The sequence below is a fragment of the Typha latifolia genome, chromosome 13 (genome assembly GCF_019914945.1).
Source record: "Typha latifolia isolate L0001 chromosome 13, TyphaL0001v2, whole genome shotgun sequence".
Classification (NCBI taxonomy): domain Eukaryota; kingdom Viridiplantae; phylum Streptophyta; class Magnoliopsida; order Poales; family Typhaceae; genus Typha; species Typha latifolia.
Window position 1 is genome coordinate 6748350 of NC_133098.1, and position 72089 is coordinate 6820438.

General features: G+C 41.6%; 1 protein-coding gene and 1 non-coding gene across 6 annotated transcripts; one reads left to right on the plus strand and one right to left on the minus strand.

Moving 5' to 3' along the window:
• Positions 1 to 8494: 8494 nt before the first annotated feature.
• LOC140799890 (APETALA2-like protein 5) lies at positions 8495 to 11125 on the plus strand. 5 transcript variants are annotated; one of them, XR_012111093.1, is made up of 10 exons: positions 8495 to 9014; positions 9090 to 9115; positions 9190 to 9220; positions 9313 to 9400; positions 9517 to 9662; positions 9877 to 9921; positions 9994 to 10085; positions 10184 to 10347; positions 10466 to 10563; positions 10661 to 11125. XR_012111093.1 is itself a non-coding variant. In XM_073154410.1 (10 exons), exons 1-10 carry the CDS (start codon positions 8758 to 8760, stop codon positions 10829 to 10831), a joined length of 1143 nt encoding a protein of 380 aa, XP_073010511.1. In that variant the 5' UTR covers positions 8495 to 8757; the 3' UTR covers positions 10832 to 11125. The 5 variants fall into 5 exon arrangements, 4 of the variants coding, with proteins under 4 accessions (XP_073010511.1, XP_073010512.1, XP_073010514.1 ...); XM_073154410.1 differs by having other exon boundaries at positions 10441 to 10563; XM_073154411.1 differs by having other exon boundaries at positions 10462 to 10563.
• A 4663-nt stretch (positions 11126 to 15788) lies between these two features.
• On the minus strand, positions 15789 to 15893 carry LOC140800535 (small nucleolar RNA R71). The gene has a single exon (XR_012111257.1). It is a non-coding gene; the product is annotated as a small nucleolar RNA R71 (small nucleolar RNA).
• Positions 15894 to 72089: the final 56196 nt, after the last annotated feature.

The following is a 72089-nucleotide window of genomic DNA, read 5'->3' on the forward strand; positions in this document are numbered from 1 at the left end:
GAGGGGGTCGCGATATAAAATTATTTATAACAAATAATGTCAGTCTTTCTATTAGTTAAAATTAACCTGGCTAGAAAATAATTTCTTGTTGTAATCATGTACTCTTCATTTCTATATTTGTTTTTTTATTTATTAACCATAATTATATTATTTAATAGTGTATTAAAAACATAATTATCTGCCTATTATTCTCTTTGATAATTAAGAAAAATAAGAATTAAGTTACTACAATTAATTACGCAGGAATATACGTACATAACCCTAATAATTATTATTACCTACCTAAGCTTAATATAGTAATTTATGTTGGAGGTATTTTATTAAACATGATATAATTTGATTTATTTACTAACTATAGCATAATTAGATTTAATTTATATAAATTAAATACATTAGATTAATTAAATTAATTAAATAATTAATGACATAATCAAATATAATTTAAATAGTATCAATAATATGCATATATATATATATATTATATACAGTGCTGGGCTCAGCCTAGCACCTTAACCTAGCAGGTGCTGGGTCGAGCCCAGCGCCATGCGCAGCAGGGTGCTAGGCCAAGCCCAGCACCTTGCGCTGCAAAGGTGCTGGGCCAAGCCTAGCACCTCATTGTAGTGTTACCTGAGAGGAGAAAGAAGGGAAGGAGGAGGAGGAGGAGGAGAAGAAGAAGAAGAAGAAGAAGAAGAAGGAAGAGGGTTGGGTCGCGGGGGAGGGGTACGGCCGCTAGTGGCCACTCAGTGGCTGGCCTCTCGCCGGCGGCTCAAACCTCTGGCGATCCCAAGAGGAAACTAAGAGAGAGAGAGATAGAGATAGAGATAGGGAGAGAGAGAAAGAGAGAGAAAGAGAGAGGGAGAGAGAGACTCATCGGTGGATAGAAGGGCCGACGACGGCTCTTCTCGGCAGTCGGTGACTACTTGTGAACTAGGGGGAGAGAGAGAGGGAGAGAGGTAGAGAGAGAGATCGAGAGAATGCGGGGAAGAGAGAGAGAGAGAAAAAAAGAATATTAGAGAGAGAAAGAAAAGGTCACGCGGCAGCGGCGGAGTGGCCGATGGGCCGGGTCCGATCTCCATGCATCGCCACGGCATGGAGAAGAGTGGCTCGGTGGAGGTACCTAGCATTCCCACCGCTGCCACGGCACGCATGGCATGCTGGGCACGAGGCTGGCCATAGCATGGCCGGTCGCGTCGTGCCCAGCAAGCTTTAGTTTTTTTTAACCTTCTTGCGTTATTACAGATAGCGAGCATCTCTCGCTCATCATAGGTGGACATCAGCTGGATTTTCTCCGATAAGGCCTTACTTATGTAAGCAATAGGCCTCCCTTCTTGCATGAGGACAGTATCAATTCCAACACCCAATGCATCGCATTCCACCACAAAAGGTTTGGTGAAGTCGGATAGTGCTAAAATTGACATCATTGTCATCGCTGACTTGAGTTCCTCAAATGCCTTTGTCCCTGGTTCAGACAATTCGAACTCTACCTTCTTAAGTAGTGAAGTCAAAGGAGATGCAATCTTGCCATAATTTGTCACAAAGCGATGGTAGTAGCCTGTCAAGTCGAGAAATCCCCGCAATTTCCTTAGCGTATTCATTATTGGCCATTGCACTTTATATTATCTAATAGAAATATGTTATCTACAAGTGGATTCCAAGACCTTATTTCTCATACTTAATTAAAAAAAATTTGCAAGAAGGTTTTCTTTCTCCATAAATCTCGTAAACCCATTTTCCAACTAGGTTAAAATTATTTTTAAGATTTTTAAACACTTCAAGTTTTCAAACAAGTCCTCATGGGATCGATACCTTACTTGCCTTTCTACTCCATAGATTCGTACACTTGCGAGTGTTACTTAATTTGTCACAACAATCAACCTTAGTTTCGTAATTTTTTGATTACGGGAGAATATTTGGTGAATATTTTCCCTCGGTTGCGCGGACTACTTAGTGCAATCAATCCAGATCTTGAAGGGATCGTTCCATAACCTATCGAAAGAGAAGAAGAAAAAGAGTGAGGGAGGGAGAAGGAAATGGGGCACGTGTTGGGCACTTACACTCATACTTTAGAAAATTAGATTTGTGAGTCAGCTGCCACCGAGTATGAGTTAGACCTGAGGATGTGCACAAGACTGTCTTCCGCACACATGATGAGCATTATGAACTAAAATTCATGCCATTTAGACTCACCAATGCCTCCTCCGCCTTTCAAAGCTTGATGAATGACGTCTTTAGGACGTTATTGAGGTGGTATGCGCTAGGTTTCTTCGATGATATCCTTGTGTGAAGCCGATCATGGTCAAAGCATCTTGTACACCTTCGTGAAATGCTGCAGATTTTGAAGGACAATGGGCTGAAAGTCAAGGAATCTAAATGCTTTTGGGGCCAACTTCGTCTTTATCACTTAAACAATATCAACCATCCCTAACTCCACTCCACCCGTCACCACCACCATCATCCGCACTAAATTGTAATTTATTTCCTATTACAGTTCGAATCTGCGAAGGGAATGAATACAAAAAATCTAGATCAGGAAGTTACGGATCGATTCCACTTGGTTTCATAATTCTATGACTACGAGAGAATATTTGGTGAATATTTTTTCTTGGTTATACGGACTGCTTCCAATAATAAATTCAGATCTTGAAGGAATCATTCTGTAGCCTTATCATTGGTATCAGAGCCTATCTTTTGGTACCGTAGAACCTATTAGAGGGTTCGACGGATGAAGAAGGCTAGGGATAACAGGTGTTGATGATGCACAGCTAGGGCTTGAAGGAAGAGGGGGAAGTTTTCAGTCTAGAGGGGAAAAGAAAAGATAATTTGATAATTTCATTCCTAAACCCTAATGAGGCTACCATCCATATTATGTTTTGGTGGCTAACCTAGAAAAAACAACCTAAAAATCTTGTCCTAATACAAGCATCTTCATCGAGTGTGTTCGAACGCGCCCAAGAGGCATTTGAACATGCTTTGACTGATCTTTGTCTTTACAAATGCACTCAAGCATTTGAACGTAGTTGTCAAGCATGATTTGTGCATTCTCTGTCTTTGCGAACGCACTCAGGCGTTCGAACAGCTTGCCAAAAACTTTATTTTATAATGAAAACTATAAATTACATAAGAAATGGAACCACAAGGCGAATCCTAGCAGTCCACCACACTTCCCCCACCTTGTCCTCAAGGTATCTCTATTTCAAGCTCCCAAATAGCCTCGTCAGTCGATCACCCCAACCACTCGATCAACACCTCCATCTTGAGTCTAGCTCCATGTTGATGCCTCCTTTTGGCCAAGACTACATCCTATATCTCCTCCAAGGGCTTGGGTAGCTCGGTTCCCACAACTAGATCTAGTCTGATTCTAGCTTTGAGAATCGACACATGGAAAACCAGATGTACTCGAGTCTCGGCTGGCAAAATTGAGTAAATAAGCCACCGGTCTGACTCGCTCCTCGAAAGGCTTGGGTAGCTTGGTTCCCACAACTAGATCTGGTTCAATTAGCTTTGAGAACCGACACATGGAAAACCAAATGTACTCGAGTCTCGACTAGCAAACTGAGTCGATAAGCCACTGATTTGACTTGCTCCTCGATGTGAAATTGTCTAAAAAAATTTGTTTGCCAACCTATAATTTTGTAGTGGTCGCAATGTCGCTTGCCAGTACAGTTGCGCCTTCACATAGACCACATCTCCTATTGCAAACTCTCTTTCTTTGTAGCCCTTTTGTACACTGTCTTCATGTGACTTTGAGCTGCTACCAAGTGGTCCCTAAGTCACCTCAGTAGGTCATCTTGGTTTATCAAACTAAGATCCAACTTCGTGCGGTCTGCTAGTGTAAATCGATCATAAGTCTACAAGGGTTGTGGTGCTCTCCCATACATCGCCTCAAATTGGGTCATCCTTGTGCTAGTGTGGTATGCAGAATTATAAGACCATTCCACCCATGGTAAGTAACTCAGCCAAGTTTTTAGTCGATCCCCAATAAAACAACGAAGGTATTGCTCGATACCTCGGTTGACAACTTTGGTTTGGCAATCCATTGAAGGTGGTAGGCCGAATTGTGGTTCAACTAAGTACCTTGCAATCTAAAATAATGTGTCCAAAAGTCACTGGTAAATACATGATCATGATCTAAAATGATGGACCATGGCATACCGTAGAGTTTGACGACGTCATGAAGAAAGATTCTAGCAATAGTTTTTGCTGAAAATGGATGCTTCAAGGCTAAAAAGTATGCTCCTTTTGTCAGCCGGTCCACCACCACTAAGATCACCAAATACCCTTTTATCTTAGGCAAGCCCTCTATGAAATCAATGAAAACATCCTTCTAAACCTGCTTGAGAATCGGTAATTGCTGCAGCAAGCCCGATGGTTTCAATGTTTCAACATTCACTCATTGGTAGATTTTGCATTCCTTTACAAAGTTCTTCACTTCTGCCTTCATCCCTGCCTAGGTACAGCTGCAAGACATCCTCTTATATGTCCTCAAAATGCCCTCAAGACTTGCTGTTGGACTACCATGGAAGTGCTTTGGCAAGCGAGCCCGAAGTGTTGAGTCCGCTAGTACTCGTATCCGCCCGCACTCAACCAACAAAACGTTGCGTGCATCAAACTCCCAATGCTATGACGGATCTACTGCCACCCCTTGCAGCAGCCTACATATCTCTGGATTAGTAGCACTAGCCCTCCTCAGATCCTCCAAGAAGGAAAAAATAGAAGTAGAAAAAGCCGCAAACTCCTCGGCAGCTGGGTGGCACGATAGTGAGCCCAGTCTTGGTGCAGGTGGTTCATGCCAAGGTCTACCTTGCTCTACTTTAGGCCAACCCTAGCTGTAGGTGGCCTAGGTGTCATTGAATCAGACGAAGCCCTTGTTGATTGTGGTGGATTTTTAGTGTGTCGAATTCCATCTCGTGCGCCTAACCCTGGTGGGCTAGGCTAGCTCTTGGTGTGCATGCCCAAGGTGTGGGTATACCCCAAACCCTAGGGCGTTCTCCTCCTCAACTGGTTTAGCATGCATAGGTTTGAGAGCCACGGTCCACACTGATGGCCATGGTTCTGGCTCATGCCACTTCATCTGTTCATCCTAGAGTTCGCGTATAGCGAGCATCATCTCTATCGTGGATGCATGTATTGCTTTAGTAAGGCTTGCAATACCTTCAACTAAGTTATTGTTAGTGGTGGGGTCTACAATTCCGACAATGGAGTTGTGTTCCCGAGTGGTGGGCTAGTCGTTGCTGCCGATGGACCCCTAATCATGGATGTGTCCCGGCGACTCTTACCATCCTTTATGTGGTTGTCATCTGGTCTAAGGATAATCTGGCTCTAATACCAAATTGTTGTGAACCGGTATAGGTTGATTCCTAACAACTGTCTAAGGCATTGAATAGGGGTGATCGACTACTAGTGGAGATGATAGAAGATGGTGTATGAAAAGAGGGATGAACGCGATGATAATAGTGGAGATTAAGTTATTTTGCTCCTAGATTATCTTACTTTTACTCCTAAAATATCTTAAGGCTAAATTGATCCCAATGCTCGAATAGATTAAACGGAAATTTGTATATAACACCCTACTTTATAACGTAATTGTGATTTATACCCTATATTTTTACTATTTACAAATCAAACCCTATGATTTAGCGAATATGTGCAAAAAATACCCTATATTAGATTTGAACTAACACCGTGAGAATTTTATATTAAGTAGAGATATTTTATTTCTAAAATAACTAAAATACCCTTATTTCTAAAATGTCTAAAATGCCCTTAGTATGACTTGGTTGAGGGTATTTTTAAAAAAAATTTAGTATAGTTAACTTAATTAGATATTTAGTTAAGTTTAATTAACTAATTTAATAGTAGGATATTTTCTATATATATTCACTAAATCATAGGACTCGATTTGCAAATAGCGACAATGTTGGATGTAAACCATATATTCATTAAAAGTTAGGGTGTTATATGCAAATTTTCTAGATTAAAAAATGATGGAGCACCCTATTCCTACCCGACTTAGATCAGCTGTAAATGCTTACATAAGATAAACATGACTCAAGCTAAATATGACTAAAAGATAAATATGACTTAAAGATAAGCATAAACTAAATAAAGATAACTAACTAAACTTCACATAGGGCCCACTTCTCTTTACGCAATCCCGTAAAGCGTTGTCACCGGGATTAACTTGATTCAGATCTGACCGCATCTGAAAAAAAAGAAGAAAGACAGAGAGATGAAAGAAGTGAGAGATGGAAAAAGAAAAGAAGAAGAGTACGAGTCATTTATGTCTCTTTCTGAGACTTAAATAAAACTTTGCAAGGTTTAATTTTGTTAAAACCTTGGTCAACATCTTATATTGCCAATTTCTACTTCTCCCGAATTGTCCCTTCCGTTAATTATCTGTTAAATTTTTCTATTAAAAACAACAGATGCATGTCAAAGAATTAATTTTAGAACCCCTATAAGTTATTTGTATTTTTTATAGAAAAGAAAGAGAAGAGAGTTGAGGCTAAAATTATCATTTGATATTTTTCTTAAACACCTAAAAGATTTTTCATAGTTTAAGCGGGTCAATGTGTAAAAAAAAAATTAAAATATATGCAAAAATAGACAATAATCCAGGAGGTTAATTATCTCTTACTTGTATACGAAATCAAACGTGTCCTTGGATCCAAGAAGGATAACTTGTACGCAGTTTATTCCGTAGCAATCCAAAGGTTAACATTATTTCCTCTGTAATAAATCTGCTTGGACATACTTAAATGGATAACTATAATCTCTTTGTACCTGATTTGAACTAAATTACTCTTATTTGCTTGTTCAACAAGTTGTGCTGAATTGCAGACCAATAGGAAAAAGACAAGAAAAGGTGTTTATCTTGCCTTCTCTAATTAATTCGTGCAAGTACGATACGAAGAGAGCAATTTGAAGACGAACAAGGAGTTCCAAATTAAAACTAATGTTGGGGTTTAGGGTTAGAATTAGGTAGTGGAGAGGTTAGCAAGTACCCTTATTATTGATGCATTCATCCACTAAGAGCGAGGAGATACATACGTGGATGATGCTTTAGACTTGAATAACGAATTTTCTACTTCCTCGTAGTCTTAACATAAGGCCTTTTTGGTCGTCCAGAATTTGGCAAAATTTGAGACAAATTTAATGACTAGAATCCTGTTAGGGAACCCCAAATCTATATAATCCAATTGATTTAGAATTTTAGCGTTTTTTTCCAAGTCTAGGTTTTTTTGAATTACTTAGTTATAAAATTTTAAGTTTAATGGATTTGATGGATTTTAATGAGTGTAATGAAATATGGTGATTTATGATAGTATTTGGATAGATGCGTTTCTCACTTATATTATTTTATATACGCTTATTATGATTTACCCTATTGTTAATTTTTTACTATTTTTTTATTTTATTTTTTTGACTCCTTTTTTTTTACTAAATTATGGAAATCATGCTATATTTTTAACTATTTACATTCGATCCTTGATATTCTTAGAATAAAATATAGAAAAACATCTTGAACTAGGGTTGTCAAAAATAAATGGGCAGCTCGAGCTCGATTTGATTGAAGCTCAAGCTTGGCACAACTTGGCTAGATCTGAGACAAGCCCGAGCCGTTCTAGAAGACTCGAAAATAATTTTAAGCTGAGCCTAAGCTTAAGCCAGCTTGCTCAGGCTCCGCTCGTTAGGCTCTATATAAAAGGGATAAGTCAAACCCTAATAAACCCCAAATTCTCAAATCCTAATCTTCCCCTCCACCGTGGCTCACCTTCTCCTCTAAGTCGCCTCCTTTTTCTCCTTCTCTAACCCGCCTCCTCCTCCTCTTTCTCCACCACGAGATCTGCGACCCACCTCTTCCTACTTTAGCGAGCTGGCTCCTCCTCAAGCTATCGCCCCGTGTTTGTCTTCCTTCTCAAGTCATCACCTCATCCTCCTTCATTGGCTTGGGGTCGATCTAGTTCGATTCAGCTCGATTCAGCTTTGCTTGAATGAGGCTTGATAATAGGCTTATTTTAGGCTCGAGCTCGATTCGAGTTCGGTCAGGCCCAGCTCAAGCTCGGTTCAGACTCGGTATGGCCTAGCTCGAGGTTGGCTCTAGTTGAGCTGAGCTGAACCTGAGCAGAATTATAAGGCTCGAAGCGAGGCTAAGGTCATTTACACCCCTACCTTGAACCATGCCTATTTTCGTCGTTGAGTTTTAAGAAAAACATCCCAAGGATGTTTTCTATAATTTAATAAAATTGTAGGGTCGAATTAAAAATAGAAAATGTAGATGGTGAAAACTGAGTTAAACACATAAGACAAGGTTTAAAATGAGAAAAAAAATTTACACTGTAAATCAATACTTGCCAAGAAGGAAACTCCACGTTTGATGAGAGAGAGAATGAGAGGAGAGAGAATGAAAAATTGCTATTAGGAAACATTAGAATAGTTTGTGGGGTTGATTGCATTATTGCATAGAAATAGTCCGAAAGGAGATCATTAAGGTAGCTTCCTCCGTTGTATCATTGAGTCCCTTCCAACCTTTCCTCCTTTTATATATGCTTTCCTTCGCTCCTCCATCCCTTAGCCATCACCAAGTTTGGCAAAAGATTTGCCCTTCTACTCATTTCTTTCTGTTTTCTCTCCTCAACCTCTTCTTCAAGGTTTTGTTTTCCAGAAGGAGAAACCAATCCTTCCATATATATATATATATATATATACACATATACAGTAACAGTTGCTTAATGTTCTTTGAGGTTTGAAGAGGAGATGTGGGATCTCAACGACTTAGAAGCATGCGAGGGGAAAGAGTTGGAGCGAGAACTCGGCTTTCCGTTAGTGACCCACCAGTTCTTTCCGGTAGTAGGCGCGGAATTCCGCGATACGTCGGAGCCAACGACTACTTTGAAACCTGCGCTGACTTCGCAGCCGATTATGAAGAGTCGGCGGGGACCGCGGTCGAGGAGCTCCCAGTACCGGGGAGTCACTTTCTACCGGCGGACCGGCCGGTGGGAGTCCCACATATGGTAGGGATGTGGATAATCTGGAAGTTTTATTCTTGTTCTTAGAAAAATTTATTCTTATTCTCCATTCTTGTGTAGGGATTGCGGCAAGCAGGTATATTTGGGTACGTATCATCTCTTTATATATGGATACAAACTTTATTGCCAAATGGATTCATGCGAATATAATTTGATGCAGGTGGATTTGACACAGCCCATGCTGCTGCTCGGTAACGTCTCCTTTCTTCACCAAAATTAAACTTTGTTTCTTTCTTTATCAAGTCCCAAAATAAATCTAATTCCGTGATTGTTTCAACCACAGTGCTTATGATCGAGCAGCGATCAAATTTCGCGGCGTTGATGCTGATATAAATTTCATCTTAGAGGATTATGAGGAAGATAGGAAGCAGGTGCTGAGATTTTTTTTTTTTTCTTTCCCTTAGGTTTCCAATTTTGTGCTCTACTACTTCTACAAGTTGGAACCTTGAATTAGATATGAAAGTGAGAAATTAATGGTTGGTGGCAGATGGGGAATTTAACCAAGGAGGAATTTGTTCATGCACTCCGTCGGCAGAGTGCCGGATTCCCTAGAGGAAGCTCCAAATATAGAGGTGTAACCTTGCACAAATGCGGGAGGTGGGAGGCGAGATTGGGTCAATTTTTGGGCAAGAAGTATATCTTCTTCCATGATTATACTCTGTTTGGTAGTAAATCTTGATAGAATTCAGCTGATTTTAAACTTGGAATGGTTTTGTTTTCTATTTGGATATCAACTGCATAGAATTTATAGATCACAATTCATTTCAATGTACTCAGACTAAAGATGATGATGACTAGATCTACTACCACTTTCTTAATCTGCTTAATTTTGCTGATGATGAAACAGATATGTTTACCTGGGTCTCTTTGACACTGAAATAGAAGCTGCAAGGTATGTTTTCTTCTCTTTGCAAGCTCTTGATGATTAATATCAAACTCTACTTGCAGTTTTGTGGGTTTCCAGGGCATATGACAGAGCTGCAATAAAGTTTAATGGCAAGGATGCAGTGACCAATTTTGATGCCAGCATGTATGCCGACGAGCTTAACTCCACCGGTAGGCTATCAGCTAAATTTATTCATTATATTCAGCTATCTACTTGCAACTTCATGGTTCTTAAGTCATCTTTTTGTGTATTTTTGGATGTGTTACAGTTGAGAACAGTGATTATAATCTAGACCTTTGTCTTGGAAGCTCAGGCTCCAAAAGAAGTAGCATTGAGTCTCTGGGTGATGATAGCCCTTATGGAATGGATGAGCTTGTTCCTATGGCAGTTGAGCCGGATTGGAACATGAGCACTAGAAGCACCAAACAAAAGGTATGTGTGATCTTAACTCAAATTTGTTATAATCTTATTTATCAGAATCATTCAATTGCAATGAATTTGTTCTCATCATCTTTATATCATTAGTTCAATAATGAATTTGACCAGCTAGAACATGAAAGCAGAAGGAATTTAGCACAAAAGCACAGCTACATCCAATCCTCAACTCCACCACAACTTCCATACCTGCACTTCAGTTCTTATCATCAAGTGAGTTGCTCCCAATTGCATCAAGATTGTTGTCATATACCTTGTTAGTCAAAAGCATGATCTGGTATTCTCATCCACTGATTGATGATTGTTGCAGACTCCGAACCGCAACCTTTCCTTGACGATCGGTAGTGAGCATCAACAACAACAACAGAGACAATTGAATTGGGGCAATGGCTACGCCAATCGGCCATCGGTGAGAGCAATAGTCCCGCCTCAATTGCTTGCCGCACAGCTGCAGCATCATCAGGATTCCCACCACAGTTAGTAGAACCAGCCCAGCTTGGCTGCAAAAGAATGGGTTCCACTCTTACAAGACCCACATAATAAAAAGTCTTGCATTCTTACCACAACCAGGTAGATGCTCCTCTGTGCAGCACAAAGGGCTACCGCCACTCCTTTTAGTGAGAATGTGCTTTTAGTTAATTAGAAAGTGAGAATGTTAAGAGAGGGAATCTTCTTGGATATTTGGATAACCTTGGAGATTTATTTTGTTTGGTCATGTGCATTCATCTATGACTCAAGTCTCTTGATTGAATCGAAGAGGTAGAAATTTGAGAAAGTGAGTGGATTTTGTTTCCAGTTGTGGCATAATGATAGTGTAAGTAGATGCTGAGTCAGTTTCTTTCCAGTTTGTGTATAATAACAATAATTTGATAGGGTTAAGAAGTAAGAAAGGGAAAGGGATTCTTCTATCTTTTTAGGTCACGAGAAGGGGTTAAATGGTCCGAATGGCTTGTCGCTGTCGTTGGTCCTTCGAATCAGATCATGCCAGCTGCAGTCAGAGTAGGCCGTAGGGTTATAATGACGAGATAGCAGCCCATAACAAGACCTGCGACTGGTTAATTAGAAGATCTACCCAAGTTGAGTTTTTTTTATCAAAATATTGATATAGTAAAATTTATTTCCCAAACTAGAATACTGTGCAAAGTATTTTTCAAAATAGTATAATAGGAAAATTATTTTTTCAGACAGCTATCATTCGTGTAACCAAATAAGTTTATCTCTAAATAATTAGTGAAAGCGATTAATGAATCGTTGTAGGAAAAGCAGTTAAAGAATCCCTGTACTAGAAAGCGATTTATTATGAAATGCTTTACCCAAAAGCGATTTATGAATCGTTTTACCCAAAAGTGTGAGCGACCGCTTGAGCAGGGAACTAACCACAAATCATCATTGCGCTTTAAGCGACATAGACAAATAAATCACTTTTTTGAAAAACAACTTAATAATCAGTTTTTCAAAAAAGCTACTTAATAATTATTTTTTTGGAAAGCATTTCTGATACACACTGTATGCCAAAACCAACAAAATTGGAAACTTAACATGTACCAAAAATTGAGTCATATAATAAAAATCAAAACATAGAAAATAAAATCTAAATTCAAAGAAAATTAGTCAACTGGGCAACTTAACAATTTGAGTCAGAATACATCGTAACTCCCAAATATTTATAAGAATAGACTAAAACTAAAAATAAAAATAAGTATCATCGACTATTGTTAAATTTATAGTTATAATATTTGTTATGCTCAAATTATTAAATGTTAATATTTTATTTTAACTAATTAATATATTTTAGTTATATGTAGACCTTTGATCAATTGAATCTTATTTAATCACTAAAAATAGTTAAATTTGGGCTCAAACCAGAATTAGAATTAGCCACTGCTAACCAACTGAATCTACCTCTTATATTTCAAGTTATGCTTAAGTCAAACCATGACCCACTAATCACTTTCTTCCTTATTTGAATAAAAATGAGTCAAAATTTCTTTTTTATTTATCAAGCAACAGATTTTCAGCAATCAAATCTCTATCAAGTTGTAGAATTTTAGCAAGAAATCTTCACCTAATACAGCAGATTTTCATCTCCAATTCAAACAAAATTTTAGTAATAATTGCAGCAGTAAACAAATTTCAAATTTTTATTTGAGCAGCAATTCTAGCCAAACAAATTACCTACCTAATACGGCAGATTTCTAACATATTTCATATAGATTTTTACCAGATTTCATGCACATACTTAGCATATTTGATACGATTCGGACTTCACCGACGTCGTCTCAAGCATGGATTCACTTTAGGAGTGTTTTTATTTAATCTTTTAGTGTTTAATTTCCATTAAAATAAGTTTTCTGTAAGTCGCGTTCGAACGCGGGTGGAGTGAGTTCGAACGCGATTTGTGAACGGGGTTGTGAACGTGGTGAAGAGAATGCACTGTGCGTTCGAACGCACTGTGAACGCCTGCATCGCGTTCGCAAATACCGACAGGCGCGTTCGAACGCCTGCATCGCGTTCGCAAATCTAGAAGAGCGAACTCGGTGCGTTCGAACGCGGTCGGGCGAGTTCGAACGCGGTCGACGAAAATTATATTTTTAGGGTTAATTTGAGTTGTTGGTTAGCCTATAAAAGGATGTGGTAGGCAACCAAATTGATTATTGATTATTGAGATTGAGTTTTGCCTTGCCTCCTTCGTCTTCTTCGCTCCCGTTCTCTCAATCCCCGGCGACGCCGCTTCTAACCTCCCTCGTCCGGCTAATCATCCTAGTCCCTTAGGGGTGGCCCTCTTCTCCCCCTTCGTCCAATCTATCCAGCACTTGCCCTAACCTTTCCATCAACCATAACCCATCAACCACCACTTTTTCACCGGTGCCACCCCATTAACGCCGGTCCTCCACCAACCATCATTACCTAGGATCTCGTGCCTCCATCCACGAATCCAAAACAAGCATCCTGACGTTCGTTCACTAAACGGACGATAGCTCGAGATCCACAACTCCGATTCGCCTGAAACTAAATTTCTTGGAAAGATATTTTCTGGGGCTACAACATATCAAAGTTTCACGTCGATCCGACGGCGGAATATTTCGGGATCTTATTTCAAAGTTTCATGCCAGATCTAGTCCAGATCAAGAATTGGAAGAGATCGACCCTTCACCAAAAAGGCGAGATCGTATCAAGCTGGTATCAGAGCTCCATAGCCAGAGGCGTGATCGTATCAATATTTCAAACAGAATCACAACAGATTTTCTACCGATTTAGAGCAAATTTTCATGCTCCAAGAAGTCTATAAATAGAGGTATAGAGGGGTTGAGAGATAGAGAAAAATATCTTTTCTTGTGTATTTTCTGTTAAGTTTTTCTTTTGAGGAATTGTAGTTTAAAATTCAGCATTTAAACTTGCAATTGTTTCAATTCAATTGGCAATAATAGAGCACATTCGAAGAAATTTCAATCTTTGTAAGTCAGCAAAGTTCATATTCTGATTTTCTTCTAGCGTAATCTCTTGTTTTTGGATTTAAATTTTATTTTTGAAGAAGCAACTCTCTAGTGCTAAATCTCATGTTTATTTTTATTCAAGTTATGTTATTAACTATTAAAATGAATTTCTAATTTTCTTAAGGTTGAGGATGAAGCTTGTTGAGAACATATTTTTTTATTCTAAATCTGTTATGTGTTTTTAATTGCTAAATAGGTTCTTGTTTCTTCTAATTTAAATTTATTGTTTATGATTTAGATATTAGTTGTTTTTCTTAAAAAGGATACATCTAATGATTTAAAATTCTTACTCTATATTTTCTAAAAATTAAGAAAGAACGTAATATTTATGAAAATTAAATTGTTCATTGAAAGATAATCTTCTGATCCACTAGTGATTGATTTCTTGGTGAATCGTAGAAATAGAAGAGATTTATATTATCTAATAGAAATGTGTTATCTACAAGTAGATTCCAAGACCTTATTTCTCACACTTAATTAAAAGAAATCTGAAATAAGGTTTTCTTTTTCCATAAATCTCCTAAACCCATTTTTCAACTATGTTAAAATTATTTTTAAGATTTTGAAACAAATTCTCGTGGGATCGATACCTTGCTTGCCAATCTATTATATAAATTCGTGCACTTGTGAGTGTTACTTAATTTGTGACAATAAGTTTTTGGCGCTACTACCGGGGACTTGTGTTGAAAACTATTTTGAAAATTTAAAATTAATTTTTCTACTAGTTGTTTAAAAAAAATTAAAAAAAAATAATAGAAATTTTTAAAAAAAAAATCTGAATTTTGTTCTTGTTTTGAATTATTCTACAGAAACCAAAGAACGAAAGAGGATTGTGCTTGAAGATAAGAAAAATGCTTAAAAATTACTCCCAGCGAAGTAATTGCTAACTGGTGGACTCGATTGGAAGGTTTGAATTTCTTAACCCTACCCACAAATCTCCTATCAGTGGGTTCTGAACTGATTCTGTGTGATTATTTATGCATTCATATTTGCATAAAATATTTAGTAAGGGCACAAACCTCACCAAGATAAGGAGTGGATTTAATCACCACATCCTTAACCACTTAAGTTAATCATCCCCTTTCATTTTAAAACCCAAGCCAAACATCTAACTTAAAATCAAGTAGACGTCGGCCAAAGGATTTCACATAGCTCATAAGAACCTCTCGGGAAAAGTTATCTTTTAGTAAGCCTAGTGTGCACCTCCAAATTACAATGTCTAGGTAAGTTCTATAAAAAAGGAGAGTCGTACTAAGGCGCCTAAGGGAATTAGTATTCTAAAGAGGCCAGTGCCCACCAGTATTCCTAGGAACTTACCTAGTTGTGTTTTGGTAGGCCTTAACTGGTAATCCTCTAGTTTCTAATTAGAAGAGAAGTGATTCTCTACAAGATTAGAATTGAAAAAAAAATTTCTTACCCTCATATTATACTTTAAAAACACAAACTATTGACTGTGATTTGCTTGGTTAGATTTGTGTTTGTGAAGCCTTTTTAAAAACGTAGAAATTGGTTAGGTTCAAGATAGTTCAGGTCGGCTTACTAGGGAAGAAATGACTGAAAACCATCAATCGGTTCATGATGATACGATAACTTTACAAGAGTGATTTGCTCCTAATGGAACCCAACCTTCAAAATGCATTATGTTACCTAACACTAATGCAACTCATTTTGAATTAAAACTTGCCATCCTTCAATTGCTTCCTACCTTTTATGGTAAGAAAAATAAGAATCCATACTCTCATGTTGATGAATTCTTGGATATTTGTTCAACATTCAAATTTCAAAACTTTTCTGATGAATCTATTAGGCTAAGGCTATATTTTTTTCATTGAAAGGCCAAGCAAGAGCTTGGTTGAATCACTTAGAGCATAACTCAATCACCACTTGGAGAGATCAGAACTATAAATTTGTATCCAAATTTTATCATATGCCTAAAACAAACCAATATAAATTGACCATCTCCACTTTCAAGTAGAAAGAGGAAGAGAAATTTCATGAGTCATGAGAAAGGTTTAAGGATCTTCAAATTAACTGCCCTCATCACAATTTTGAAAAATGGTGATTAGTCCAGTATTTCTACAATGGTCTAACCGATACAAATCGTAATCTGGTTGAGTCTATGAGTGGTGGGTCATTTATGGCTAAGAGTACACCTGAAGCTTGGGCTCTTTTTGAAAGAATAGCTAAAAATTCCTAACAATGGGATTTTAGTACTGAAAGTCGAGGGACGTCATAGTTTAAGAGAGAAATATATGAAGTTCAACCTGATGTGAGTATGAATGCATGACTGGATAGTTTATCTAGGAAAGTTGATGCCCTTGTGTTAAGTCAAACTATGGAACCTATAAATCAGATGCAATCTGAAGTTTGTAGTATTTCTGTCAATCCCATGCACACTGCAATGGTTTGCCCTTCCTTGGGTTACCAAGATGGGTTAAATGATACGATCTTCTCTTTGGGGCTAAGGCTCTGATACCAGCTTGATACGATCTGGCATGGAACTTTGAAATTAGATCCCAAACTATGCTGTCGTCGGATCGACGTGAGATTTTGATATGTTGTAGCCTCGTAAAAGAGATTTCCAACAAATAAAGTTTTAGGCAAATCCGAGTTGGGGATCTCGAGATATCGTCCATTTAGTGGACGAAGGTCAGGTGGTCTGTTTTGGATCCGTGGATGGAGGCACGTGATCCTAGGTAATGGTGGATGGTGGAGGACCGGCGTTAATGTGGAGGCACCGGTGAAAAGTGATGGTGGAACGGTTGTGGTTGATGGAAGGATTAGGGCAAGTGTTGGATAGATTGGACGAAGGGGGAGAAGAGGGCCACCCCTAAGGGACTAGGGTGATTAGCCGGGATGAGGGAGGTTAGAAGCGGCGTCGCCGGGATTGAGAGAACGGGAGCGAAGAAGACGAAGGAGGCAAGGCAAAACTCAATCTCAATAATCAATCCTAATTTTGGTTGCCCTACACATCCTTTTATAGGCTAACCAACAACTCACATTGACCCTAAAACACAATTTTCGCCGACCGCATTTGAACTCGCCCGACCGCGTTCGAACGCACCGAATTAGCTCTTCTGGATTTGCGAACACGATGCAGGCGTTCGAACGCGTGATCGAACGCGCCTGTCGGTATTTGCGAACGCGATGCAGGCGTTCGAACGCGTGATCGAACGCGCCTGTCGGTATTTGCGAACGCGATGCAGGCGTTCACAGTGCGTTCGAACGCACAGTACATTCTCTTCACCACGTTCACAACCCCGTTCACAAACCGCGTTCGAACTCACTCCACCCGCATTCGAACGCGACTTACAGAAAACTTATTTTAATGGAAATTAAACACTAAAACATGAAATAAAAACACTCCTAAAGTGAATCCATGCTCGAGACGACGTCGGTGAAGTCCGAATCGTATCAATCCACCACGCTTCCGCAACCTTGTCCTCAAGGTTTGAAGTTTGTGAAGCGATCTTTGAACTCGGCTTAAGTTCCTCCATGGTATGATCTTCTGCATTGGTTCCCCACATATCTAAAGATATAGGAAATGCTGGTGCTGAAAGAGCGGCAAGCTCACTTGTGTCCGGTTGGCGCGAAAGAGCATCGGCGGCTCAATTTTCAATTCCCTTTTTGTAGACTAATTTGTAGTCATACCCAAGGAGTTTCGTGACCCACCGTTGTTGGGCTGGGGTGTGCACACGTTGCTCCATGAAGTAGGGTAAGCTACGCTGGTCCGTGCGGATAGTAAATCGTTGGCCAATCAAGTAGGGTCGCCATTTGGTGACGACGTGTAGAATCGCTAGCATTTCGCTCGTAGGTAGATAGCTGTCGCGATCGACTTGACAATGCTTTGCTCATATATGCCACGGGTCTGCCCTCTTGCATCAAAACTGCTCCAATGCCCTCACCCGAAGCGTCGCACTCCACCACAAAGGGCTTGCCGAAATCTGTAGTGCTAGAACCGGAGCTGTAGACATAACTGTCTTCAAGGCTTCGAAGGCTTCCGTTGCTTTGCCCGTCCATTGAAACCCACCTTTTCTGAGTAAGGAGGTCAGCGGGGCAGCAATTTTGCCATAGTTGGCAACAAATCGCCGGTAGTACCCCGTCAATCCAAGGAATCCCCTCAATTCCCTCGATTAGTAGGAATCGGCCAATCCACCATATTCTTGATCTTGCTTGGGTCGGCTTCCACTCCTTTTACAGAGATTATATGCCCCAAGTACTCCACTCTTGACTCTCCCCAAAGACACTTGTTCATCTTAACTTTTAGCTGGTTTTGTCGCAAGATATTTAATACCTCCCGCACGTGCCGCAAGTGCTCACTCCAATTCCTGCAAATATCATCAAAGAAGACGAGCACGTACCGACGCAAGAGTGGACGGAAGAGGTCATTAATCAGCCCTTGGAAGGTGGCCGGTGCATTGGTGAGCCCAAACGGCATGACTCGGAACTCATAGTGGCCATCGTGAGTTCTGAACGCCGTTTTGTGTACATCTTCAGGGTCGACTCGGATTTGATGGTATCCCGCTCTTAAGTCAAGTTTGCTGAAGTAGGCCGACCCTGTGAGCTCATCCAGCAACTCCTCGATCACCGGTATTGGATACCGGTCCTTGACAGTAATTGCATTCAAAGCTCGATAGTCGACGCAAAACCGCCAACTACAGTCTTTCTTCCGAACCAGCAGCACCGGCGATGAGTAGGCACTTCTACTCGGTTGAATAATCCCTTGCTCGAGCATTTCCTCCACCAGTTTACTGATCTCTTCCTTCTGGACATGCGGGTACCGATAGGGTCGGACATTCGCAGGTTCAGCCCCTGGAATGATTTGGATGCGATGGTCATGACGACGGTTCGGCGGTAGTCCTCGGGGTTCCTTGAAGAGATCCTGAAACTCCTACAGCAGCTCTTCCATGTCAGAGGCTGCTTCCTTTGGTGGTGGATGTTCTGGTTCAACAACAGCCATTTGCAATAGTAGAGCTCGGTCCCCTGCACAAGGAAAACCCACAAGTGGTTGCAATGTCGGCCCTTGCCGCGGTTGATTTCCATCCAGCAGCACCCTTCTTCCATTCCTCCGAAATGTCAGTGTGAGGTTTGAGAAATCAAATGTTACGGGCCCCAAGCTTTGAAGCCATTGAGTCCCCAAAATAATATCGGCACCTTGCAAGGCCAACGGATAAAGGTCCAATGTGAAAGTTTGGCCTTGCACCTTCAATTCCACACCTCCACAAATAAAATCTGCTCGCAATGTGGTGCCATCTCCGATCGTCACATCGAACCCTTCCATGGGTTCCGACTCAAGCCCAATCTTCCTAAGGAGCCTCTTGTCAATGAAGTTGTGGGTGGACCCGGTGTTAATCAAGATTCTCACTGTGGTTTTCTTGACTACCCCGTTTACCCGTAAGGTTTTTGGCGCAGCTGTCCCCGAATAGGCATGGAAGGAGATTTCGGCTATCATGTCCTCCACGGTTTGCTCCTCAGTTTCTTCTCCTTGATGTCCAGCCACATCTGCACCTTCAGCTGCAAACTCGTCCTCCGCTTCCTCCAATCCATCGATTAGCATCACCGATCTCATCGGTTTAGCGCAGCGATGCCCGGGTACAAACTTCTCATCACAACGGAAGCATAGGCCCTTGGCTCTTCTTTCTTCTACTTGGGCTGGGGTGAGTGCTCGTCCCGGACCTCTAGGTGCATACTTCACATCTTGGGATGGCTTCAATGGTGCTCGAGGAGGTACCACTGTAGCAGCAACCCTTGGTACTCCGATAGTATTTTCCGCCGCTATGTTTGGTTGAGCTTGATTGCGGCTTCCTTGGCTCATCCAACTCTGTTTCAAGTGTATCTTTATGGCCCTATGTTTGTCTTCCATAAGCACCGCATCTTCGAAGGCCTCCTTTAAGGTTCTAGGCCTTAAAGCCCTCACATCGGCTTGTATGTCACCCCGTAGCCCGGAGATGAAGGTGCTGCGAAGTTGCTGATCCGTCCATGGTGGATGACATCGGCTACTAATCCTCTCAAATTCTTGTTGGTATGACCCAACCGTAGTCTTTTGCACCGTCTTTGAGAGGAGAGCATCAAAGTCTTCATATCCCGATGCTCCAAATCGCCGTGTGATATCGGCGCAAAATTCAGCCCAAGTTTCGATAGCCTTAGTAGCATTGGCTGCTCGAAACCAATGAAGCGCCGCATCCTCAAGGTGGAAGCTCGCAAGCGTCACCTTGTACTCTTCCGCCGTTCCTTGGTATGCAAAGAATTGCTCCGCCTTATACAACCAATCGATCGGGTCGCCACCTTTGAACTTGGGGAATTCGAGACGCACGACTTGTCCACGGATGCCATTGTCTCGTTCCGGATCATGTCCTTGTCTAACCGGGGGAGGATGCACCATGAAGGGTTGATGATCCCTCCTTCGGTTTTGATTAACTTATTGTGGTTCCGGATCGTATTGACCCGCCCACGGATCTTGATCTCCAAGGCGGTCTCCATAGTGGTTCACCCGTCGGATGGGTTCACCTGCAACTGGACCTAGTGTAACCATCCTTGCTTGCCTCTGCCCATAGGGTGGTGGTAGTAGCGGCTCTTGTGGTTGCGAAGGCTGAACCGGTGGCGGTGGGTTCAAGGGGGTGGACTCGCGTCGTGGGGTCGATGGTGCTTTCCCGTTCGCCCGTAGTTCCCGCATCATCTCCATCATCATCTGGTTGTTGATGGCCAATTGCTCTGAAATAGACCCCAACATGGCTTGGACGCTAGGTTCTTCCATATTCTGATTAGATCGGGCGGTTCCACGGGTGGAAGTCCTTGCAATCGTTTCTCCCTCCTCTATTGGGAGAATCTCTTCTTCATCATCTCACCGTGCAGCCATGGATCTGGTTGTCGTCATTGGAAGCGCTTGTCCGAGGAAAGGTGGCTCTGATACCAGATTGATACGATCTTCTCTTTGGGGCTAAGGCTCTGATACCAGCTTGATACGATCTGGCACAGAACTTTGAAATTAGATCCCAAAATATTATGTTGTCGGATCGACGTGAGATTTTGATATGTTGTAGCCTCGTAAAAGAGATTTCCAACAAATAAAGTTTTAGGCAAATCCGAGTTGGGGATCTCGAGATATCGTCCATTTAGTGGACGAAGGTCAGGTGGTCTGGATCCGTGGATGGAGGCACGTGATCCTAGGTAATGGTGGATGGTGGAGGACCGACGTTAATGTGGAGGCACCGGTGAAAAGTGATGGTGGAACGGTTGTGGTTGATGGAAGGATTAGGGCAAGTGTTGGATAGATTGGACGAAGGGGGAGAAGAGGACCACCCCTAAGGGACTAGGGTGATTAGCCGGACGAGGGAGGTTAGAAGCGGCGTCGCCGGGGATTGAGAGAACGGGAGCGAAGAAGACGAAGGAGGCAAGGCAAAACTCAATCTCAATAATCAATCCTAATTTTGGTTGCCCTACACATCCTTTTATAGGCTAACCAACAACTCACATTGACCCTAAAACATAATTTTCGCCGACCGCGTTCGAACTCGCCCGACCGCGTTAGAACGCACCGAATTAGCTCTTCTGGATTTGCGAACGCGATGCAGGCGTTCGAACGCGTGATCGAACGCGCCTGTCGGTATTTGCGAACGCGATGCAGGCGTTCACAGTGCGTTCGAACGCACCGCGTTCGAACGCACAGTACATTCTCTTCACCACGTTCACAACCCCGTTGACAAACCGCGTTCGAACTCACTCCACCCGCGTTCGAACGCGACTTACAGAAAACTTATTTTAATGGAAATTAAACACTAAAACATGAAATAAAAATACTCCTAAAGTGAATCCATGCTCGAGACGACGTCGGTGAAGTCCGAATTGTATCATTAAATGAACAAGTGAATATCCTAAATCAATTTAGAAAGCCATTAAATAGTCTTTACTCTGAAACATACAATTCAAATTGGCAAAATCACCCCAATTTTTCTTGGAGGCCACAGCAGCCTCAAATTAACCAAGGAGGACCTCTAAGATTTAACCAATTTCGTCTTCCTACTCAGCCTGTCTCTTATGCCCCTCCTCTTAATCAATCGGTTATAGTACCTTAGCAACAACCATCCAACTTAGAAGCGATGATAGAGAAATTTATCACTAGAGCTAGTGCTAATTTGTAAAGAATAAAAGCTACAAACATACAAAATTCTCAACCATCTACCTCAGGTGTGCACAACGAACAAGTTTAATCAGTCATTACCCTTAGGTCTTGAAGACTATTCAACAATAATGTTGAAGTGTCAAATCATGAAAAATCTATCTTAGAGGGTGAGGAAATCTATGTCCCCCAAAATAATCATGATAGTTTATCTAAAACTATAGCCTTCGACTCTAGCAACCCAAGTCAGTCTCTACCCAAGTCTAGAAATTCATCTGAGTAGACTTTTATTCCCAAAGAACCATTTCCCCCCCAAAGACTAACTCAAGCTAAAGTAGGAACAAATTTTAGTGAGATGATGGAATTGTTTAAGCAAGTTAAAATTAACATTCCATTACTCAATGCCATTAAGCAAGTTCCTGCTTATGCCAAATTTTTGAAGGATCTTTGCACTCAAAAAAGAAAATCAAAAGTGCAGAAGAAGGCATTCCTAGTTGAGCAAGTAAGTTCAATCATCCAAAACTATATTCCACCTAAGTTTAAAGATTCAGGTTGTCCTACAATTTCGTGTGTCTTTGGCAATCATGTCATTGATAAAGCCCTTTTGGATTTAGGGGCAAGTGCTAATCTTTTGCCGTATTCAGTTTACAAGCAATTAGGTCTTGGAGAGTTAAAGCCAACTCAAATTAGTTTGTCTTTGGTAGATCCTTCTGTCAAATATCCTCGTGGCATTATAGAGGATGTTCTGATTAAGGTAGACAAGTTCATTTTTCCTATAGATTTCATAATCCTTAATACTGAATTTGTCCAAAACCCGAGCAATCATATCCCTATGATCTTAGGAAGGCCATTCCTAGCCACTACTAAATGGGATTATGAAGCTGTCTTTTGGCAATATGACTGTTGCATTAAATGTCTTTGATGTTAGCCATCAACCTCCTGAAACTGATGATGTTTTTGAGGTCGACATGATTAAAGGCCTATTAGAGAGCATAAATGAGTAAGCAAATGTTGAGGATCCTTTAGAAAAGTGTCTTTTACATTTTGACGGTGATTTTGATTGGGAAACTTCTTTTGAGGAGGTCAATGCGTTGTTAGAGTCTACACCTCTTATGGATTTTAAAAAATGGCAGCCCAAGATTGAACTTCTTCCACTATCTTCACCCCAACTCCTACGTCCAACATAGAATCTCCAAAGTTAGATCATAAACCACTACCTGATACTCTTAAGTATGTATTTTTAGGCTCTTCTTAAGCCCTTCCTATTATTATAGCATCTGATTTAGGTAAGGAACACGAGGAAAAACTTGGGAGTGTCTTAAAAGAATACAAGGAAGCTATAGAATGGACCATAGCTGATATGTAACAACCTGCCCTAAAAAACAAAATTTGGGCACGACGTGGCCAACCACACTTTGGCCGGCCTCGCGCCCATGCAAGCTACATGAGTAGCTTGCGTGGTGAGGCTTCACGTGCCCATCGGCGCTGCTGTCGGCGGTGGGCCCCGGCGCCACTGCTCTTTCCCCTCCATCACCTCTCTCTCTCGCCGAGGCTGGCCTATCGCCGCCGTCCTTGGAAACCACCGCCACCACCTCCGCAAGTGTCGGTGAGCTCTTTTCCCTCCCCCCTCTCTCTCTCTCTACGGGCTCGTCGAAGCCGAGCCGTCGGCGAGAGGCCGGCCGCTGGCTGGCCAGCAGTGATCGGTGCCCTCCCCCCCGACCCAGGTCCGCACTTCCCTCCCCTCATCTTTCTCTTCTCTTCTTCTTCTTCCTTCATTTCTTTCTTTCTTTTTTCTTTCTTTCTTTCTTTTCTTCTTCCTTTCTTCTTTTTCTCCATTCTCGGTCCCTCCCCCTCCTCTTGCTACAACAATGCTGGGGCCCATTAGATAATTAAATATATATAATTATTTTATAATGTTAGGTAAATTAGTCTTTTTAGATAATTGATTATTTTGATAATTTACGCTCAGTAATATAATTTTACTAAGTATTTTTAGTATAAATATGTGGATGGCAGCCAACTTCATTATGCTATTGGAATATTGATTTCTGCCTCCTATCTTCTCTCTAGACTCTCTCCCTCCTCCTTCTTCACCATCCTTCCACCTCTACCATTGGCAAGGTTTCTCCTAACTTCTAATCTCCCTCGACTGTCGAGCCACCCCTCTTCTTTGGGATCTCGACCACTTCGTTCTCTTCATCTATATCCCTTAATCACATTCACTATCCATCTTCATCTCCATACCCATCCATAATTCTAACATCCACTCCACTTGTCACCACCACCGTCACCCACGTTATTCCGTATTTTTGTCCCTGCTATTGTTCGAATATGTGAAGGGAGTAAATATGAAAGTTGTAGATCAGGAAGTTACAGATGTAACCCAATTGGCTTTGTAATTTTATGATTATAGGAGAATATCTGATGAATATTTTACCACGGTTGCATGGACTGATTCCTATAACACATTCAAATCTTAAATGAATAGTTGCGTAGCTTATCTTTGGTTCCAGATCTTATCAAATTGGTATCAGAGCTTAACAATTGGTATCAGAGCTTATCAATTAGTATCAGAGCTTAACAAATTAGTATTAGAGCTTAACAATTATAATTGAATGAGCTAGAGGAAATTAAAAATGATGCTTATGACTGTGCTAAAAGTTATCAGGATAAAATGAAACAATATCATGATAAACACATGTTGAGAAAATCTTTAGTCTTGGTCAGAAAGTTCTACTTTATAATTCACATTTACATCTTTTTCCTAGAAAGTTGAGAAGTAAGTGTATGGGCCCTTTTACTATACGCACTGTCTATTCTTATGGAGCTATCGAGATTGAAAACCCTAAAAATGGTGAGGTATTTAAGGTGAATGGTCAAAGGCTTAAAGCATTTTTAGAATTGTGCAATCGAGAAGTGGAAGAAGCACTTCTAGAAGATCCTAATTATTAAGGTTGATCTCTATATCTCCTAGAGATTATTTTTGTACATTGTTATTTGACTTTTTATTTTTATTATTATATGTACATCATTTGACAAGAGGAAGCTTGTAGTATAAATTATCCTTCTTAGTAAATTCTACTATTTTTTTGTGCTTTATTTTCTTACATTGAGGACAATGTAGAATTTAGATTGGGGGGTAAAATTTTATTTTATTTTTTCTTTTTTTTAGGTATGTTCTTTTCAGTTACTTGTAGTTATGTTTTGTTTTTCAATATTTTTCTATGTGTTTTTGCTCCTTAGAATACGTAGTGGTATTTAGCAGAGTCAATTTAGTTAGAAAGCGAGGATCAAACACGAAGTGATGTTTTAATTAAGCGAAGCATAAATCCTATTTTCTTCATTCTATTTTTATACCCTTATTTAAAAAAAACTAATGTGACATGTGTTTTAGTGATGCAATCCTCAGAATGTAGTCTTGTTACTATTATGTTTTTAAAATAAATGCGAGGATCAGTATAAAATATTTGGTATTCTTAGTAATTCTTGATCTATCATCATAGAGTTTCATGCTAATTATTCAGGAGAAATTTTCAGATCACATGTAGGTTGAATGTATAATATGTTACTAATAAATATATCAAGTTGATTGAAATGCAAAAAGGTATAATTGATGTTAGAGCAATAGTCTCCCTACTGAGTAATCGGGCCTTCGCGTAACCACTCGGAAAGTGTCGGCATCAAAAGATAGAGTTACCATCTCTAATTTATGGTTGTTAGTTGTATACCACCTTTTTGGTTCGAGGTGTGATGCCCGAGGGGTGCCTCGTCACCTAGTGGCCAAATCCACTAGCAGAATCCTCGCTAGAAGGGCCATCTAGAAAGCAAAATAACACTAGCATTGCTCAACCATGAAATTCCAAGTTAAGTTAATAAGAAAATTAAGATCATAATAAATCATATTATACATATATACCCTAGTGTTCCAGTGTGATTCAAATCTGGATCTATCTCCTTGTGTTTAATTGTAGCATGCTTTTCTCTTATGATTTTGGGAGAATGAATAGTTTTAATAAGGTTAGAATGTATATTAATGCTAAATGAGAAGATAATTGGATACCGTACCTACATTTTTGAGATTGATTAACTCTAGCTATGTCCTCTTTGCATAAATTTAGTAGTATTTACCTGTGTATATTCTTAGTATGAGATCTTGAGGGTAATTGTTAGTATTCTTGGGTTGATTTTGCTAAATGTTGTTACATAATCAATATGGAGCAAAATTTTAGTTGATTTTATTGTTTTCTTTTCAAGGTCTTTTTTAATTACTTGAGCCTTGTATTTTCATTCCTTTATTTTGTTTAATTGACTTAATGAATTTTGTGGGTAAATTCACTACAAACCCTCACGAGACACAACTCATCCACTAGTGGAGGCTAGGGGTTTAAAGGCTTGTTGCATATGCTAAATACAATCGCGATGCCTGCGAATGTGAGTTAGAATTTTATTTTTTCTTTTCGAATTCTTCATTCTTCTGTTTTGCTTGAGGACTAGCAAAAATCTTAGTTTCGAGGTGTTTGTTAAATTCATACTTGTAATATTTGTTATGCCCAAATTATTAAATATTAATATTTTATTTTAACTAATTAATGTATTTTAGTTATATGTAGACTTTTGATCAATTGGATCTCATTTAATCACAAAAAATGGTCAAATTTGGGCTCAAACCAGAATTAGACAGCCATTACTAACCAACTGAATCTACCTCTCATCTTTCAAGTCATGCTTAAGTTAAACCATGATCCACAAATCACTTTCTTCCTTATCTAAATCAGAATGAGTCAAAATTCTTTTTTTTTTATCAAGCAACAGATTTTCAGCAATCAAATCTCTATCAAGTTGCATAATTTTAGCAAGAAATCTTTACCTAATGCAACAATTTTTCATCTCCAATTTAGGTACAATTTTAGTAATAATTGCAGCCGTAAACAAATTTCAAATTCCTATTTGAGTAGCAATTCCAGCCAAGTAAATTACCTACCTAATGCGGTAGATTTCTAACATATTTCATGCATATTTTTAATATATTTCATGCACATATTTAGCATATTTCAAACACAATCACAACAGATTTCCAACCAATTTGCTGCAGATTTTTATGCTCCAAGAAGTCTATAAATAGAGAGGTTGAGAGCTAGAGAAAAATGTTTTTTCTTGTGTATTTTCTGTTAAGTTTTTCTTCGAAGAGTTGTAGTTTAAAATTCAGCATTCAAACTTGCAATTGTTTCAATTCAAATGGCAACAATAGAGCACATTCGAAGAAATTTCAATATTTGTAAGTCAACAAAGTTCATCTTCTGATTTTCTTTTATGTAATCTCTTGTTTTTGGATTTAGATTTTGTTTTTGAAGAAGCAACTCTCTAGTGCTAAATCTCATGTTTATTTTTATTCAAGTTGTGTTATTAACTACTAAAATAAATTTCTAATCTTTTAAGGTTGAGGATGAAGCTTGTTGAGGACATATTTCTTTTATTCTAAATCTCTTATGTGTTTTTAATTGCTAAATAGTTTCTTCTTTCTTCTACTTTAAATTTGTTGTTTAGAATTTAGATATTAGTTATTTTTCTTAAAAATGATACATCTAATGATTTAAAATTCTTACCCTATATTTTGTAAAAATTAAGGAAGAACGTAATTTGTATGAAAATTGAATTGTTCATTCAAAGATAATCTTCTAATCCACTAGTGATTGATTTCTTGGTGAATCGTAGAAAAAGAAAAGATTTATGCTATCTAATAGAAATTTGTTATCTACAAGTGGATTCCAAGACCTTATTTCTCACACTTAATTAAAAGAAATATGCAATAAGGTTTTCTTTTTCCATAAATCTTGTAAACCCATTTTCCAACTAAATTAAAATTATTTTTAAGATTTTCAAACACTTCAAGTTTTCAAATAAGTGATCCCGTGATCGATACCTTGCTTGCCGATCTACTCCATAGATTCGTGCATTTGCGAGTGTTACTTAATTTGTCACAGCAACTATCCTCCTAATACATGAAAACAAAGGTGTGATGGTTTCTTTCTTCTGTAAATAATTTCTCGTGTAGTGGTTCTTGCAATTAGCTAGGATGTGGGAACCTCTATCTCAGGGGCCTACCTCTTGGGGACCTCAATATTGAGAGGGACCTCTAATCCCTCGTGTATTGATATAGGAGACGCACCTCATTCTTTTCCTCTACGTCTTTGTCTCCATCCTCGTCTGCCATGTTCTCTCTCTCGTGTAGATGGCTTTTGCATTAGATGGGATATGGGGAACTCAATCTCAGGTGGTGTGTTACATACCAGACCGATATGGGGATGGGTTGATTATTTGGATTGAAGGGAGATCTTGATGGTGATGGAAGGAAAGGAGAAGATGATATGTGGATGGGATATTTGTGATGAGAGATGGGAATAGGATGAAGGGGAAGAAGAGGTTGCTCATAGAAGTAGGGCTGCGCCAGATGAGGAGGAAGATCTAACCAATAAAGGTTTGGGGACAATGAGAAGTTAGGGCAAGAAGAAGAAGGAGAGGGAGAGAGAGAGAGAGAGAGAGAGAGAGAGAGAGATAGGAGAAGAAAATATGATTTCATAACATAACTCAATTAAGGTGCACCCTACAATACTTGGAGGCTACTCTTTGGACTCAAACAACAGAAATAAAACTATAAAAAAATAAAGTGTTCTTGCTACGGTGCGTTCAAAAGCGCCCGAGGCCATTCGAACACGAATTTCCCATTCTCTATATTTGTGAACGCGTGCAGGCATTCGAACGGGCGTGTTCGAATGGGCTTGAGGTTGTTCAAACACAGAAATCCCGTTCTCTGTATTTGTGAATGTCTGCAGGCGTTTGCAAAGTGCATTCGAACGTGGTCCCCGGCGTTCGAACGCCACTCAAGAAAAAGCTTTATTTTCTTCTAAAACAAATTTATTTCTTCAGATACAACTTGATCTAGATCCAGTTATATCAATCCACCACCCTTTCGTCACCTTGACCTCAAGGTGAGAAGTCCGGAAAGCGTTTCATGATGTCCTCCTCAGACTCCCATGTGGCCTCGTCAGAATGTCGTCCAAGCCACTCCACTAAGATCTCAGTCTCTAGTCAACCTTCTCGATGATGCCTCCATCTTGCCAACACATGCACCGGCTCGTATGCCTGTATCTCCTTCGCTGGATTGGGTATCTTTGTGCTCACTGCCTGGTCCTCCCTTACTCTCGCCCGTAGTAGCGATACATGAAACATGGGATGAACTAGAGATCCCTCCGGTAGCTCCAATTTGTAGTGGGGTCGTCCTCCTTCTGCTGCAAGATTCTCAAGATATTTGGATCAGTAGCTCTTGCTTCTCGTATGTCATCTATGAAAGGGAAGATAGGCACGGACAGGGTCACCAGCTCGGCCGGTTTGGGTTGTCGGGATAGTGCATCCGCCACCTTATTCTCCACTCCTCTCTTGTATTGCAGTTCGTAGTCATGCCCCAATAGATTGATGACCCACCTCTGCTATGCGGGTGTGTGAATCCGCTGCCCCATAAAATAAGGTAAGCTCCTCTGTTCTGTCCGGATTACAAATTGCCTTCCAATCAAATAGGGTCTCCACCTTGTCACAGCATGCAAGATAGCGAGCATCTCTCGCTCGTGGATAACTACTGTGACCTCTCGGTCAAGGCCTTGCTAAGGTAAGCAATGGGCCTCCCTATCTACATCAATACAACTCCAATACCTACACCCGTCGCACCGCACTCAATCATGAATTGCTTGGTGAAGTCGGGTAGTGCCAATACCGGTGCGGACGCCATTTCTATCTTCAACTCCTCGAATGCCTTTGTCGCTGCATCAATCAACTCGAAGGCATCCTTTTTCAGCAAGGTTGTCAATGGTGCTGCAATCTTCCCATAGTTGGCCACAAACCGCGTAGCTCCCATACCGTCCTCGGTTGCGTCTAGCTGAGCATGCACTCCACCTTGCTTGGGTTGACTGCAACTCCCTCGGCTGAAATGATGTGCCTTAAGTACTCCACTCGCTGTTCGCTCCATGGGTATTTACTTCACTTCACCTTAAGGGAATGATCCCTCAAGAGCGCCAACATGGATCGTAGATGATCCAAGTGCTCCTTCTAAGTCTTGTTGTACACTAAAATGCCATCGAAGAATACTAACACATACCGTCGTAAGAGTGGACAAAATATGTTCATCAGCCCTTGGAAGGTCGCCGGAGCATTCGTCAACCCAAACAGCATCACCCGAAACTCATAGTGTCCTTCATGAGTTTGGAACGCCGTTTTGTGGACATCCTCTACGCGCACTCGGATCTGGTGGTACCCTACACGAAGGTCCAACTTGCTGAAGTATGATGCTCTAGTCAGCTCATCCAACAACTCCTTGATGGCTGGGATCGGGTACCTACTATCCTTGATGGTTATGGTGTTCAGTGTGCGGTAATTGATGCAAAAATGCAACCTGCCGTCCTTCTTTCTCACCAACAGAACTGGTGATGAATAGGAACTCCAGCTTGGTTGAATGATGCCCTGCTCCAACATCTCCGCAACCAGCCTCAATATTTCTTCCTTCTAGATGTGTGGATAGCGGTAAGGCTATACATTTATAGGTTTGGCCCCTAGTACAATCTCGATCCTGTGATCAGGGTGCCTAGCAGGTGGCAGCCCTCATGAAGCGTCAAAAGAGTCCAGAAAAGTCAGCTAATAAGCAATCCAAATTAGAACGAGTACCTAAGTCAGAGATGACTCTAGGTTCTGTGGGCGCCAGCTGTAAGAAGTAGGTAACCTCACTTATCCATGGAGCGCCAACCAACGGCCGCAAAGAGGGGCTCGTTTGCATGCGAACTCCCTAGAGTCGTACCACATGTTCATCTCTATGAAATGTGAGCCTCATTTCTGAAAAATTAATTATGACGGGACCGAGATTCTGTAGCCACTGGGTGCCTAGCACAATGTCGGCTCCTCGAAGGGCTAGTAGATACAAGTTCAAGATGAACCTATGTCCCTGCACTTGTACCACTACTCCTTGATAGACACTGTCAGCTCTAAGGCGGGTGCCATTACCAATGGTCACATCAAATCCAATAATAGGCTCGGCCTCAAGTCCTATACTACATACCAATCTCTCATCCAAAAAGTTTTGTGTGCTCCCCATGTCAATGAGAATGTGTGCACATTACTTTCAAATGAGCCCATCCACCCGTAGGGTCTTTGGGGCGCTAATACAGGAGTATGTGTGCATCGAGATCTCGGACTGCATCTCCTCCTCTACAATCTCCTCAAGCTCCTCTCCAACTATCTCCACAGTGATGATCTAATACACTTAGTTAGGATCTTTTCTTATTGCATTAGGAGTTTATTTTTATTAAAATAAAATTCCTGTAGGTCGCGTTCGAACGCAGGAGGAATCTTATTTGAACGCCCTTGCTAATGCTTGCATCAGATTCGCAAATACAAAGAACGTATATTGTGCGTTCGAATGCGGTCGGGCGAGTTCAAACACCTGCATCGCATTCGCACATACAGAGAACATCTTTTGGTGCGTTCAAACGCGATCGGGCGCATTCGAACGCGATTGATGGGAATCCTCTAGAATTAGGGTTTCATATTGTTTTAGGACTTGTTAGCTAGCCTCTATAAATATGTGGATGGCAGCCAACTTCATTATGCAATTGGATTATTTATTTCTTGATAGGCTGCAATCTTGGTGGTATCGGGTTGGCGCGATAGTGCATCCGCCGCTATATTTTCCGTTCCCTTCTTGTATTGAATTTCATAATCATACCCCAGCAATTTTGTGACCCATCGCTGCTGTGCCAGAGTGTGTATGCGCTGTCCCATAAAGTATGGTAGGCTCCTTTGATCGGTTCGAATAATGAATCGTCTACCGATCAAATAAGGCCTCCACTTTATTACCGCATGCATAATTGCCAACATCTCTCTCTCATAAGTCGATAATTGCTGAGATTTTTACGATAAAGCCTTGCTAAGATTGGCAATGGGTCGTCGTCCTTCTTGCATTAGTACAGCTCCTATGCCAACACCCGATGCATCACATTCAACAATGAATTCTTTGGTGAAGTCCGATAGTGCTAGAATGGGTGCCGTTGTCATTGCTATTTTTAATTTTTCAAAGGCAGAAGTGGCTTCATCCGTCCATCTGAAAGAGTCCTTCAACAAAGAAGTGAGAGGAACAGCGATCTTGCCATATCCGGCGATGAAGCATCAATAATATCCAGTCAGCCCCAAAAATCCTCTCAATCCGATGGTAGTAGTAGGAATAGGCCAAGCGGTCATACAAGCACCTTTTGAGTATTCGCCGCTACACCATCCGCTGAAATGATGTGGCCTAAATACTCCACTTGTGGTACTCCCCATAAGCACTTGGACTTCTTGATCTTCAATTGGTTTTGCTTCAACAAATTCAGCACGTCCTCCAAATACCGCCAATGCTCCAATTCAGTCCTACTATACACCAAAATATCGTCAAAAAATACCAAGACATACCTTCGCAAGAGAGGCCGAAATATATCATTCATGAGGTCTTGGAAGGTAGCTGGGGCAATGGTGAGACAAAAGGCATTACTCGGAACTCGTAATGCCCGTCCAGAGTCCGAAATACAATTTTATGCACATCCGCAGGGTGAACTCTAATTTGATGATACCTGACCCTCAAGTCAAGCTTACTAAATATAGTTGCCTCTACAAGTTCATCCAACAACTCCTCAATAACCAGAATAGGATACCGGTCCTTGACGGTAATAGCGTTTAGTTCTCGATAGTCGACAAAAAATGCCATGTTCCCTCCTTTTTTTGCACCAAAAGCACGGGGGATGAGTATGAGCTATGACTTGGTTGTATGAGGCCTTGCTCCAACATCTCAGCTACCATCTTTGAGATAACTTCATTTTACACATGTGGATACCGATATGACCTCACGTTCGCCGGTGCAGCCCCGGGTACAATATCTATGCGATGGTCTATCGCTCTCCTCGATGGCAACTCCTGCGGCTCCTCAAATAGTCTAGAAAAGTTATCTAATAAATTAGACAAATCAATGGTAATACTTGAACTCGTTTGAGGCTCATCTCCTGCTAGTCCTAACTAAAGAAGATAGGCCAAATCAGACGCACAAGGCAACCCCAGCATAGGCTGCATCATAGGAATCGGTGAAGACTGAACACCATCAAACCGCACTTCTTTGTTTCCTTGTTTATATTTCATCCACAAGCTCCGAAAATCAAATGTGACAGGTCCCAAACTTTGTAACCACTGACCACCAAGGACAATGTCCGCTCCTCACAACACCAATGGATACAAGTCCATAATGATGTCGTGTCCTTGCACCCGTATACTGACTCGGCGACACAAGCTCTCCGCCCTAAGCTGTGGGCCGTCTCCAATAGCAACGTCAAACCCTATAGTCGGTTCGGCATCCAAACCCAATTTCCTCACTAGCCTCTCGTCTATAAAGTTGTGTGTACTCCCCGAATCAATGAGGATGTGTACACAATGCTTTCTAACGAGTCTGTCTACCTGTAACGTCCTCGGCGTGGAAGTACCTAAATATGCATGCATCGATAATTCTGCTTGGATATCTTCCTCAATGCCCTCCTCAATGATCTCCTCATGGGTCTCCTCTGGACACTCTCCATCATCAACTACCTCATCATCATCCTTAGGACTATCGATAAACATCACACTCCCGATCGATTTAGAACATCGATGACTGGGGATGAAACGCTCATCACAACAAAAGCAAAGGCCCTTCGCTCTTCGCTCCTCCACCTGGGTAGCCTCCTCTAACATTGGAAGAAAGTCTCAAAGGTGGTCGTGGTCTAGTAGTCACAGCCGCTGTTTTTGAAACCGCAGAATTTTCAACCGGCATTCTAGGTGCAAACCGCCCATCTCGGTTGCCCTAATTGGTTTTCGCTGCCATCTTTAGAGCCTTATGCTTTTGTTCTATCCTCATGGCCTTCTCAAAAGCGTCCTCAAGAGTAGTAGGACATAGAGCACGAACATCCGCTTGTATCTCCTCTCGCAGCCCTGAAATAAATGTACTCATCAAGGTACGTTTGGGCAACGATGGCTTGGTACTCCAATATGGTACCAAACTCAGCTTGGTACTCCAATATGGTAGTCCTTTGAACCATCTTACTTAATATGGTAGCAAAATCCTCATATGCCGCTGTGCCAAATCTGCGTGTTATCCTCCTACAAAAATTAGCCCATCTGGTAAATCCACCACCACGAATTACCGATCTATACCAATGCAATACCGTTCCTTGGAGGTGAAAGCTTGCTATCTGAACTTTTGCATTTTCTGCTATACCTTGACAATAATAATATTGTTCAACTTGAAGTACCCAATCCGTTGTATCACTGCCTTGGAATTTTGGAAAGTCCAAACATGCGGCTCTCCCCCGAATAGCGTTGTCGGGTTCACGAAAGATCCTTTGTTCAGGTCTAAACCTTTGTGCATGTTGATCATCGTCTCTAAATCCTCAAGCACGTCCATGACCATCTCCATAGGGATCAAACTCATTCTCAAAGTACAAATCCTCCTCATCGACGAAGCGCACCGGTGCCGCACACTTCTCGGGTTCCACCATCGCCGCTCTTGGGTTTCGTAACGGAGGTGGAGGATGATGTGTAGGCATAAGTAAGAGGGGATCATTGACACTTATATGATGCACCTGGACGTATGGGGTAGCAAACGATGAGGTCCCATCGTTGGTCCTTGAAACTCCGTTCGTCGTCGAGGAGATGACGAACCCAATCGATTCATGACATATTCCTTGAATTCATTGTGATCCTTTTGTATGTTGTCAACTCTATGCAACAATGTTTGGAACATGCTCCTTAGTTTATCCATATTCGAACCCATGGATGTTGGTTGACTCAGTCCTGCCATGGTCGCTCCAAAGGATTTGACCTCTCGGTTAGGATCATCGTGCATTGAGTCCTCCCTTGTCGGTGTGCTCTTCATAGGTCTCCTTGTTGATATCATTTTCCTTGTTTCAAATATTAATAGAGATCTGAGATTCGTCTGCTCTGATACAAATTGATAGGCTCTGATACCAACTTGTTAAGGCTCTGATACCAAATTGATAGGATCTGGATCCAAAAGATCGGCTATGGAACAATTCCTTAAGATCTGAATTTATTACAGTAAGCAGTCCGCGCAACTATAGGAAAATATTCTTCAGATATTCTTTTCTCATCAGAAAATTATGAAACCAATTGGGTTGGATCCGTAACTTCCTAATCTACAATTTTTGTATTTAGGCCCTTACTCGATTCAAATTTTAGCAGAGAAGAAAACATGGAATAACGTGGGTGATGGTGGTGGTGACGGGTGGAGTGGATGTTAGGGTTATGGATGGGTATGGAGATGAGGTTGTATTATGCAAGTGATTAAGGGAAGTAGACGAAGGGAACAAAGTGGTCGAGATCCCAAAGAAGAGGGGTGGCTCGATAGTCGAGGGAGATTAGAAGTGAGTTGAAACCTTGCCAACGGTAGATGTGGAAGGATGGTGAAGAGGGAGGAGAGAGGAGTTTAGAGAAAAGATAGGAGGCAAGAAATCAAGAATCCAATAATATTATGAAGTTGGTTGCCATCCACATATTTATAGAGGCTAGCCAACAAGTCCTAAAACAATATGAAACCCTAATTCTAGAGGATTCCCATCGATCGCATTTGAACGCGCCCAATCACATTTAAACGCACTCAAAAAGCCCCTTCTCTGGATTTGCGAACGCGACACAAGCGTTCATAAGGCGTTCGAATGCGGGTGTTCACAAGGCGTTCACAAGGGCATTCGAACGCAACTCCACTTGCGTTCGAACGTGGCCTATATGAATTTTATTTTAATGAAAATAAACATCTAATGCAATAAGGAAAGATCCAAACTAAGTGTATCACATCCTCATCGATTTGAGGAGTATACACAACTTTCTAGATGAGAGGCTAGTGAGGAGATTGGGTTTGGATGTCGAGCCGACCACAGGATTTGACGTTGCTATAAGAGGCGACATGAAGCTTAGGGCGGAGAGCTTGTGTTGCCGGGTCGGTATACGGGTGCACGGACACGATATCATTGTGGACTTGTATCCGTTGGCGCTACGACAAACAGACATTGTCCTTGGTGCTTAGTGGTTACAGAGTTTGGGACCCATCACATTTGATTTCTGGAGCATGTGGATGAAATATAAATAAGGAAACAAAGATGTGCGGCTTGATGATGTTCAGTCTTCGTTGATTCCTACGATGCAGCCTATGGTGGGGTAGCCTTGTGCGTACGATTTGGCCTATCTTCTTCAGTTAGGACCAGCAGGAGATGACCCTCAAACAAGTTCAGGTATTATCATTGAATTGTCTAATTTATTAGATAATTTTTTTCGACTGTTTGAGGAGCTGCAGGAGTTGCCGCCGAGGATAGCGACGGACCATCGCATAGAGATTGTACCCAAGACTGCACTAGCAAACGTGAGGCCATATCGGTATCCACATGTGCAAAAGGAAGTTATCTCAAAGATGGTAGCCGAGATGTTGGAGCAAGGCCTCATACAACCAAGTCAGAGCTCAGATTCATCCCCTATGCTTTTGGTGTGAAAAAAGGATAGGACATGGCATTTTTTTGTCGACTATCGAGCACTAAATGCTATTATCGTCAAGGACCGGCATCCCATTCCAGTTATCGAGGAGTTGCTGGACGAGCTTGCAGGGATGACTATATTTAGTAAGCTTGACTTGAGGGCCGGGTATCATCAAATTAGAGTTCACCCGGCGTATGTGCACAAAACTGCTTTTCAAACTCCGGACAAGCATTACGAGTTCTGGGTGATGCCTTTTAGTCTCAAAAATGCTCCAGATACCTTTCAAGGCCTTATAAATGATATATTTTGGCCTCTCTTGCGAAGGTATGTCTTGGTATTTTTTGACAATATTTTGGTGTATGGAAGGACTTAATTGGAACATTGGCGGTATTTGGAGGATGTGCTGAATTTGTTGAAGCAAAACCAATTGAAGATCAAGAAGTCCAAGTGCCTATGGGGAGTACCACAAGTGCAGTATTTAGGCAACATCATTTTAGCAGATGGTGTAGCGGTGGATCCTCTAAAAAACCCACTATACACAAGTATGTATCTAAATACTAGGTAATGATATCACTCGTTCGCTTAAGTAAAAGTCCGTAGAAATATTAGGAACGAAAGCAGAGATGAACGCCAATATTTTAACGTAGAAAAACCCAAACGGGAAATAACCACGGATCCAAACTCGGATAAAAACAAATCACTATAATAGTAACAGTTACAAGACTGACTCACAAAATAACCCGTTGATCCAAACGACTTTGTTCCTCTCAGTCTTGCTCGCTAGAACCCACGATTCACTGCTCCTCGTGATTGAAGTCCAACCTTAGTAACCCTTGAGATTGATCTTTCGTCTAGATAACCCTTAAGATGAAAGATTAACTTTTTAATGATGAGTGGAACCTTGTTAGTTGAAGAACCGATGTAGCCTCAAAAAGACTCCTTTAATAATGCTTCTTCAACCACCCTCGAGATAGGGTATCACAATCCTTATATATGATCTCCAAGATAGAGCCAAATCCAAGTGCGTTTGAACGGGCCCGAGTGCGTTCGAACGACATGACTTGATCTCAGGTGCGTTTGAACGGGCCCGAGTGCGTTCGAACGCGACAACTTAAATTCTTCAGGTTGCGTTCGAACGTGTTTGTGAACGCAGCTCTTAGTTTGTGTGAATGTAGTACCCATGTTCGAACGCGTTTGTGAACGCTGCTCTCGGTCTGTGTGAACGCAAGTACTCGCGTTCAAACGCGTTTATGAACGCAACTCTCGGTCTGTGTGAACGCAAGTACCCGCGTTCAAATGCGTTTGTGAACGCAGCTCTCGGTCTGTATGAACGCAAGTACCCGTATTCGAACGCGTTTGTGAACGCGGTGTGAACTCAACAGCTTTCCTCTAATAATTTTGCAATTCTTCAAACCAGAGATATTCTAGACTTGTATAAAGCTCATATACATGTAAAAATACACTTAGAATATTTTGTACACAATTGCCAATAATTAAAAACCTAACAATCTCCCCCTTTGGCAATTTGTGACAAAACATCTAGTTTACAAGACATTACAAAGAATTCAAAAATGAGCATTCAACAAGTCTAGTACTTTTAGCACATCAATCCCTGCAAATAAAAATATACCAAACCAAGATCAAGTAAAAATAACTTGAAATGAATAACAATCCAAACACAAATTATCAAGTAAGCAGTTCACAAGTACTCAAGCAAACAAAGTTCACAAGTATTCACGCAAAGGTATTTAAGCAATAAACAGAACCTAGTAAACTCCCACTATGCCATTACTCCCCCTACACCAGTAAACTCCTAAACTCCAAACACACGTCTAAACTCACACTCACTCTCTCCCTTTTTGACACAAATGCCAAAGACTAGGAACTCGGAGGGAACTGACGATGAAGAATCGACAAGGCAGAGTTGAGAACGGTCCCCTGACGTGCTTGCTCAGCTCGTAAATCATTCATGACCGAATGGAGGTCCTACACCTGAGTGCTAAGCTGATCGAAACGGTCAGAGAACTGTGGTAACTCCCCCTCAGTGTGAGATGAGTCATCCTCCGAACTGTCGTCAGAAATATCAAGGTGTGCGGAACATCTAGCGGCAGAAGAGGACGGCTTGAGAGGAGACGACTGATCATGAGCTTGACTCCGCTTAAGAGTAATCCGATCCAACAGTTTTTGCGAAGTAAGAGAAGGTTCCGTAGCATCCACGCGCACCCCACTCTGAGTGAACAAATTTGTAATAAATATGCCAAACGACAACTCTTCACGGGGCGCTTCTTTCTATGTAGCTGTTAGAATGGAATCGTAGATCACCGCAGCCAAATCAACAGAAACTCCCGACAACATCAGATGAAGGAGGAAGGCACGATCAGGACTAATACTAGAATGGCAAGTCTTGAGGGTGACGTTGTACAGACAAAGCAGGTGAAGCATGCGAGCCACTGATGTTAGTTTTGCATGAGGCATCATATTGCCCTCCCAACGTTCCCCTTTAATTAACATAATACCAGCAAATTCATTGACATCAGGAAGTGGAGTAGACGACGGATACTGGAACTCACTATTAGGAAGTTGGAGTTCTGCATGAATAACATCGGAGTCCAAGTAGATCGAAACCCCACGGAAAAATTGTTCTAAAACTGTGGCATTACTGAAAAATTCCCTAACCACTTCCACATATGCAGTCCCACTCATCCGACACACGGATAACCATCCTCGCTTAGTAAAGATCTGTTCGATCCCCAAGGCAGAAAAATCAGAAATGACCATGGGTCGTTCACAAATAACAGGTCGAGTGCCAAAATTGTGTTTGTAACGCCTCGCAGCCGTAGATGTCGAAAACTTGGGAGCCGAAGTAGGTGAGGAAGGCGGCATAGGTTTCTTGGAAACTGCAGCTTTTCTAGGCATTCTTGAGATAGCAAGAAATAAAAAAAAAATTCAAGAAACCATGAAGGCCCTAAATGAAATCCATCATCCACTTGAAAACACTAAGATATCATGTTCAATCACACAAGAAACATCAAGATAGTAACTTTAACATGATCAAAACTCGAAAACACACGAAATCAATCAATTCTTGATTGAGATATAGATTGGACATGTCAAACCGCTTCAAATTATATTATTTTGTCTTTATTTTAAAAATATAAGTTGACTTCTAGCAAGTGCATTCAAACACAAGTGGAGAGCATTCGAACGTCTAAATAGCGTTCGCATATACAGAGCACGTTTTTTGGCTGTTCGAACGTGAGCAAAGTGCATTAAAACGCAGTGTTTAAAAGTCTGATTTGCATCTACATATCTAGAGCCCTAGTTTTAGTCATTTGAATGTGATCGAGGGGTGTTTGAACGCATATTTAGAGTTGTTGGATGATTGATTAGCCTCCAAATATGTGGAAAAGTAGCCATCTTTGCATTATTGAATATTGAACTTTGTTTTGCATCTAGGCTTGAGCCAAACTTCTCCCTCATCATTTCTCCCCCTCGGTATTCAACCTGAGCTTCCTTCTACGACCAAGGATAATCCTCTGTCGCTTCTCCCTTCTCACTCCAATGACCAGCCATACCTAGAAGCTCCCTTCTCCCACCTCATCTTGTTCAAAGTACTAATCCATCCACCAAAGCCATCATCATCTCCCAAACCCCAACCATAACATCTATGTACCTCATCACCTCCTAATCTTTGATCATTATTTTCCTCATATATTTTGATCTATTCGCATGAACGATGAGATTCTAGTTGTGTTAGATTTCTAATTTTCAGAGGAATAACATATCTGAATCTCAAATCATCTCAACGGTTGGATCGATTCCTATTGCCTTTGAAAGTTCCATGTTGAGTCTTGCCTAGATTAGCAACTTGGATATACAATAATCTTCCTCGATGGCGATTGTTATAGGTTTCCTCGGAGGTTCATACTTTGATGGATATTCATAGTAAAGGTATGAATGCACTATGGATTTGGAGTAGTGATAGGGGGTATCTTATGATAATAGAGATGTGTGAGATATGTGACAACATTAAATAAGTTGATGAGTAACAATGTTTTACTGCACATCTAGCTCATAAGGACCTTGTAGCTCTAGCTCATTCTACCGCTTTATCTCACGAGGGTGTTGCACCTTGATACAAATAGACCTAGGTCAAGTTATATCAGAAGAAAATAAAGATTTTGGTCAGGGAGCGCTCGAACGCAGAGGACTGCGTTCGAAAGCACTATGAGAACAGCTGCAGGCATTCACAAATACAGAGAATGGGATTTGTGCATCCGAATGGCCTCGAGCCCTTTCGAACTCACCTGTTCGAACGCTTGCACGCATTCGCAAATAGAGAACGGGAAATTCGCGTTCGAAAGGCCTCAGGCGCATACGAATGCAGCGCGGCGTGAACCTTTATTTTTTAGGATTTTATTTCTATTGTATGAGTCTAAAGGGTAGCCTCTAAGTATTGTGGAGCGCACAATAGTTGAGTTATGTTATGAAATCATATTTTCTTCTCCTATCTCTCTCTCTTTCGCTCTTTCTTCTTCTTGCCCTAACTTCTCATCATCCCCTAACCTTCAATGGTTAGATTTTCCTCCTCGTCAATCACGGCCCTACTTTTTCTAGGAGCGACCTCTTCTTCCCCTTCATCCTATTCCCATCTCTCATCACAAATATTTCCATCCACATATCATCTTCTTCTCCTTTTCCATCATCATCAAGATCTCCCTTCAATCCAAATAACCGACCCATCCCCATATCAGTTCGGTATGTAACAGAGGTATCAGAGCCACCGGTTCTCGGACTATGACTAACACAAGATCAATGGCGAGGCGTGGGACGATGGATGCCAACTCAGAACCAGATCCAAACGCTCTGACCATTGTGGGCAGCAATAGCGAAGCTAGCACCAGCGCCATGTCGAGTGCGCCTCTTTCCACACCGTGGGAGCGCTCATTCAGCAAATGATGGAGCAACAACAAAGAATGATGGACAACTAACAACGAATGCAAGAAGCCCTTGTGCAGTCCCTACGTGAGGAGATTCGTATGATATGGCATGGAGGGCTAACATTGGAAGAACCCGTCGTAACTACACCAGTGGACAATCAAACTCTGCCAACGATGAGAGTTTTTCTAGGGCAGACGAATGCATTACTACCCAACCCACCTAGACCAAGGATACCTTATCCGGCCCCACTAGGAGTGAACCATGGCATAGAAGAAGGAAGGAATGAACTCCATCAAGGCAGGGGCGAATCGGGAGCAGCGTGGCCATATGATGATGAACATGTGCTTGCTTGCGAGGAAGAGGAAAGGAGACGTTGTGGACCAGAGATTCACATTCTTCGTTCGCTAGCAATGAGGATGGATCCTCTAATGAACAATAGGCGTGATTATGGCCTCCGTGGATGATCTGCTTGGCTGGAATTCCCAAAGTTTAATGGAGGTAACCCTATTGATTAGATTTTTCATGCCGAATAATACTTATGTCATGGCATGCCGGAAGAGGCTAAGGTACCTATTGCGAGCTTTCTTTTGGAAGATGTGGCTTTACGTCAGTACCAATCCATGCATGCCCACCAACCATTCGACAATTGGACGGCATTCACATTTGCATTAGCTTGATGGTTTGGGACTATTGGATATGAAGATTATGGGGCTACACTCTCCAAATTGACATAAAGGACTACTATGGCAACATATCAAGAAGACTTTGAGCGTCTCAGTAGCCGTTGTTTTCCAAGGTGGCCACAAGAAGCATTGAAGAGCACATTTTTGGCGGGGCTATGTGAGGAGATAAAACCAACGTCTTTTCAATGCAACTGCGTATTTTGATGGAAGCTTTTGATATTGCCACAAGGATGGAACAAAAGTACACTTCCTTGAAAGGAGTTATGAAGATGAATAGGATGTCGAAGGATCGTCGGTATGTGCCACGGACGGCGTCCACAACCGGCGGTTCTAGTTCCATGACGAAACCACCGGTGCCCTCTTTTGGACGTCGGGGTACCCTGAGACCGACGACCGAAATCAGAGGAGGAGGCATGCAACTTAAGGGTCAGTCCAAGCACAAGTGGATGAAAAACGAGCCAAGGGCTTGTGTTTTTGGTGTGACGAGCGCTACACCTTGAGACATCGATGTGGCAAGGCTAAGGGCAGCATCATGTTGATCGATGGCTATGACAAAGAAGTGGAGGGGGTCATGTTAGGCTCTAATACCAATTGATAGGTTCTCGAACTAAAGATAGGCTACGTAACGATTCTTTCAAGATATGAATGTAGTACAGGAATCAGTCCGCAGAACGGTGGAAAAATATTTGTCAAATATTCTCCGGTTGTCAGAAAATCGAAATGTAGCAGAGACGAAAACATCCTAATCTACTATTTTCTATTTATGCCCCTCACAAAATCAAAATATAGCAGGAGACGAAAACACGAATAACGTGGCTAATGGTGGTGGTGACGGGTGGAGTGGATGGATATGGAGATGAAAGTGGATTGTGGATGTGATTTAGGGATATAGACGAAGGGAACGAAGTGGTCGAGATCCCAAAGAAGAGGGTGGCTCGACAGTTGAGGGAGATTAGAAGTTAGGAGAAACCTTTCCAACTATAGAGGTGGAAGGATGGTGAAAAGGGAGGAGGGAAAAGTTTAGAAAGAAGATAGGAGGCAAGAAATCAATAATCCAATTGCATAATGAAGTTGATTGCCATCCACATATTTATAGAGGCTAGCCAAGAAGTCCTAAAATAATATGAAAACCTAATTCTAGAGGATTCCCGTCGATCGCGTTCAAACACGCCCGATCGCGTTTGAACGCACGAAAAGACATTCTCTGTATGTGCGAACGCGATGCAGGCGTTCGAACGCGGGCATTCGAACTCGTCCGACCACGTTCGAACGCACAATATCCATTCTCTTTATTTGTGAACCTAATGCAGGCATTCGCAAGGGCGTTCGAACACGATCCCTCCTGCATTCGAACGTGACTTACATGAATTTTATTTTAATAAAAATAGCTCCTAATGCAATAAGAAAAGATCCTAACTAAGTGTATCAGCCCACCACGCTTCCCCCACCTTACCCTCAAGGTGAAATATTAGGGAAACGCTCCAAAATATTAGTCTCCAACTCCCATTTCGCCTCATCAGATGTCTTGCCAAGCCACTCAACTAGAATCTCCATCTCCAACCTAGTACATGTCGTCATCGACGTCTAGCAAGTACTCGAAGTGGCTCTACAATCTCTATCTCCTCTAATGGCTCCGGTAGAACTGATCCAGCAATCTCATAATCTCCAATGCACTCTCTCAATAATGAAACATAAAAGACAGGATGCACTCTCGAGCCCTCCGGCAGCTCCAAACGATATGCAACCTGACCAATATGCTCCAACACACGAAATGGACCAAAGTAGCAATGTGCTAACTTTTGGTTACACATCGAATATAAGGTCACCTATCGATACGGCTGCACCCTCACAAACACACAGCTACCGATGTCGAACTCCTGCTCCCTATGGCTACGATCATAAACTTGCTTCATGCAGTTTTGGGCAAGTTTAAGATGAGCACGCAACCTTCTCAATGTGGCGTCTCTATCCATCAATGCTAAGTCCACCTCCGTCTGATCTGCAGATGCCACTGGATCATAAGCGCATAACGTCGGAGCCGTTCGTCCATACACCACCTCAAATGGAGTCATGCCAATACTACTATGATAGGCGGTGTTATAAGACCACTCCACCCACGGTAAGAACTCCAATCATTGTCTCGGCATCTCTCCAACAAAGCACCTCAAATACTGCTCAATGCCTCGATTGACCACCACGGTTTAGCCATCCGTCTGTGGATGGTAGGCTGAACTAAAGTTCAACCGAGTTCCTGAAAAGTACGCATACTTGCTCAATTTGTCAACCACCACAAAGATAATTGAATAACCATAAACCAGCGGAAGACCCTCTATGAAATCCATAGAAATGTCCTCCCAAACATGGTCCGATATAGGTAAAGGTTGAAGTAATCTGGGCGATTTCAATGTGGTTGCTTTAGCCTTTTGACAGTCTTCGCAAGCATTGACAAAACTCCTCACATCCCACCTGAATCCTGGCCACGTGCAACTCTGAGATATCCTCCTATAAGTCCTCAAGACACCCTCATGACCAGCCTTTGGAGTGTGGTGGAAGTGCTCCAATAATTTCTGCCGCAATCCATTATTTGCGGGCACCCGAATGCATCCGCAGTCCAGTAGCAAACCGCCTCGATTCTCTAACTCGGGATGGTGCTCTAGATCATCCATCACCTCCTGCAACAATCTCAAAATATCTGGGTCAGATGTACATGTATACCTCAGCTCGTCAAAGAAGGGAAAGGTAGGAGATGGATGGGCTACAAGCTCGGCGGTATCGGATAGGCGCAATAGTGCATTTGCTGCTATATTTCCGTTCCCTTCTTGTATTGAATTTGAAAAACCCTTAGACACAAGTATGTATCTAAATACTAGGCACTGATATCACTCGTTCGCTTAAGTAAAAGTCCGTAGAAATATTAGGAACGAAAGCAGAGATGAATGCCAAGATTTTAACATGGAAAAACCCAAATGGGAAAAAACCACGGATCCAAACTCGGATCAAAACCAATCACTAGAATAGTAGCAGTTACAAGACTGACTCACAAAACAACCCATCGATCCAAACGACTTTGTTCTTCTCAGTCTTGCTCGCTAGAACCCACGATTCACTGCTTCTTGTGATTGAAGTCCAACCTCAGTAACCCTCAAGATTGATCTTTCGTCTAGATAACCCTTAAGAGGAAAGATTAACTTTTTAATGATGAGTGGAACCTTGTTAGTTGAAGAACTGATGTAGCCTCAAGAAGTCTCCTTCAATAATACTTCTTCAACCACCCTCGTGATAGGGCATCACAATCCTTATATATGATCTCCAAGATAAAGCCAAATCCAAGTCTTATCCGTACTCACGAAAGTCCAATTTTATCAAACTTCGTTGGTGCATTTGAACGCAGCCCGGGTGCGTTCGAACGACATGACTTGATCTCAGGTGCGTTCGAACGGGCCCGAGTGCGTTCGAACGCGACAACATGAATTCTTCAGGTTGCGTTCGAACGCGTTTGTGAACGCAGCTATCTGTCTGTGTGAACGCAGTACCCGCGTTCGAACGCGTTTATGAACGCGGCTCTCTATCTATGTGAACGCAGATTCCGCGTTCGAACGCGTTTGTGAACGTGGTGTGAACTCAACGGCTTTTCTGCAATAATCTTGCAATTCTTCAAACTAGAGATATTCTAGACTTGTGAAAGCTCATATACATGAAAAAAATACACTTAGAATATTTTCTACACAATTGCCAACAAATAAAAACCTAACAATATTTCATAATCATACTCAGCAATTTTGTGACCCATCGATGTTGTGCCGGAGTGTGTATGCACTATCTCATAATGTATGAAAGGCTCCTTTGATTGGTTCGGATAATGAATCGTCTACGAATCAAATAAGGCCTCCACAGGTGCCGTCGTCATTGCTGTTTTCAATTTTTCAACGGCTAAAGTGGCTTTATCCATCCATCTAAAACAGTTCTTATTCAACAAAGAAGTGAGAGGAGCAGCGATCTTGCCATAGTCAGTGAGAAAGTGTCGATAATATCCAGTCAGCCTCAAAAATCCTCTCAATCTAGTGGTAGTAGTAGGAATAGGCCAAGCGATCATACATGCAACCTTTTGAGGATGTTAGGTTTTTAATTATTGGCAATTGTGTACAAAATATTCTCTGTGTATTTTTACATGTATATGAGCTTTATACAAGTCTAGAATATCTCTGGTTTGAAGAATTGCAAAATTATTGGAGAAAGGCTGTTGAGTTCACACGGCGTTCAAAAACGCGTTCGAACGTGGTGCGTTCACAAACGCGTTCGAACGCGGGTACTTGTGTTCACACAGATCGAGAGCTGCATTCACAAACGCGTTCGAACGCGGGTACTTGCATTCACATAGACCAAGAGCTGCATTCACAAACGCGTTCGAACGCGGGTACTGCTTTCACACAGACCGAGAGCTGCGTTCACAAACGCATTCGAACGCAACCTGAAGAATTCAAGTTGTCGCGTTCGAATGCACTCGGGCTCGTTCGAACGCACCTGAGATCAAGTCATGCCGTTCGAACGCACCCGGGCCGCGTTCGAATGCACCAACGAAGTTTGATAAAATTGGACTTTCATGAGTACGGATAAGACTTGGATTTGGCTTTATCTTGGAGATCATATATAAGGATTGTGATGCCCTATCTCGAGGGTGGTTGAAGAAGTATTATTGAAGAAGACTTCTTGAGTAATGATATCACTCGTTCGCTTAAGTAAAAGTCCGTAGAAATATTAGGAACGAAAGCAGAGATGAACGCCAAGATTTTAATGTGGAAAAACCCAAACGGGAAAAAACCACGGATCCAAACTCGGATCAAAACCAATCACTAGAATAGTAGCAATTACATGACTGACTCACAAAACAACTCGTCGATCCAAACAACTTTGTTCCTCTCAGTCTTGCTCGTTAGAACCCACGATTCACTGCTTCTCGTGATTGAAGTGCAATCTCAGTAACACTCGAGATTGATCTTTCGTCTAGATAGCCCTTAAGACGAAAGATTAAGTTTTGTAGTTGAGTAGAACCTTGATAGTTGAAGAACCGATGTCTCCTTCGATAATGCTTCTTCAACCACCCTCAAGATAGGGCATCACAATTCTTATATATGATCTCCAAGATAGAGCCAAATCCAAGTCTTATCTCTCCTCACGAAAGTCCAATTTTATCAAACTTCGTTGGTGCGTTCGAACGCGGCCAGGGTGCGTTCGAACGACATGACTTGAACTCAGGTGCGTTCGAACGGGCCTGAGTGCGTTCGAACGCGACAACTTGAATTCTTCAGGTTGCGTTCGAACGCATTTGTGAACGCAGCTCTCAGTATGTGTGAATGTAGTACCCGCGTTCGAACGCTTTTGTGAATGCGACTCTCTGTCTGTGTGAACGCAGTACCCGCGTTCGAACGCGTTTGTGAACGCGGTGTGAACTCGATGGCTTTTCTCCAATAATCTTGCAATTATTCAAACCAGAGATATTATACACAGTTGCCAACAAATAAAAACCTAACATAGTGATTGGTTTTGATCCGAGTTTGGATTTGTGGTTTTTTCCCATTTGGGTTTTTCCACATTAAAATCTTGGCGTTCATCTCTGCTTTCGTTCCTAATATTTCTACGGACGTTTACTTAAGCGAACGAGTGATACCATTGCCTAGTATTTAGATACATACTTGAATTCTTCAGGTTGCGTTCGAACGTGTTTGTGAACGCAGCTCTCGGTCTGTGTGAACGTAGTACCCGCGTTCGAACGCGTTTGTCAATGCGGCTCTCTGTTTGTGTGAACGCAGTACCCGCGTTCGAACGCGTTTGTGAACGTGATTCTCTATCTGTGTGAACGCAGTACCTGCGTTCAAATGCATTTGTGAACGCGGCTCTCTGTCTGTGTGAACGCAGTACCCGCGTTCGAACGCGTTTGTGAACGCGGTGTGAACTCGACGGCTTTTCTACAATAATCTTGCAATTATTCAAACCAGAGATATTCTAGACTTGTGTAAAGCTCATATACATGAAAAAATACACTTAGAATATTTTGTACACAATTGCCAACAAATAAAAACCTAACAATCTCCCCCTTTGGCAATTTGTGACAAAACACCTAGGTTACAAGATATTACAAAGACTTCAAATTGAGCATGATACGATTCGGACTTCACCGACGTCGTCTCGAGCATGGATTCACTTTAGGAGTGTTTTTATTTCATGTTTTAGTGTTTAATTTCCATTAAAATAAGTTTTCTGTAAGTCGCGTTCGAACGCGGGTGGAGTGAGTTCGAACGCGGTTTGTGAACGGGGTTGTGAACGTGGTGAAGAGAATGTACTATGCGTTCGAACGCGGCGCGTTCGAACGCACTGTGAAAGCCTGCATCGCGTTCGCAAATACCGACAGGCGCGTTCGATTGCGCGTTCGAATGCTTGCATCGCGTTCGCAAATCCAGAAGAGCGAACTCGGTGCGTTCGAACGCGGTCGGGCGAGTTCGAACGCGGTCGACGAAAATTGTGTTTTTAGGGTTAGTTTGAGTTGTTGGTTAGCCTATAAAAGGATGTGGTAGGCAACCAAATTATATTGATTATTGAGATTGAGTTTTGCCTTGCCTCCTTCGTCTTCTTCGCTCCCGTTCTCTCAATCCCCGGCGACGCCGCTTCTAACCTCCCTCGTCCGGCTAATCACCCTAGTCTCTTAAGGGTGGCCCTCTTCTCCCCCTTCGTCCAATCTATCCCACACTTGCCCTAATCCTTCCATCAACCACAATCCTTCCACCATCACTTTTCACCGGTGCCACCACATTAACGCCGGTCCTCCACCAACCATCATTACCTAGGATCTCGTGCCTCCATCCACGAATCCAAAACAAAGCATCCTGATGTTCGTCCACTAAACGGACGGTATCTCGAGATCCACAACTCCGATTCGCCTGAAACTTGATTTGTTGGAAAGCTCTTTTCTAGGGCGACAACATATCAAAATTCCACATCGATCCAACGGCGGAATATTTCGAGATCTTATTTCAAAGTTTCGTGCCAGATCTAGTCCAAATCAAGAATTGGAAGAGATCGACCCTTCACCAAAAAGGCGTGATCGTATCAAGCTGGTATCAGAGCTCCATAGCCAGAGGGGTGATCGTATTAGAGCAATCAACAAGATTAGAATATTTTGCACATCAATCCCTGCAAGTAAACATATACCAATCCAAGATCAAGTGAAAATTACTTGAAATGAATAAACAATCCAAACACAAGTTATCAATGGAGCATAAGTTCAAAAGTACTTAAACATACAAAGTTCACAATTTCTCCAAGCAAAGTTATAAGCAAGATTAGAAAGACAGAAAAACTCTAATAAACTCCCCCTATTACCATGCTCCCCCTACACACCTAGACACCTTGACACTCTCCCCCTTTTTGCCACAAATGCCAAAAACTAGGAACTCGGAGGAAACTAACGCTGAAGAATCGTCAACACAAAGTCAAGGACAGTCCCCTGACGAGCTTGCTCAGCTCGCAAATCATTCACGGCGGAATGGAGATCCTATACTTGAGTACTAAGCTGATCAAAATGGTCAGAGTACGGTGGTAACTCCCCCTCAGAGTGAGATGTGTCACCGTCAGAGCTATCATCAGAACTGTCGAGGTGCGAGAAGCGACCAGCGGCGGAAGAGGACGGCTTGAGAGAAGACGACTGGTCGTCAGCTTGACTCCGCTTAAGAGTAATCCGATCCAACGGCTTGTGCGAAGTAAGAGAAGGTTCCAAAGCATCCACACGCACCCCACTCTGAGTGCACAAATTTGTAATAAAGATGCCAAATGGTAACCCCTCACGAGGTGCTTCTTTCTGGGTAGTTGTGAGAATCGAATCATAGATGACCGCAGCCAAATCAACAGAAACTCTAGTTAACATTGCATGAAGAAGGAATGCACGATCGAGACTAATACTGGAATGTAGAGTCTTGGGGGTGACGTTGTACAGACAAAATAGGTGAAGCATGCGAGCCACTGGTGTTAGCTTCGCATACGGCATCATGTTTCCCTTCCAACATTCCCCTTTGATCAGAACAGTGCCAACATATTCAACGACATCAGGAAGTGGAGCAGATGTGGGGTAGTAGAACTCACCATCAGGAAGACGAAGTTCAGCGCGAATAACATCTGAGTCCAAGTATATAGACACCCCACGAACAGTAGAACGAATACATTGTTCTAAAACTGTGGCATTACAAAAAACTTTTCGAACAACTTCTACATAACGGCAATCCCTTTGGACTTCCTCGGTTTTGAAAGACTGGACTCAAATGTTTGTAGATTTCCTACAAATTGTTCAACTTTCATAGAATCAATGTCCTTACTTTCCTCAATAGCTGTAACTTTTGCCTGAAACCTCTCTGGAAGAGACCTAAGGATCTTACGGACAATTCTATTTTTAGGAATTTTCTCTCCTAGGTTGAAACTGAAGTTGACTATATCACTCAGCTTTGCATAAAACTCATCAAATGTCTCATTCTCTTCCATACGTAGAGTTTCAAAACTAGTAGTCAACCTCTGAAGTTTAGAAAGTTTTACAGCCATAGTTCCTTCGTGAGTAGTTTCTAAGATTGTCCAAGCTTCTTTTGCTATCTCACAAGTAGAGATTTTTCTAAATTCTTCTGAGGAAACACAACTAAAAATTGCATTTATTGTCTTGCTATTCCATCCAACTTTTTCATAGTCTGTCCTATCGCATGACACTATTGGTTTATCAGCAAGTTTATTAGCAAGACTAGGAACTCGGAGGAAACTGACGCTGATGAATCGTCAACAGAGAATCAAGAATAGTCCCCTGACGAGCTTGCTCAGCTCGTAAATCATTCACTGCCGAATGGAGACCATGCACTTGAGTACTAAGAAATCATGAAGGCCCTAAATGAAATCCATCATCCACTTGAAAACGCTAAGATATCACGTTCAATCACACAAGAAAAATCAAGATAGTACTTTAACGTGATCAAAACTCGAAAACACATGAAATCAATCAAGATCAAGAGAATTAATTGAATAAAAAATAGGAAAATTGATGGATGATCATACCTCGCAAAAGTGAAGAAAAACTAAGAAATTCGGCCGAAAGATGCTAGATCCGGAAGAGAACGACCCTTTAAAAGGGTTTGTAATGAGAAATTTGATGAAAAATAGCAAGATCTTGAAGATTTGAAAGGGAGAAAATGAAGGGTTTCTAGGGTTTGGAAGATGGAACATGAAAACCCTTGGGTTCGGACGCAATATTTAATGAATCATCAAGTGCGTTCGAACGCACCAGTCTGCGCGTTCGAACGCGCCAGTCATCGCGTTCGAACTCAAAATTTGCGTTCGAACGCCCTTTTTTTTTAAGTAAAAAATAAAATCTAAGAAAAAATCAAAAAATCTTTTTGGAGATGCACATCTAACGATTCAAAATACATTCAAGACATAGAATATGACAATCAAATAAAATAAGTCATACACAGATCAATCAAATCATCAAAAGCATATTATAATCAATTTTAATGCATCACTCAAAATTAAATTAATCTTGATTGATCATAACGATACGCATATGCAAGATGAGCATAGATAACATGAACCAATCTTCTTAAACAAACTTTCCTATATAAACAATGGTGCAACACAGTAGTCAAACCGACTTAGTATTGAAATTTTGCACTTTTCGACTTATTCTCCATAACATAACAGGAATTTTTCCTGTATTATTTTTTATACATAAATCATATAGGTGCAATGATGGCTTTCACACATGAGTAGGTAGCCCTTTTCTTGTAGTACAAATCAAACAATGTGTGAGAATCTATACACAAATAGCAAAAATTTTTTTTAATTTGCAATCAATGTACTGAGTCAAACTGGACTCTCAACAAGATGACTTTCACACTAACTCATTGTAGCCCTTTTCATTGATCTTTTATAAACACGTTTGTGATGACTAAGCATGAGGTCAAACTGTGCAAATCAAGGTCAATCATGAGCTATTTAAAAAGAATTTCATGATGTCATGCTCACACAAGAATATACACACGTTATGGGTGCATTAATTTCAGTATAATTATCATAGAAATCGAGAGAGTGAATAAATCAAAAATAATACAATATACTATAAGATGACAAAATTGACTATAATAACTCATAATCAAGAGAAAAATCATATTTATATGTCAAGAGTATATTGTTGAATCTAGGAGTGCATCAATTTTTTTTTTATGACAAAAACTCTCGACAAATCTGAAACTAAAACCAAAGAAAAAAAACTTATAAAAATGAAACATGCAAACCAAAACACGCAAACCAAAATAAAAAGAAAATCAATCCAAATCACAAATTCCTAAAGAAGTACGAAGATACTCAAATCTCTGTAAATCCAACGGTTTTGTGAATAGATCACCTAACTATTTCTCCGACTCAATATGTTCTAGTTCTATTGTTTTGTCTTCAACTAACTCGCATATAAACTAATGTCGGATGTCAATATGTTTTGTACGCGAGTGTTGAACAGGATTTTTTGATATATTAATAGCACTCATGTTGTCACAATAAAGCACCATAGTTTCTTATTCAATGCCGTAATCTTTGACCATCTATTTCATCCATAGTAACTGAGAACAACAACTTCCCGCTGCAATGTACTTGGCCTCCGTAGTAGATAAAGATATCGAGTTTTGTTTCTTACTGTGCCAAGCAACCAGATTGTTTCCAATATGAAAACATGCACCTAATGTACTTTTTCTATCATCACATGAACCTGCCCAATTAGAATCCGTGTATCACGATATTATAGCACCCGAGTCATAAGTAAACCAGAAACCTAAATCAACTGTGCCACTGACATATTTTATGATACGTTTCACAGCAAACAAATGTGACTCCTTAGGTTCAGACTGAAACCTAGCACACACACCGACACTAAATGCAATGTCAGGTCTACTAGCAGTTAAGTACAAAAGACTATCAATCATGCTCCTATATAGTGTTGGATCAACACTTTTTCCTGAAGTGTCTTTTCCTAGTTTGGTAGTTGTACTCATAGGAGTTCTAGCATGGTTTGCATTGTTACATTTCAGATTATGTGAAGTTCTAACAACATAGCAATTATCAGATATTCTAAATCCAAAACATATAACATTACCATCATGATCTAGAATAGTACAATCATTTTTGGAGAATTTTACTTCATAACCTTCATCACAAAATTGACTGATGCTTAGTAGATTTGCTTTCAAGCCCTTAACATAAAAAACATTTTCAAGAATAGGAACACCTAGAGTACTTACCTTTCCTTTACCTATTACCTTGGATGAGTTACCATCTCCAAATGTTACAACTCCCCCTTCATGTTCTTTGAGATTAAAAAATAAGGATTTATCGCCTGACATATGTCTTGAACAGCCACTGTCTAAATACCACAAGTCAGAATTTAAAGCTTTCAAGGCAGTATGTACAACATAACATTTCAAGTCACTTTTCTTGACCCATATGGCCTTTGTTTTCATCCCATAAATGAAAGCACTTCTAGATTTTTGCAAAAATTTGCAATGGGGTCGAATATGCCCTAGAATGCCGCAATGAAAGCATGTTGGAACAAAACCTTTTCTACTCACCTTTTGTCGAGGAGTGTGACTAAAGTTTACCTTTGGTGCCGTTGAAGATTCACCAGTTTGTAGATTCAACTTCAGTTTAGAAGCATTCATCCAGGATTGCTTTGTAAATGCGGTTGATGACTTCAGGTATTTTCCTTTTGTATACCTGCAGAAACAAAGACAATTTTGTTATTTTTTGAATTTCCAATGTATCCAACACCACACCTGTCTTTTCCAGAGATCTGAGCTTTTAGAATCTCGTCAAGTTTGTTCTTCCCTTTTAGAAATGTCACTTCTTTATGCAATCGCTCTAGTTCAATTTCATCAGCCTTTATTTTATTTTTCGCATTGTCAAGTTGTTCAGAAAGGTCTTTGACACGTTCAAGCTCCAATTTGTACTTCTCCTCAAATTGAATTCTTTCTGGTTCAATTACCTTGAGTCGTTGAAGTAGTCTAAGATTGCTTTTCTTGAGTTTAAACGACTCTAGGTACAAGTCATTATATGCCTTTTGAATTTCAGATTCATCTTCCTCAGCTGGTAGCATATCAAGATCATCTGTACTATCAGTATCAACAACGAGTCGGTATTAAGCGGAGAAGAGGCAAAGGCTACAAAGTTTTCTTCGTCTTTTCGGAATCATCATCGATTCATCGAGTCATCCCAAGTAACTTTCATAGCTTTACCCTTTCTTTTAAGATGATTAGGGCATTCTTGTGCGATGTGTCCAAAACCAGAATATTCAAAACATTGAACTTTATTCTCAGAATTCTTATTTTTCTGTTTGACATTGTTGTTACTACCACCTGTATTCAAACTCACAGTATTCTTCTTTTTCAAAAAGGATTTACTTTTTTCAAATTTTTCAGCATTCAACTTGTTTGGCTTCTGAAAGAATTTATTGAACTTTTTGACATACATAGTCAACATCTCAACATCTAAATCACCTTCATCATCAGACTCCTCTAAATTTTGTTCAATTGTGGATAAGGCCATCTCTTTGGACTTCCTTAGTTTTGAAAGACTGGACTCAAATATTTGTAGATTTCCTACTAATTGTTCAACTTTCATAGAATCGATGTCCTTACTTTCCTCAATAACTGTAACTTTCAGGATTTTTCTCTCCTAGGTTGAAACTGGAGTTGACTATATCACTCAGCTTTGCATAGAACTCATCAAATGTCTCATTCTCCTCCATACGTAGGGTTTCAAAACTAGTAGTCAACCTTTGAAGTTTCGAAAGTTTTACAGCCATAGTTCCTTCATGAGTTGTTTCTAAGATCGTCCAGGCTTCTTTTGCTATTTCACAAGTAGAAATTCTTCTAAATTCTTCCGAGGAAACACAACTAAAAATTGCATTTATTGCTTTGCTATTCCAGCCAACTTTTTCATAATCTGTCTTATCCCATGACTCAATCGGTTTCTCAACAAACTTATCATTCACCATGTACATTGGTGGACTCCAACCGTTCACAATGGCCATCCATACTCGCTCATCTATAGACTTCAAATAAGCTCTCATCCTAGCTTTCCAATATCCATAATTTGATCCATCTAGAATAGGAGGTGTAATAGATGAGGATCCATCTCTATGAAAATTCATGCCTATCTGATCTCTCTCAAAGGGTGAGAGAACCTGCTCTGATACCAATTGAAAAAAACCTCTAGACACACATATGTATCTAAACACTAGGCAATGATCTCGCTCGTTCGCTTAAGTAAAAGTCGGAAGAAATATTAAAAACGAAAGCAGAGATGAACACCAAGATTTTAACGTGGAAAAACCCAAGCGGGAAAAAAACCACGGATCCAAACTCGGATCAAAACCAATCACTAGAATAGTAGCAGTTACAAGACTGACTCACAAAACAACCCGTCAATCCAAACGACTTTGTTCCTCTCAGTCTTGCTCGCTAGGACCCATGATTCACTGCTTCTCGTGATTGAAGTCCAACCTCAGTAGCCCTCGAGATTGATCTTTCGTCTAGATAGCCCTTAAGACGAAAGCTTAAGATTTGTAGATGAGAAGAGCCTTGTTAGTTGAAGAACCGATGTAGCCTCAAGAAGTCTCCTTCAATAATGCTTCTTCAACCACCCTCAAGATAGGGCATCATAATCCTTATATATGATCTCCAAGATAGAGCCAAATCCAAGTCTTATCCGTACTCACGAAAGTCCAATTTTATCAAACTTTGTTGGTGCGTTCGAACGCGGCCCGGGTGCGTTCGAACGACATGACTTGAACTCAGGTGCGTTCGAACGGGCCCGAGTGCGTTCGAACGCGACAACTTGAATTCTTTAGGTTGCGTTCGAACGCGTTTGTGAACGCAGCTCTCGGTCTGTGTGAACGCAATACCCGTGTTCGAACGCGTTTGTGAACGCGCCTCTCTGTCTGTGTGAACGCAGTACCCGCGTTCGAACGCGGTGTGAACTCGACGGCTTTTCTCCAATAATCTTGCAATTCTTCAGATCAGAGATATTCTAGACTTGTGTAAAGCTCATATACATGAAAAAATACACTTAGAATATTTTGTACACAATTGCCAACAAATAAAAACCTAACAAAGGCAGTGTACTTCTGTTCCATCCTTGTGGCAATCTCAAAAGCTTCCATCAAAATACGCAGTTGCATTGAAAAGACGTTGGCTTTTATCTCCTCACGTAGCCCCGCCAAAAATGTGCTCTTCAATGCTTCTTGTGGCCACCTTGGAAAACAACGACTATTGAGACGCTCAAAGTCTTCTTGATATGTTGCCATAGTAGTCCTTTATGTCAATTCGGAGAGTGTAGCCCCATAATCTTCATATCCAATAGTCCCAAATCGTCAAGCTAATGCAAATGTGAATGCTGTCCAATTGTCGAATGGTTGGTGGGCATGCATAGATTGGTACTGACGTAAAGCCACATCTTCCAAAAGAAAGCTCGCAATAGGTACCTTAGCCTCTTCGGGCATGCCATGACATAAGTATTATTCGGCATGAAAAATCTAATCAATAGGGTTACCTCCATTAAACTTTGGGAATTCCAGCCAAGCAGATCATTCGCGGAGGCCATAATCACGCCTATTGTCCATTAGAGGATCCATCCTCATTGTTAGCGAATGAAGAATGTGAATCTCTGTTCCACAACGTCTCCTTTCCTCTTCCTCGTAAGCAAGCACATGTTCATCATCATATGGCCACGCTGCTCCCGGTTTGCCCCTGCCTTGATGGAGTTCATTCCTTCCTTCTTCTATGCCATGGTTCACTCCTAGTGGGGCCGGATAAGGTATCCTTGGTCTAGGTGGGTTGGGTAGTAATGCATTCGTCTGCCCTAGAAAAACTCTCATCGTTGGCAGAGTTTGATTGTCCACTGGTGTAGTTACGACGGGTTCTTCCAATGTTAGCCCTCCACGCGATATCATACGAATCTCCTCGCGTAGGGACTGCACAAGGGCTTCTTGCATTCGTTGTTAGTTGTCCATCATTCTTTGTTGTTGCTCCATCATTTGCTGAATGAGCACTCCCATGGTGTGGAAAGAGGCGCACTCGGCATGGCGCAGGTGCTAGCTTCGCTATTGCTGCCCACAATGGTCAGAGCGTTTGGATCTGGTTCTGAGTTGGCATCCATCGTCCCACACCTCGCCATTGATCTTGTGTTAGTCATAGTTCGAGAACTGGTGGCTCTAATACCTCTATTACATACCGGACTAATATGGGTATGGGTCGGTTATTTGGATTGAAGGGAGATCTTGATGATGATGGAAAAGAAGGAGAAGATGATATGTGGATGGAGATATTTGTGATGAGAGATGGAAATAGGATGAAGGGGAAGAAGAGGTCGCTCCTAGAAAAAGTAGGGCCGTGACAGACGAGGAGGAAAATCTAACCATTGAAGGTTAGGGGATGATGAGAAGTTAGGGCAAGAAAATATGATTTCATAACATAACTCAACTATTGTGCGCTCCACAATAATTAGAGGCTACCCTTTGGACTCATACAACAGAAATAAAATCCTAAAAAATAAAGGTTCACGCCGCGGTGCATTCGAATGTGCCTGAGGCCTTTTGAACGCCAATTTCCCGTTCTGTATTTGCGAATGCATGCAGGCGTTCGAACGGGTGTGTTCGAAAGGGCTCGAGGCCATTCAGATGCACAAATCCCATTCTCTGTATTTGTGAACGTCTGCAGGTGTTCTCATAGTGCTTTCGAACGCAGTTTTCTGCGTTCGAGCGCCCACTGACAAAAAGCTTTATTTTCTTCTGATATAACTTGACCTAGGTCTATTTGTATCAAGGTGCAACGCCCTCGTGAGATAAAGCGGTAGAATGAGCTGGAGCTATAAAGTCCTCATGATCTAGAGCTACAAGGTCCTTATGAGCTAGATGTGCAGTAAAACATTGTTACTCATCAACTTATTTAATGCTGTCACACATCTCACACATCTCTATCATCATAAGATACCTTCTATCACTACTTTAAATCCATAGTGCATTCATACCTTTACTATGAATATCCATCAAAGTATGAACCTACGAGGAAACCTATAACAATTGCCATCGAGGAAGATTATTGTATATCTAAGTTGCTAATCTAGGCAAGACTCAACACGGAACTTTCAAAGGGAATAGGAATCGATCCAATTGTTGAGATGATTTGAGATTCAGATATGTTATTCCTCTGAAAGTTCGAAATCTAACACAACTAGAATCTCATCGTTCATGCGAATAGATCAAAATATATGAGGAAAATAATGATCAAAGATTAGGAGGTGATGAGATACATAGATGTTATGGTTGGGGTTTGGGAGATGATGATGGCTTTGGTGGATGGATTAGTACCTTGAATAAGATGAGGTGGGAGAAGGGAGCTTCTAGGTATGGCTGGTCATTGGAGTGAGAAGGGAGAAGCAACAAAGGATTATCCTTGGTCGTAGAAGGAAGCTCGGGTTGAATACCGAGGGGGAGAAATGATGAGGGAGAAGTTTGGCTCAAGCCTAGATGCAAAACAAAGTTCAATATTCAATAATGCAAAGATGGCTGCTTTTCCACATATTTGGAGGCTAATCAATCATCCAACAACTCTAAATATCCGTTCAAACACCCCTCGATCACATTCAAATGACTAAAACTAGGGCTCTAGATATGCAGATGCAAATCAGACTTTTAAACACTGCGTTTGAATGCACTTTGCTCACGTTCGAATAGCCAAAAACCGTGCTCTGTATATGCGAACGCTATTTAGACGTTCGAATGCTCCCCACTTGTGTTTGAATGCACTTGCTAGAAGTCAACTTATATTTTTAAAATAAAAACAAAATAATATAATTTGAAGAAGTTTGACATGTCCAATCTATATCTCAATCAAGAATTATAACAAAACTACAAGTTAAATATACTACAAATAATAAGTTTAATTGTAAAAAACTATACATACCATAGTATCAATGATGCTACGAGATGGATGAAATGGCATGGAGGAATAAGTCATCGGGTTATCGTTCTATGTCACTCCATATAAGGGTCAGCAAATCTCATCAATCCAATATATGGGGCCTCATTCACTGGTCTTATGTATTTGCTACTCTCACATACGAACATGAGGATGGATGGATGATGTTATTTAAGGGATAAAGAAGAAGGGGAAGAAGTAGTCAAGATCCAAAGGAAGAGGGAGGGCTCGACAGACGATGGAGATTAGAAGTTAGGAGAGACCTTGCTAACGGCAGAGGTGGCGGGTTGGTGAAGAGGGAGGAGGAAGATTAGAGTATAGAGACTAGAGAGATGATAGAGGAGGAAAAAAATCAATATTCATTAAGCATCATGCTTTCGGCTGCCATCCACACATTTATAGAGGCTAGCCAACAAGCTAAAATAACAATTATTAACCCTAATTCTAGTGGACTCCCGCCGATCGCGTTCGAATGTGCTCGACCGCGTTCGAATTCACAAAAGGCGTTCCCTGTCAATACGAATAGGAGTTCGCAAAGACATTCGAACGCGCCCCCTTCCGCATTCACATGAGACCTATAGAAAATTTATTTTAATGAAATTAAATAACTAATGCAATAAGAAAATACTCTAATAAGGTGTATCAGCCCACCACGCTTCCTCCACCTTGTCCTCAAAGTGTAAAGTTGGGAAAATGCTCCAAGATATTTATCTCCAACTCCCATGTCGCCTCATTGGATGGCTTGCCAAGCCACTCAACTAGAACTCTCCATCTCTAATCTGGTACCTTGACATCGTCAGCGCCTAACAAGTACACAAACTAGCTCTACGATCTCCGTCTCCTCTAGTGGCTCCGGTAGAACTGATCTAACGACCTCTTGATCTCAGCAATGAAACATGAAAGACAAGATGCACTCTCGACCCCTTAGGTAGCTCCAAACAATATGCAATCAGACCGATATGCTCTAACATCCGGAACGGACCGAAGTAGCGATATGCTAACATTTGGTTTCACATCGGTCGTAATGTCACATGTCGATACAGTTGCACCCTCACGAACACCCAATTGTCGATGTCGAACTCCTGCTCCCGATGGCTGCCATCATAAACTTGCTTTAAGCAATTTTGAGCAAGTTTAAGATGGGCACACAACCTTCTCAATGTGGCGTCTCTATCCATCAAAGCTATGTCCAACTCTGTCTAATCTGCAGATGCCACTAGGTCATAGGCGCTTAATGTCAGAGCCGTGCGCCCATACACCACCTCAAACGGAGTCATATCAATGCTGCTGCAGTGGGCAGTTTTGTAAGACCACTCCGCCCATGGTAAGAACTCCAACCATCATCTCGGCATCTCTCAAACAAAGCACCGCAAGTACTGCTCAATGCCTCGATTGATCACCTCGGTTTGGTCGTCCGTCTGTGGAAGGTATGCCGAACTGAAGTTCAATCGAGTCCCTTGCAATCTGAAAAACTCTATCCAAAAGTTGCTCATAAATATACGATCTCGATCCGAGACAATCGTGCATGGCATGCCATGCAACCTAGCAACATCTCTAACAAAAATTTTAGCCATTGACTTACCTGAAAATGGATATGATAAAGTAGAAAGTGCGCATACTTGCTCAATCTCTCAACCTAACCACAAACCAATGAAAAACCTTTTATGAAATCCATAGAACTGTCTTTCTAAACATGGTTCGGTATCGGTAGAGGCTAAAGTAATCTGACCAGTTTAAATGTGATTGCTTTCGCACTTTAACAGACTTTGCAAGCACAAACAAAACTCCTGACATCTCGATGTAACAAAGTAGAAAGTGCGCATACTTGCTCAATCTATCAACCTAACCACAAACCAATGGAAAACCTTTTATGAAATCCATAGAACTGTCTTTCTAAACATGGTTCGGTATCGGTAGAGGCTGAAGTAATCTGACCGGTTTAAATGTGATTGCTTTCGCACTTTAACAGACTTCGCAAGCACAAACAAAACTCCTGACATCTCGCCTCAGTCCTGGTCACGTGCAACTCTGTGATATCCTCCTATAAGTCCTTAAGACACCCTTATGACTGGCCTTTGGAGTTTGGTGGAAGTGCTCTAACAATTTTTGCCGCAATCCATCATTTGAGGGCACCCTAATGCACCCGCGGTCTAGCAGCAAACCACCTCCATTCTCCAACTCTGGATGGCGCTCCGGATCATCTAATACCTCCTGTAACAATCTCATAACATCTGGGTCAGATGTATATGCATACCTCAGCTTGTTAATAGAAGGAAAATTAGGAGAAGAAAAGGCTGTGAGCTCGGTGATATTGGGTTGGCACGATAGTGCATCCACCACTCTATTTTATGTTCCTTTCTTGTATTGAATTTATAATCATACCCCAACAATTTTGTGACCCATCTCTACTATGTCGGAGTGTGAATATGCTGCCCCATAAAGTATGGAAGACTCATTTGATCAATTCGGATAATAAAGCCTTACTAAGAAAAGCTATGGGACGTCCTCGTTGCATTAATACAGCTCCTATGCCCACTCCCAATGCATCACATTCCACGACAAACTCTTTGGTGAAGTCCAGTAGAGCTAGAACGGTCGTCGTTGTCATTACTGTTTTTAGTTTTTTCAAAAGCTGTAGTGGCTTCATCCGTCCATCTAAAAGAGTCTTTCCTTAGCAAAGAAGTGAGAGGAGCAGCGATCTTGCCATACCCAACGATGAAGCGGCGATAATACTCGGTCAGCCCCAAGAATCCTCGCAATTCTGTGGTGGAAGTAGGGATCGGGCAAGCAGTCATACATGCTACCTTTTGAGGATCCACTGCCACTCCTACTGTGATGAAGTGACCTAAATACTCCACTTGTGGTACTCCCCATAGGCAATTGGACTTCTTAATCTTCAGCTAGTTTTGCTTCAACAAATTTAGCACATCCTCCAAATGCCGCCAATGCCCCATTTCTGTCCTGTTGTACACCAAAATGTTATCAAAAAATACCAAGACGCACCTTCGTAGTAGAGGCCAAAAAATATCATTCATGATGCCTTCAAAAATAGCTAGAGCATTGGTGAAACCAAACGGCATCACCCAAAACTCGTAGTGTCCGTCCGGAGTTCTAAATGCAGTTTTGTGTAAATCTGTCAGGTGAACTCTAATTTGATGATACCTAGCCCTCAAGTCAAGCTTGCTGAATATAGATGCCCCTACAAGCTCGTCCAACAGCTCCTCTATAACCGGAATGGGATAGCAGTCCTTGACAGTGATAGTGTTTAGTGCTCGATAGTCAACAAAAATATGCCATGTCTCGTCCTTCTTTCGCGCCAATAGCACAGGCGATGAGTAAGAGCTATGTCTTGGTTGTACACATAATGCGTTTTAACGAGTTTGTCTACACCCGAGATCGATGAGGATGTGCACACAATGCTTTTTAGCAAGTTTGTCTACCTGCAATGTCCTCGGCGCGAAAGTACCCGAATATGCATGCATCGATATTTTAGCATAGATATCTTCCTCTGCGCCCAAATTCACGGCCTTCTCATGAACCTCCTCTGAATACTCTCCATCACCAACAACTTGATCATCCTCCTCGAGACCATAGATGAACATCACACTCCCGATCGATTTGGAACACCGATGACCGAGGGTAAAACGTTCATCTCATCGAAAGCAAAGGCCCTTCGCTCTTTTGATATATTCAGTTAGGGTCTTTTCTTATTACATTAGCTATTTGTTTTCATTAAAATAAATTTTTTATAGGTCGCATTCGAATGCGGTTAAGGGCTGATACACTTAGTTAGGATCTTTTCTTATTGCATTAGTTATTTATTTTCAATAAAATAAAATTCCTGTAGGTCGCGTTCGAACGCAGGTGGGGTCGCATTCAAATGCCCTTGCAAATGCATGCATCAAGTTCGCAAATACAGAGAACGCGTAATGCGTGTTTGAATGCGGTCGAGCGCGTTTGAAAGCTCGTGTTCGAACGCTTGCATTACGTTTGTACATACAGAGAACACCTTTAGGCGCGTTCGACCGCGATCGATGGGAATCCTCTAGAATTAGTGTTACTTATTATTTTAGGACTTATTGGCTAGCCACTATATATATGTGGATGGCAGCCAAATTCATAATGCTATTGAATTATTCATTTCTTGCCTCCCTATCATCTATCTATGCTAATCTCCCTCCTCCCTCTTCATCATCCTTCCACCTCTACCATTGGCAAGGTTTCTCCTAACTTCTAATCTCCCTCGACTATGGAGCCACCCCTCTTCTTTGGGATCTCGACCATTTTGCTTCTTTTGTCTATATCCCTTAATCACATCCACCATCCACCTTCATCTTGATACGATTCGGACTTCACCGATGTCGTCTCGAGCATGGATTCACTTTAGGAGTGTTTTTATTTCATGTTTTAGTGTTTAATTTCCATTAAAATAAGTTTTCTGTAAGTCGCGTTCGAACGCGGGTGGAGTGAGTTGGAACGCGGTTTGTGAACGGGGTTGTGAACGTGGAGAAGAGAATGTACTGTGCGTTCGAACGCGGTGCGTTCGAACGCACTGTGAACGCCTGCATCGCGTTCGCAAATACCTACAGGCGCGTTCGATCACGCGTTCGAACGCCTACATCGCGTTCGCAAATCCAGAAGAGCTAATTCGGTGCGTTCGAACGCGGTCGGCGAGTTCGAACGCGGTCGGCGAAAATTGTGTTTTAGGGCTAATGTGAGTTGTTGGTTAGCCTATAAAAGGATGTGTAGGGCAACCAAAATGATTATTGATTATTGAGATTGAGATTTGCCTTGCCTCCTTCGTCTTCTTCGCTTCCGTTCTCTCAATCCCCGGCGACGCCGCTTCTAACCTCCCTCGTCCGGCTAATCACCCTAGTCCCTTAGGGGTGGCCCTCTTCTCCCCCTTCGTCCAATCTATCCAACACTTGCCCTAATCCTTCCATCAACCACAACCGTTCCACCATCACTTTTCACCGGTGCCACCACATTAACGCCGGTCCACCACCATCCACCATTACCTAGGATCTCGTGCCTCCATCCATGAATCCAAAACAGAGCATCCTGACGTTCGTCCACTAAACGAACGATATCTCGAGATCCCCAACTCCGATTCGCCTGTAACTAGATTTGTTGGAAAGCTCTTTTACGAGGCTACAACATATCAAAATCTCACGTCGATCCGACGACAGCATATTTTGGGATCTAATTTCAAAGTTTCGTGCAAGATCCTATCCACATCTGAGAATTAGAAAAGATCGATCTTTAGCCCTAAAGGAGAGATCGTATCAAGCTGGTATCAGAGCCTTAGCCCCAAAAAGAAGATCGTATCAATCTGGTATCAGAGCCACCGTTCCTCGGACAAGCGCTTCCAATGACGACAACCAGATCCATGGCTGCACGGCGAGATGATGAAGAAGAGATTCTCCCAATAGAGGAGGGAGAAACGATTGCAAGGACTTCCACCCGTGGAACCGCCCGATCTAATCAGAATACGGAAGAACCTAGCGTTCAAGCCATGTTGGGGTCTATTTCAGAGCAATTGGCCATCAACAACCAGATGATGATGGAGATGATGCGGGAACTACGGGCGAACGGGAAAGCACCATCGACCCCACGACGCGAGTCCACCCCCTTGAACCCACCGCCACCGGTTCAGCCCTTGTAACCACAAGAGCCGCTGCTACCACCACCCTATGGGCAGAGGCAAGCAAGGATGGTTACACCAGGTCCAGTTGCAGGTGAACCCATCCGACGGGTGAACCACTATGAAGACTGCCTTGGAGATCAAGATCCGTGGGCGGGTCAATACGATCCGGAACCACAACTAGTTAATCAAAACCGAAGGAGGGATCATCAACCCTTCATGGTGCATCCTCCCCTGGTTAGACAAGGACATGATCCGGAATGAGACAATGGCATCCGTGGCCAAGTCGTGCGTCTCGAATTCCCCAAGTTCAAAGGTGGCGACCCGATCGATTGGTTGTATAGGGCGGAGCAATTCTTTGCATACCAAGGAACGGCGGAAGAGTACAAGGTGACGCTTGCGAGCTTCCACCTTGAGGATGCGGCGCTTCATTGGTTTCGAGCAGCCAATGCCACTGAGGCTATTGAAACTTGGGCTGAATTTTGCGCCGATATCACACGGCGATTTGGAGCATCGGGATATGAAGACTTTGATGCTCTCCTCTCAAAGACGGTGCAAAAGACCACGGTTGGGTCATACCAAGAAGAATTTGAGAAAATTAGTAGCCGATGTCATCCACCATGGACGGATCGGCAACTTCGCAAAGACCTTCATCTCCGGGTTGCGAGGTGACATACAAGCCGATGTGAGGGCTTTAAGGCCTAGAACTTTAAAGGAGGCCTTCGAAGATGCGGTGCTTATGGAAGACAAACATAGGGCCATGAAGATACACTTGAAACAGAGTTGGATGAGCCAAGGAAGCCGCAATCAAGCTCAACCAAACATAGTGGCGGGAAATACTATCGGAGTACCAAGGGTTGCTGCTACAGTGGTACCGCCTCGAGCACCCTTGAAGCCATCCCAAGATGTGAAGTATGCACCTAGAGGTCCGGGACGAGCACTCACACCAGCCCAAGTAGAAGAAAGAAGAGCCATGGGCCTATGCTTCCGTTGTGATGAGAAGTTTGTACCCGGGCATCGCTGCGCTAAACCGATGGGATCGGTGATGCTAATCGATGGATTGGAGGAAGCGGAGGATGAGTTTGCAGCTGAAGGTGCAGATGTGGCTGGACATCAAGGAGAAGAAACTAAGGAGCAACCCGTGGAGGACATGATAGCCGAAATCTCCTCCACGCCTATTCGGGGGCAAATTGCGCCAAAACCTTGCGGGTAAACGGGATAGTCAAGAAAACCACAAGAGAATCTTGATTGACACCGGGTCCACCCACAACTTCATTGACAAGAGGCTCCTTAGGAAGATTGGGCTCGAGTCGGAACCCATGGAAGGGTTCGATGGGACAATCGGAGATGGCACCACATTGCTAGCAGATTTTATTTGTGGAGGTGTAGAATTGAAGGTGCAAGGCCAAACTTTCACATTGGATCTTTATCCGTTGGCCTTGCAAGGTGCCGATATTGTTTTGGGGACCCAATGGCTTCGAAGCTTGGGGCCTGTGACATTTGATTTTACAAGCCTCACATTGACGTTTTGGAGAAAAGACAAGAGAGTGCTGCTAGATGGAAGCCAACCGCTACTTGAACTTCCAAATGAAGGAGTCGCAAGGGAGCTCACTTCTTTCTCGGCGCCCACCTTTCCTTTCTTCTCAGATCTGCGGAGAGCTAGTGCAGAGGATAGTGAGCTGATCCAACTCATGGAGGAGTTGAGAGAGAACCCCTCAAGCCACCCCGAGCACGAGGAGCGCGATGGGTTAGTACTAGAGTGCGGACGAATCAAGGTACCCCAGAACGAAGAGCTACGGAGACTATTGATGGCACACTTCCATGATACTCCTATAGCAGGGCATGAAGGGGTATTACGTACCTACAAGCGGCTGGCCCAAAACTGTACATGGACAGCGATGAAGACGGATGTGAAGAAGTATGTGCGTGAATGTCAAATCTGCCAACGAGTCAAATCGGAGGCACTCAAGCCTAGCGGGCTGCTACAACCACTACCGATACCAGAGCGTATTTGGGAGAATATCTCCATGGACTTCATCGAAGGGCTGCCGGAGGTTCGGGGATAATCGGTGGTGTTGGTTGTGGTGGATAGACTAGCAAATATGCTCAGGGCATAAATACGAAAGTTGTAAATCAGAAATTTATGGATCTAACCCAATTAGTTTCATAATTTTTTGAATAATAGAGAATATCTGATAAATATTTTCCCATAGTTGTGCGGACTGATTCCTCTAATACCTTCAGATTTTGAAGGAATCGTTGCATCGCCTATCTTTGGTTCCAGAACTTACCAATTTGGTATCAGAGCTTATTAGGGGAGCGTTTGAATGCATTGGCGAATGCCTACATCAGTTTCGCAAAAACAAAAAATGTGAAATGCATGCTCAAACGCGGTCGTGCGCATTTGAATGAGGCATTCGAACGCCTGCATCGCATTCGCATCGATAGAGAATGCCTTTGTGCGATCGAACGCGATTGTGCGCATTCGAACATGATCGACGGGAGTCTTCTAGAATTAGGGTTAATAATTGTTATTTTGACTTGTTGGCTAACCTCTATAAAGGTGTGGATGATAGCCAAAATCATTATACTATTAGATTATTGACACTAATTCATAATTTCGTCCTAGTTGTAGTTCGATTCTATGAAGGGCGTAAATGCAAAAAATGTAGATCAGGGAGTTACGGATCGATTCTAGTTCGTTTTGATCAGGAGAGAATACTTAGTGAATATTTTCCCTTAGTTGTATGGACTACTTCATACAACAAATCCAGATCTTGAAAGAATTGTTCCGTAGCCTATCATTGGTATTAGAGCCAGGCGAACCTCGAACCTCCATTAATATTTGAAACAAAGAAGATGACATCAAAAAGGAGATCAATAGAGAGCACAACGACAAGGGAAGACTCAATCCATGATAACCCTAACCGTGAGGCCGATTCCTTTGGAGCGACCACTGTAGGACTGAGTCAACCAATGTCCATGGGTGTGAATATGGGTTTGGTGGATGAACTTAGGGGCATGTTGTAAATATTGCTGCATAGGGATGATGCAATGCAAAATGATCATAATGCTTTAAAGGAATATGTCATGAACCGATCGGCTTCGTGATCTCGACGAAGATTGATGCCTCAAGAAGGACTAGCGGTGGGACCACACCAAACCGATACCCCACAGGTCTAGGTGCGATATGCTATTGTCAATGATCCTCTTTTACGCTATGCCTACAGATCATTCCCCACCTTCGATAGACAACCCAAGACCGGTGGTGGTGGAACTCGAGAGGCGTGCGCCACCGGTGTGCTTCGTCGATGAAGAGGATTGGCACTTAAAGGATGATGTTGATCCCTTCGAAGATGGTGATGGACGTGCTCAAAGATTTAGAGAAGGAGATCACAAAGGTCCAGACCTGAACCAAGGATCTTTCACGAACCCGACAATGCTATCCGAGAGAGAACCGCGTGCTTAGACATCCCAAAATTCCAAGGCGGTAATCCAAAGGATTGGGTGTTTCAAGTTGAATAATACTTTGATTGTCAAGTGATGGTGGAGGATGCAAAGGTCCAGATGGCAAGCTTTCACATCCAAGGAACGTCATTGCATTTGTATAGATCGGCTATTCATGGTGGAGGATTTACCAGTTGGACTGACTTTTATAGAAGGATTACACGTAGATTTAGGACAGTGGCATATGCAGATTTTGTTGCCACTTTAAGCAAGATGGTTCAGAACACGACCGTTTTGTAGTATCAAGAAGGATTTGAAAAAGTTAGTAGTTGTTGTGAGCCACCTTGGCCCGAACCGACATTGATGAGTACATTCATTTCAGGGCTACAGGATGAGAAACAAGCAGATGTTCATGCTCTTTGTCCTATCACTCTTGACGAGGCCTTTAAGAAGGCCATGAGGATTGAGCAAAAGCATAAGGCTCTCAATATGGCAACGAAAACAACTTTGGGCATCCGAGATGGGCGGTTTGCACCAAGAATGCCGGTTGGAAATTTTACAAGTTCAAAGACAGCGGCTGCTAGTACTAGACCACGACCACCTTTGAGACCTTCTTATGATATTAAACGAGGCACAAGACCCCCCGTTCGAACCCTCACACTTGCCCAGGTGGAGGGAGAAAAGAGCGAAGGGCTTTTGCTTTCGATGTGATGAACGTTTCACCCCCGGTCATCGGTGTTCAAAACCAATCGGGAGTGTGATGCTCATCGACGATCTCGAGGAGGATGATGAGGCTATTGATGATGGAGAGTGTTTAGAGGAGGTCCATGAGGAGGCCGTTGAGGAGGGCATGGAGGAAGATATCCAAGCTGAAATATCGATGTATACATATTCTGGTACTTTCGCGCCGAGGACGTTACGGGTAGACGAACTCATTAGAAAGCATTGTGTGCACATCCTCATCGATTTTGGGAGTACACACAACTTTCTAGATGAGAGGTTAGTGAGGAGATTGGATTTGGATGCTGAACCAACCACGGGGTTTGACGTTGCTATTGGAGATGGCACAAAGCTTAAGGCGAAGAGCTTGTGTCGCCGGGTCGGTATACAGGTGCAAGGACACGATATCATTGTGGAATTGTATCTGTTGGCACTGCAAGGAGTGGACATTGTCCTAGGAACACAATGGTTACAAAGCTTCGGACCCGTCACTTTTGATTTTCGGAGCATGTTGATGGAATTTAAGTGAGGAAACAAAAATGTGCGGCTTCTTGGTGTTCGATCTCCACCGATTCCTGCGATGCAGCCGATGGTGGGGCTGCCATGTGCGAGTGATTTGGCCTATCTTCTTCAGTTACGACTAGCAGGAGACGAGCCTAAAATGAGTCCAAATACTACCATAGAGTTGACTATTTTATTAGACAAATTTGTTGGACTGTTTGAGGAACCAAAAGAGTGGCCACTAAAGAGAACGGCGGACCACCACATAGAGATTCTACCCGGGGCTGCACCGGCACATGTGAGGCCATATCAGTATCCACATGTACAAATGGAAGTTATCTCCAAGTCATAGCTCTTACTCATTGCCCGTGCAATTAGTGCAAAAGAAGGACAGGACATGACGTTTATTTATCGACTATTGGGCACTAAAATATAACGCCCCCGCTCGGCATAGGCACGTGCACGCCCACGCGCCCACACAGCACACGCGGTGCATGCGACAGGACGGGCGGGGCCTGTCACGCATAGATACACTCCTGTGCACATATAATCATGACATCATCAAATAATACCTGCTAATATATTCATACTCATATAATCCAACACCAAATGAATCATATTATCAACCAAATAAATCTGTTAACATATGAATATCCAAGTCCACAATAATATATACTAGATCACTACCTAATTTAGCAGGACCCACATAGGCCAAATCAAACAATCAAGATACAACTAAACAACTGATACACAAGTGCACTATAATCTGACATGTACTATACAAATCATCGTCTGATACAATAAAGTACAAATATAACAAACAACAATACAACTCAATATCTAGTTAAACTAGCTTCTATACCACCTCACGTCTATAGCTCACCTCATCTTTGCTCTAAAATATCTCATCAGGATATCACAAGTTGGTATCACGTACCATAATATCTATGGGGGTTAGAAAAGAAATAAAGAGAGTCATGAGCAAAAGGCTTAGTAAATAGATCTTACCACGAATCAGTGATGCCAAATAGAGAGTAAATCCTCAATGAATCAGAAAGCAGCATGATGTCATGTATGAGCATGTATATATATATCCTCAATGACATATATATATATAAATGGAATCAATTCTCATGAATGAGCATATTATATCCTCAACAAAAAATATATCTTATGATGAAGTTACAATATAACATCATTGAATATAACAACATATGATGTATAATAATTATGATTCAATGATACTAGTCACATCAATGATGATGCATGATGCATGCTAACTACTAGACAATCATATATGTCAGAGCCAAATATAATCCACATATCTCTCACTATCACAATCATCCATCTCAACTCTGAATATCATCTATCATGCTGGACTACGATACCCGACCCCAAACTCGATACTCATCATGCCACAAGCTTAGAGCATACCCTGTCATACGCTAAGCGTATCTCTATAGATAAATCATACCCTGTCATATGCTAAGGGTATATCAATGATAGTTGTACCCTATCATATGATATGAGTACAACCATCAGCCATCACCATACTCTGCCATACGCTAAGAGTATATCCAGTACCAGTCCGAACCAGATACCGTTTTAGCCATCAAATCACATCACATACACATGTATTTTTATGATTTCCTACACATGATAGATCATATGCATATATCTAGTACTGCAACAGATCATGCAACTTAGGAATTTAGGTGGTAAAAAAGCAAAGAGAAAAATGATGTAATGCAGACTCCAATCATGTATCTAACACATGCATACTCCTGCTAGTCTATCACATGCACACTCATGATAGAGATCATCCCGACATAGAATTATAATAATATAATCATCTCTAATCATCTCTATATATCACCAATGTACTCATATCCCAGATCAGCCTAATCAAATGCATGATAAAATATGCTTGATTGAAATCATCTCTATAGAAAGTCATATAATCATGTTGGAGGCCAAAACATGCATGTACATAATATATAAGATATCCTAATTTGAGAAAGGCATCTAGGAAATAAGACTACTCGCCGTCTGATCAAAAGACATGAACCACGCATCTCTCACGTCCTTCAGTCAAATATCAACTCATCGTCAGGGTCTACGGGCTCTCACATACGAAGGTTTGGAGTTTGAAAATATTAAGTACCATGAAATTAGTCGTTTATCTAATTAGAATTAATTCAAGTAAAATATAACTATTTATTAGGTTTAGAATCACTTCTCTTTTATTTTTGATTACATAACTAGGTCTATATTACATATACGATTCAAATACTATAATTATATTATTATTATAAAATGCTAATTATAACATAAGGAGAAAGGTTTATTTCTTTTTATTTATAATATTCTAAATATATAATTACAAAGTAAAAGCTAAATAATTATAAATGAGATATAAGTATAGATAAGATCTATTTATAATCAATTTATAATTCTTAGTCTATTTTGATTAATTAGAAGTTATATAGTATTTACTTAATTATGAAAAATAATTAATTAATTAATTAATAAGACTAGTATCTTATTCTACACACAATAGTATATAATTAATAA

Excerpts from the sequence above, each read along its gene's own strand:
- LOC140799890 (XM_073154410.1), top strand. The coding sequence starts at position 8,758 with ATGTGGGATCTCAACGACTTAGAAGCATGCGAGGGGAAAGAGTTGGAG. Across the intron at positions 9,015-9,089 it reads CGGTGGGAGTCCCACATATG|GGATTGCGGCAAGCAGGTAT; the intron begins GTAGGGATGTGG and ends ATTCTTGTGTAG. Across the intron at positions 9,922-9,993 it reads ACTGAAATAGAAGCTGCAAG|GGCATATGACAGAGCTGCAA; the intron begins GTATGTTTTCTT and ends GTGGGTTTCCAG.